Raw genomic sequence first — 72,089 nt, forward strand, 5'->3', positions numbered from 1 at the left:
TAAGTTTATTTATTTCTGAGATAGAAAGCATGAATGGGGAGAAGCAGAGAGAGAGAAAGAGAGAGAGAGAGAGAGAAGGAGAATCCCAAGCAGGCCCTGCAGCAGAGTCACCAGGACTCAAACTCACAAAGCCACAGAGCCCAGGAATCCCTGAGTTCATGACCTGAAGCTCATTAAGTAGAAAGCTCAACCGACTGACCCATCCAGGCGCCCCTATTAGATACCTTTCATTGAGAGCTTGCTGTTTTAGGCATTGTATTAAGTTTGTCTTTATAATATTGCATTTAATGCTTACATAAGCCCTATAATGTGATGTCTTTGTCAGCAGAACTTGAGTTAAGTAGTCATCTACAAAAGTGATTTAAAAATTTTTATTTAACATTTATTTATTTTCGAGAGACAGAGAAGAAGTGGGAGAGGGGCAGAGAGAGAGGGAGACAGAATCCGAAGCAGGCTCCAGGCTCTGAGCTGTCAGCACAAAGCCCTATGCAGGGCTTGAACTCACAAACCGCGAGATCACGACCTGAGCCGAAGTCAGACACTTAACCGATGAGCCACCCAGGCACCCCGAAGGTGATTTTTAAGGAAACGTTTCCAGAAGAAACAGGCGAGGGAACAGAGGTAGCTAGACAGTGAAGAGGAAGAAAGCAAAGTAGGATGGGATTTCAGGAATTGTCCAGCATGGATGCTTCAGCCTGATTCCACAAAGAAGCTCTGTGTTGTAAATTGGAACTCAGATTTAGCTACCATGAAGTCAAAGAATTAGGCTTTTATTCTCCCTAGTCATCAATCATTGGCTAAGGAATACCCAGGGTACCCAGGGAGTGGACAGACACTCTTGGGCTCTCTTTGCCTGTGGGCATTGGTGGTCTGGTAGCCAAAGGCAGTCCCTGCTCTCAGGTGGTGGTGGAGCCGGGGACTGGAAACAAAAGGAGTTGGAAGCTGGGGAAATGGTGCTAGAAAACTTAGGGAGAAGGAAACTAAGGTTAAGGACCCAGAGTCACAAAGAGAATGAGTAAAAATGTACGTGACTCCAAATTCCTTTTCTTTCCCCTTTAATGTGGTGCCTCCAGTCACAAAGATACTGTCATTGGGGAACTACCAAGAATCTCCTGTTTCAGATGTCATTATGCCCTTTTCTTAAAACTGAATTAACTTTCTCAGATTTTTTAAAACCTGGGATCTGACAAATTGCATACAAAATTTTGTGTATAGGTATGTGAGTGTATTCATGGGTTCCCACACCTGCTCCCCCGGGGAGAGAGTTTATGGCTTACATAAATTTCTTAAAGGGAATGTAAAAAAAAAATGTTAAGCATCACTATTTAAGAGATCATTCTCCATATTTAACTGTTTTCCTGCCTAGGATCTTATGACTTATCATTATTACATCTTTAAAATATTGGCTTCATGAGCTCAGATTAATTATAATAACTACAGGTAAAAATTTAGGATAATGACATTCCCCCCCCCCCCCCCCGCCAATTAAGCACTGTTCTCACTGGTTCTCATAAGCTTGAGAAGAATTGGCATTAATTCTTTTTTAACATGTATAATTTATCAGTGAAGCCTTTTGTCCTAGGCTTTTCTATGTAGAATTTTTTTTTATTACTGATTCAATTTCTTCACTTGTTATAGGTCTATAGTTTATATTTCTGACTAGAAGCACAAAGAAATTACATGTTATTTTGTAGGGCAGATGGTTTACTTAAAACTAAGACAAAAAAGTTCATGGAAGGCATTCAATGAGCTTGGTTTATTTCCTTTGATTAATTCAGCTGGATAATTGCCAGATATTCATTTAGTGTCTGTAACACACACACACACACACACACACACACACACACACACTTAGCCTGGATATTAAGTGGTCTCTATTTTTAAAAATTCAAAAAGAATTCCCAGTCATTTTCCTGAATATTTTCTTTTCTGATTATGTGATATAAATAGCAGAGTCTTTTTGCATACACATAGTTAATCTATGTCTGAAGATGTCTCTATAAAGGGGGAACATTCTAAACTGTAGTATTGTAGAGCTAAGCTCCAGGCACTGAGAAAGTTCTTTGGCTTTTTAAGGCCTAGGTAGAGGAAACTGATATGCAAAGTTGTCCCTTGGTTGGGAGGTATAGCCTCCCAGGTTTGGGTGCATGAATGGGTGGGTGGTTCCAGCCTGGACCCAGCTGCTGGTGGTACCCAGTAGGGAGAAATCCTTCAACAGAAAAGTGATGCCTTTCCCAACAAGTGGTGCTAAAAACAGGGAAAGTTTCAAATATATCCATAATCTTGGGTGCTTAAGCAGGTTAATGCTCTTAGATCATATTATTCCTCTCTATAGTTCACCCTTCAGCCATCCACCACCTTGAGTCCCATTTTGGTTTTTCTAAGTTAAATGATGTAATGTAGTTTAATATTAAATTCGGGTTAAGGGGTGATTTCTCTTTCTAATGCTCCACAAGAAGATGACAGGTTGTTGGCTGTGGCGAGGCAGTATGAACCAAAACAGCTTCCTTGCTTTTTCTGGGGAGCACTAGGCATAGAGTAAGCACAGCACATATTTGTCGAAAGAAGAGGAATGGAAAGAATGGAAGATTATGTGGCAGTCAGGCAACACACACCCCAAGTCTCTACTGACTTCTTAAAGAGAGCACAAGTTACCTTTTCTTCCACCCCACATGACTCTCTTGCCATTTTAGATTGGAAATGAAATGTGGCGGCTTCATTTTTCATCACAGCAACGTCCACTGCACTACCCGTAGGTACAATAGGTGAGGAATTGTCAGGGATGCTTTTAAGTCACAAAATATTGCAGGGAACAATTGAATCGTTTCCTCCATGCTGAAGGTTAGATCCTCGAAAGAGGCGAGGCTTGGGATCAGAACCCTCGAGGGTGCACCCTCGAGCAGGGAAGTCTGGACACGTGTGTGATGCGATGGCGTCCGTCCCCGTCACTGGGAAGAGAGCCTTCCCCAACCCCTGAGATTAATCCGAGAATCAATAAACCCGGCCCAGGTTGTGCAAAGACTGAGTGGTGCTCTGGCCTCACAGATTCAAGGCTGCGGGGCCAGTGCGTCCTTTAAGTCTGACGAGCGAATTAGGGATGGGGACAGTTGCAGTAGCCCTTCCCTCGGGAAGAGAGTGGGGTTTTCTCAGACCTTTCCGGGAGCTCCGGGTGTGAATGTGAAAAGTGCCCTCGGGCCCAGCGCCAGAGGTGAGCAAGGGCGGAGAGAAGGGGGGAGATGTGGGGAATGGGACTCGCGGGAGAGAGGCGCAGGTGAGGAAGGGAGTCGGAGCTGAGCGTCTGCCGGAACCGCGGACAGGTGGAGAAAGGCCGTCCCGCCTCGGTCCGCGCAGTCCCTGCGCAAGGCCTTCCTTCGCCGCGACGCCGCGGGGCTCGGGAGCCTGCCGTCTCCGCCCCCGCCCCCGCGGCCGCAGGTCCCCAGCCCCGCCCCGCCCCGCCCTGGGCTCTGGGCTCCGCGGGCCGCGGGCCGTGCGGCTGGTGCCCAGGTCTCCCGCGGCCAGAGGATGGCCAAGGTCCCGGAGCTGGACGACACCTTCCTGCAGGCGCAGGCGCAGCCTTCGCCCCAAGTTTCCCCCGAGGCCCAGGAGGAGTGCTGTGGGCCGCTCCTGGGCAAGGGCTTGCTCATTTACCCCGAGGAAAGGGTGTACCTGGCGGCGGCGGCCGGCGGCGCGCTGGGCAGCGCGGAGAGAGGGGAAGACCCGGAGCTGCCGGCGGGAGTTAAATCGGGTGAGTGCTCTGCCCCCTCGGGGGATGTGGCTGGGAAGGGGGTGAATTCTAAGAAGGGCACCCCACAGGAAAAGTAAACACACCGCAGACGTAACATACAGGGGGAATGTTCCGTCCTGATCTTTGTATTTTCCCCAGGAAAACGTCGGTCACCTAGAAATGAACTCTAAGGGATTTGGCTTCGTTCCCCTCTCAACCCCCTGCCCACCCCCTTGGGCTACCCAGTTTGGCACCAGTTTGGTACTTTTAGAGGCTCCTTCACTGATTTTGCATTCTGATTGTCTTTACCACCCTTTCAACTTGCAATCAGAAATGCGTTTAAGCAATGGTAACGTTTCCTCGGAAGGAGAGGATGCAGACAGTCACGACAGCAAAACCAAAGCAGCCGATCTACACCTCTCTCAGAAGAAAACCGTCACGCAGATGATGAAGGATAAAAAGAAGCAGACTCAGCTCACCCTGCAGTGGTAAGTCTCCCACGGGGGATACTTTTCAGCACCCGTTGAGTTTTGAAAGTCAGTATCTTCAGAATCTGCTTGTCCCAATTTGCCTCTGCCTCAAACTTTGGGGGCAAGTTTAAGATACCAAAAGAAAATGAATCTTTTTTTTTTTTTTTTTAAATGAATGTTTGGTTTGGAGACATAGTCTAGTCTAGTGTTGATGAAAAACGATCTCAATACAAAAACCCATCACTTTATTCACTATTGACATAAACTATAATTTCATCAAATGTCAGCAATAATGAATACTTTTTATGACTTATTTGCTTAACATGCAATCAATTCGGTCCTTATATACTTGTTATTTGATCGTCTTTTTGTTTCTAAAACATGATTCTTCAAACCACCTTAAAAGGAGGAAGGATCTTAAATATTGCCTTTATCCATATGAGGGCAAATAAACAATTGTATACTGGTCATTAGGTGAAATGCATTTGAACTAGAAGATATTGAAAATTCAGTTAAAATATCTCTATTAAATAAATGTTCAACTATTTTTATAGCACCTGTCATATATGATTTATTGTGATGAAATATCATGAATTGGATTTTATGGAAACTCTTTTAAAACCAAGAGTTTATCAGTAGGCTTTCTACATATGAAGAGCATTTTGTAATATTGATCAAAAAGGAAGAGGGATCTAAAGTAAAAACTCTAAGCTTCCCCACATAGTGTGAATAGGAGTATATATTTCCTTCCAAGTTACAAGTAACAAGCAAATAACTTAAAAGGTTTATTTACTGATTAGTTGTATAATCTGTATGTATGTAAAGTATGAACTAAACCTTAGAAAAATACAATAGAAAAAAATAATGTCTAAAAATATAGCAAAAAAAAAAACCTAACTTTTTTTCAGCTATTTAAACCCTGAATTACAGTTTGCATATACTAAATTTTTGTGATTATATACTTACACCTTTTCAAATATTTGAAATCTAAACCAAATATTCTTCTAAAGTTGTGGCTTAGCTATTGAAGTTGATGTCACACTGACTGGTTAAAAATACACTGGGGCAGTAAATATTTGAGTTAATTATCTGGAATATTTTAGATACAGCTATTTTATTGGTATAATTGGGGCAGTATTGCTTAAAGATATATTGTGGAGAACTGCTGAATTATCACTTTCAGTTTTTCCCTCAAATGAGTGAATGGGAACAAACTTGGTTTTTTTTGTTTTATAAATATGAGTGATTGCATTATAATTAAAGAAAAACAGGTTATACCCCAAATTAGCCATATTCATGGCTGGGATTATCCAGTATTTTGAAGATAAAGACAATGCCTGCAACAACATTAAATAGCCACATGAACAGTTGACATTTTATGCATGCCATTAAAATATAATTTTTAAATAGTTGAATGTTTTCTTAGTGATTTTCATTGTTTGAAATTTAAAATGCTATACTTTTGTTTGAACTTTCCACCCCTTTCCTATAAAAGAGTGTTACATAGAGTTTTCTAGAAACTGAGTGACTTATTTGTACTTCGAGAATTTTCCCTCATGGTTATATAGGTTATTGGGGATATTAAAAATTGGAGCTGAAAATTAAAATGAAAAATCTAAGTAACTCCAGTTTTCAACTGTCAGCTAGGTTTGGTTTTGTGGATGCAAATCTGACTGGGTTTTGTTTTGTTCTTCTTCAAAGAAGTATGAACATCTGATGCTTTAAATCTGATGAACATCTCCTTTAGCTTTTATCTCATGCATTTAGGGAATATGCTAAATCAGAGATGTGACTAGTTTCACTCAATTTTAATCTGAATGCATGCTCAATATTGCGTTGTTCCTATATAGTAATAATTACAATTTTACTATACAGAAAATGGGTGTACATAAATTTTAGTCAATATCACCTACTGAATTGTTAGGAAAATTGGGAATACAATCTACAAGTTCTGATTTCTCGATTGCTGTTTAGGTATTTATAACACTTGAGTATACATTATTACATTTATATAAATTGTGTTTAATTGCAATGTAGACATTCAAATAGAATTGTGTCTAAATTTTCAAAATTTATACGATTGCATTTGTAACAGAGTTGAATTTGTATGTCCTATTTGGAGACATCTATGGAGAAGTACATTATGTTTCAAGTGCATGGTATGTTTCAGGCAATTATGGTACTTGATCACAGCAAAAGGCATAGGGTAGAAGTAGATCAGTACCATTTCAGACTTCAGTGAAGTGAGTTTACTCTTAGGTGTTTTGCAAATAAATGCATCATCATGCTTCCCTAACCATTTAGGGCTCAGGACTAGTTTGGGAGTGAAAGTAAGAGATGGTAGGCATTTGCCAGCCTGAAACCTGGCAGCCCATTAGTGTTGAGAATAGTCTTTTAAAAAACCATCTCCTTCAATTTTACCATTCATACATATTTGCATCTCACAGAGCAAACCCTAATGAATAGTGAGGATTTCCATAGAAATAAGACCTATTCTTTGAGATACAGACCAGAAAGGAGTGGTTTTACATTGACCAGGGTATTTTAACTCCACTAGCAGGTATTCATTGGGGTTCTTGTTCTTCTAACATTAATTCTTGTGATCTGACTTTTAATAATATCCGGAATAAAGAAGGTCTGCTCATGTCTGCTCATGAACTCATTGTATAGCGTCTGTATTCAAAACAGTCATTAAATCAATGTGAAAGGGGAAAGGAAAGGAGAAATAAAGAAAAGGTTTGACCTAATTTTCTGCCTTTTTTTTTTTTAGGCTTGAAGAGAATTACATTGTGTGTGAGGGAGTTTGCTTACCACGGTGCATCCTTTATGCGCACTATTTAGATTTCTGCAGGAAAGAGAAATTGGAGCCAGCCTGTGCAGCCACCTTTGGAAAGGTAAAAGACACATATTGGCCATACTACTTTACTGCTAAAGTCATGTCTGGAAGACAGTATAGAAACAAATGCATCTAAGTAAATTTTTTTACAGAATTTTAAGAAATTTGTTTCACAAGCATTTTATCTTGATTTTACCTACTATAGGTTTTACCTGGAACTACTATATGTTTTGAATATTAGAACCTTAGCTATCAGATGATTTAATGTGATATTAAAGGAAGCTCCATTTGGGGGCGCCTGGGTGGCTCAGTTGGTTGAGCATCCGACTTTGGCTCAGGTCATGATCTCGCGGTTTGTGAGTTCAAGCCCCGCGTTGGGCTCTGTGCTGACAGCTCAGAGCCTGGAGCCTGCTTCAGATTCTGTGTCCCCCTTTCTCTACACCCCACCCCTGCTTGTGCTCTCTCTCTGTCTTTCAAAAATGAATAAACATTTAAAAAAAATTAAAAAAAATAATAAAGGAATCTCCATTTGAGCAGTGACATTTCCCTTCAAAGAGGGATGCATTAAAGATTATGGTATAGCCTGTATTGAGAAGTAAAATTAAGTGGTGGTGACAAGTATCTTGTTAATGCAACTGGTGATTGTGTTTATTATTTAGCTAGTTCAAGTATATGAGTTTTTAATAATTTTTACTTTATTTCATGAAATAGTTCCCTTGATTCTCCATTTCACTCTGAGTATGTTTATACCCCTAACTCTAAAATGTTGTGACAGAATTGGTGAAGCATCGCTTATTTAAAAACATTCCTTTCTACCCAACTGTATGGTTAGGATGGGAATCTGTAGAATTGGCATTATCATATTTATGTATGTTGATGTTATTTTGAAAATCAAGACAGGATATCAATCTCTTGGGAAAGGTTTCTCCTTCGAGATTCTTTTCATGCTCTGCTAAGAACTTAGGATATTCTAGAAAAACTATAGGAAGCTTAGGGCTCAAACATTGCATCTCATATAAACTGAAATCTAAATTCTAACCTGTAGAGGGACTCATTGTCCAGAAAATAATGAATACTATAGTCGAGCTTCTCAGTTTTTGAAAATCAAATAATTTATAAATTTATTTTGAAACCTCTCTGCTTATGGGAGTTAGTGTGATATGGTGCATGGTAATCTCATTATTCGGGCTCTGGCCTAGACAGTGACAAATTTGTTGTGAAGCCTTCTGAAAAGCACTTAATTTTTTCAAAACTCAGTTCACTTATTCCCTAAAATGAGCAAGTTGCATAAGACAACTGCTAACATCCATTTTTGCACTGTTTTGTTCTACCTTATGGCAGTAATCTTAACTGTTTGGGGAGTGATGAAATATCTTGAGAATCTGATTAAAACTACAGAATTGGTCCCCCCAAGAAACTGACATATACAAAAAGTTTGCCGCGGAGCCCCTTAGGAGATCATACAATTCCTGTTATATGTAGAACAGATTTTGTTCTTTAATTGGATGCTAATTTTAAGCAAATTTTAGAGAAAGGGACATAGAAAAGAAACAATTTAAAACACTGCTGTGGATATCTGGAAGGAAGGAGAAAGTTTCCTGTGTTTTTTCAGAGTTGGAGATTGATACTTAATTTTGATAAATCTCTGGATAAAATTATTGTAAAGACACTCAAGTCTTTCCTCTAAGTACATAAGGTAGTAAGCAACATGAAGCAAAAGCAGATACTGGTATGATTCGCTTTGGAAATTGAGACGGGGCAGTAAAACAATCTTATTAAAATACTATGTGGCAATGAGAAAGAATGAAATATGGCCCTTTGTAACAACATGGATGGAACTGGAGAGTGTTATGCTAAGTGAAATAAGCCATACAGAGAAAGACAGATACCATATGGTTTTACTCTTATGTGGATCCTGAGAAACTTAACAGAAACCCATGGGGGAGGGGAAGGAAAAAAAAAAAAAAAGAGGTTAGAGTGGGAGAGAGCCAAAGCATAAGAGACTCTTAAAAACTGAGAACAAACTGAGGGTTGATGGGGGTGGGAGGGAGGGGAAAGTGGGTGATGGGCATTGAGGAGGGCACCTGTTGGGATGAGCACTGGGTGTTGTATGGAAACCAATTTGACAATAAATTTCATATTAAAAAAAAAAAAACTACCTCCCTGCCTCTGCTGGTGTATTATTGCTTATCAATTGCTTGTCAGTGTATGTAGAATATTACTTCTTCCAGACTAAATTTTACCCAAAGTTCAACATTTACTTTCTTGAATTAACTGGCCACAAGTTGCTTGCAACAGAACCACACGTTTCCTAAAAACTAAAGTAATTGATTTTCTTTTTAGACAATTCGCCAGAAATTCCCCCTCTTAACGACTCGGCGACTTGGAACAAGAGGCCATTCAAAGTAAGATATGTTAATGAGCATAGATATCAGATCTGTACATATGATACCCCGTATAGGAGGATTGACACGTGTAAAATGAGTATTGGTTTTATCAGTGAATGGAATCACGTGTTCTCTTCTGATGAAGCAGATTTTTTACCAACTGTAAGAACTAAAAAGAAAAAAAGTAGATTTTGGAATAATGTTTAAAAAGCAAAATTTATACTGAAAAATCATAATATCTTATTTCTTCTGATAAAAAAAATCATTTTTACAATCTTAAATCCACTACTGAAGGCACTGGTGTCCTGAAAGGGTAGTATAAATGGCTACATAAGTGGCCAGATGGAACCACAGCACTCCCAAAGAGCAAGGCCAAAGTCAGGAGTTGAAGCATGGTTCAGGTTCTTCCTTTGGTTTTCTTTCCCAGATAATAATTTCAATATCCTCTTCTTTTCCCTTCAAGACATATGACCTCCACAAATGACTTCTTTGGTCATCTCTTAATGTAAACATAAAGTTAGTTCTCTTGATAATTTTAGCTTTTCTTTTCTCTTGTGGCAATCTCTGTAGAGTTACATGTTACACATTCTTACTCGTCCATTATTTCCTCTGTCCACTGTGTTTTCAGTTTTTCCTTTCCTTCTGCCTGCAAACAGATTCAGATCTCTTTTATGTTGATAAAAACAGACGCATCTCAGACCTGCTGTACTCTTCACAGTTGCTCTATTATTTTCCTTCTCATTGCTATTCCTCGAAAGAGTAGCTGTGCTCACTTATCTTACCATTGTTCACGTGGTAACAGTCCATTTCTTTATGTAGACAAAAACCCTATGGCTCAATTTTACTGTTACTCATCCTCCTTGGCACCTGTCTAGCATGTGAACCTGCTGACAGTGCCCTCTTAAAATAAATCAATATGGGGACGCCTGGGTGGCGCAGTCGGTTAAGCGTCCGACTTCAGCCAGGTCACGATCTCGCGGTCCGTGAGTTCGAGCCCCGCGTCGGGCTCTGGGCTGATGGCTCAGAGCCTGGAGCCTGTTTCTGATTCTGTGTCTCCCTCTCTCTCTGCCCCTCCCCCGTTCATGCTCTGTCTCTTTCTGTCTCAAAAATAAATAAATGTTTTAAAAAATAAATAAATAAATATGTAAAACTTCTCCTGTGTTTTCTCTGTCACAGAACTGCCAGGCCCCCTTCCCTCCTCTCCCATTCATTTTCTAGCTCATCCAATGTGTTCTTCCATCCCAACATCTAGTTCAGCATTGCCCAATGAAATATAATGCAGCCACATATTTAATTCAAAAATTTCTAGTAGCCACATTAAAAAAGTAAAAAGGGACAGGTGTTATTTAATTTTAATATGTTTTATTTAGTCCAATGTATCATTTCACCATGTAATCAAAATTAAAATTATTGAGATATTTTTCATTCTTTTTCCCTACTAAGTGTTTGTGTGTTTTATTCCTACAGCACATCTCGATTCTGATTAGTCATTTTTCAAGTGGTCACTACCTACATGTGGCTAGGAGCAACCTTATTGGCTAGCTCAGCTTTAGTCACTTGCCAAAAAATAAATCTTACTTTATGAATTCTCTTGAATCGGTCTCTCTCCATTCTCACTTGCATAATCTGGCTTTCACTGTATCTTTCCAGTCCTTTCAATACAGTTTTTCCAAATTGGCCTTCTAAAAGGTTTAATTCAATTGTATCTCTGTCATGCTCAAATTTTTCTCACTTTGACATTCAGGGTCCAATATGATTTAGTCCCAAACCATTTTCCTACCTTATCATCTACTCACCTCTCAGCATGGAGCCTATGCTCCCACCAAATTAGTGCCCAGAACCCTTTGTTTCACCCCCAAATGTCATTCTTTCATCTATGCTGTCTTCTTCCCTGGAAAATGCCTTTTCCCTACAGGTATTTTGAAAGCTTATCCATTGAAAAGAAAAGAATGTTTCATAAACTTCCTCTTCTTTTGAAATTTTTCTTAATTCTTGATTTCTTGGAGGCTCTTTCTTCATAGCCTCACAACAGTTCATTGGTTCATTCTTAGTGTGTAATTACCTTATCTCTTCCCCTCAAAAGATAATATTTTGGGGCGCCTGGGTGGCGCAGTCGGTTAAGCGTCTGGCTTCAGCCAGGTCACGATCTCGCGGTCCGTGAGTTCGAGCCCCGCGTCGGGCTCTGGGCTGATGGCTCGGAACCTGGAGCCTGTTTCTGATTCTGTGTCTCCCTCTCTCTCTGCCCCTCCCCCGTTCATGCTCTGTCTCTCTCTGTCCCAAAAATAAATAAACGTTGAAAAAAAAATTAAAAAAAAAAAAAGATAATATTTTGAGGATAGAGACTTTGTCTCATTCATTTTTATATCCTTTCTCTTGTTGGCTACATAATTGATTACCAATTAATATTTCTTTAATTGACCCCTATTGGTGTTAACAGTATGTGGTGTGAGAAGGAGGAATGAAATGCCAGATTGAAAAAGAGTGAATTGGCTCTTCCCTTCTAACTTGTTTATCAAACTTGAATCACGCTAACTGGCTGATTTCTACTGAATTTGATTCCTACTGAATTGTGTGGGTAGAAGAAAGATGAGATAATGTTGGAAGTAGATAAATAGTAGAAAAAGAGGCAAAGCAATGCAGAGAAATCCCCTTCACAGGATCTACAAGAAGGCAGGCAGGCAGGCTGCTGGGAAAGTCAATTAATCCTAAAAGGAGCCTTTAGGATTAGGGATGAATCATTAACCCTGTCCATTGTGACTCTGTGAGGCTCAAATGTTTAGGTTTATGGACCAACATGTGGTAATTTTAGGAAATTTGTTTGATATCTAAAAGCAGATGTGCCCAAGAGCAAATTATTAAAATTTGAATTTTTTTTTCCTTCTTTCCCAGTATGACATTTGCTTTTCATAACTTGCTTGTTATATTTTTTGATATTTTGATATCCTGGGGAAAAAATTTTCCATACATAAACAAGTATGTTGAAAGATAGGGCAAGATGGAGAGTTTGTGAATCTTGCAGTTGGCAATGGTTTGATGTAATTATTCTTTTGTTGTTGTTGTTATTTATTTATTTATTTATTTATTTATTTGGCGGGGAGAGAGAGGGAGAGAGAGCAGGTGAGGGCAGAGAGAGAGGGAGAGAGAACCCCAATCAAGCTCCTTGCTGTCAGCGCAGAACACTATGCGGGGCTCGAACCCACGAACCATGAGATTGTGGCCTGAACCGAAATCGAGTTGGAGGCTTAACCAACTGATCCACCTAGGCGCCCTGTAATTTTTGTCCCAAGCATTTCTTTATCTTGGTATATTATCTTCACATTCATCATTTTTAATGGCTATTTAATATTTTAAAAATGCACATCTTTATGAAAAATATTTTATGTCTATAGAAATATGAACAATCTGTGAAACAGAAAGATAAATGAAGAAAGTTAGCATATTTTGGAGAAAGAGAAATTTATAATTTCTCCAAATTTTACTATTAGTTTTGCAAAACTTGTTGGGGTAGTGTTTATTCTAGTGCCTTAAACATACTATCACTAAATGTTTATTGAATTATTTGAAAAATTTAAACTAAGTATTAATTTATTTTAAGTTCTGTGGACCATTTATTAGAATATATTGACATTATATAACTGTTTAGTGATGGTTATCTAAAAACATAAGCTCTCAATTGTTGCCAAATTCTCATAGAATAGCTAGAGTATATCCAGTCATTTCATTTGAGTCTTTCAGACAGAATTGATTTTGATCCTGATTAACTCAAAAAGTTCTTATGTATTCTGGACACAAGATAGCACCACTATTTCTAAAACCGTCCCTGGCAGCCTTTAGGGTTCATGGAACAGTGTTACTTTTCAAATTTTACTCCACGTAGGAAATCCAAAAGTTTGGGAAACACTGATCTTTGTGACAAAGAGGTGATTGGTAGGATCTAAAAAAGAAGAGTGAATTTTGTGTCTATTTTCAAGGTTTTTCTCCCTAAGTTCTGTCATAACTGGTATTAAAATGATCAGTTCTCACAACTCACCTTTATGCAGGTGTTACTTTCAAGGACCTCACGAACATGAAAGATGAAAACGTGTAACTAAATAAAATGAAGCAAAATTTATTCAGCCAAAAGGAAGAGATAAAATATTTAAAACAGATGTGTTAAAAGCAAAACAAAACAAAAATCCAAATGGACAGACTACCTAGGTAGATATCACAGATCACCAGATGTCATGCACTGTCAAACTTAGAAACAATTAAAAATTGAAACATTTGTTTCCAGGGGCAGGTCTGACTTCTACATAAGAAGCCAGTAGTGCCAAGAGTTCTGGAAAAAAGTCTTTAAAGGTTAACTCTTGGGGTCACAAAGCCTCACCCTAGAACACCTAACCTGAGTGTGCCCTGGGGACAAAGCCAATCAGTTTACAGGGGCATTAGCAGCTCAGCTTTCTGTCCCTTCCTTCACTGTCACCCTCCCCTCCCTGCCAAGAAGCCCCAGTGACAGATTCTGTACATTCTCAACACCCAGATAAAACTGTGTTGTCTTTTGAGGTTTTTTTTTTTTTCTTCTTTTGATTTACTACCAATGCCAAAATATACACCTGTTTTTTGTTTTTTTTTTCTGGGGAGTATTTTTAAATTTGGATTTTGAAAAAGTAAAAATGAAACAAAATCATATAGGCACAAAAGAGTAATGCAAAGCAATTTTTGTCTATTTTATGTTATAAATGTGTTATATCCATAATCAATCCATTCATATTTATATCAATGTACAGAGCATGGTGCTAAAGAGGTTTTAAGATGCAAATAGCAGGATAGGATATACGCTATCAAAAAACTTTCACTACTAAGCTTCATTTATTTAATAAGCATTTTATTGAGTGTGCTGGTACTTCCTAGGCCCTAGGGATACAGTGATTAAGAAAAAGAGCCTGTATCCCACCATTGCTCAGGATTGCTGATAGTCGAGACCACCAAGTAGATTTCATGTACGCAGTAGATTGTTTGATTTGAAGTTACATTTTAATTTCGTGTAGACTTTGATCAGTCAAATCTTGCTTTTCAGACATGATGGACAAAAGCTATTATCTTATTTATTAGTAGTGATTTAGTGGGTTAATAAAACTGATATGGCAGCTGCTCTTATCACAGTAAGTTATTGCAAGTCCCTGAACAGCTTAATCCCATCATTTCCTTATCGGTCATCATTCGTGTAGTGTAAACTAACATCAGGGCTACCAGCTCAGTAGGAACATATGTTTCAGGAATTCTATATCATGATTGAAATAGGAAAGAAGAACTATAGATGCAGGTAGAAGTTTATCAGCAAGTGAAGAAAAGTGTTAGATGCAATGTAAATATTTTAGCAGCAAGAGTAGCAATAATTTCATTTGTCCTATTAAAAATATTTTCTATTTTATAACATGTTCACTTTAAAATGTGGACATAAAAATTAATAAGTCTTCCTTATTCCTAAAATGTAAACGATCTATTATTTGATATAAGACTAAGGAACAGTTGACACTAATGAATGAACACAATTTGCTGGATAATCACAAAACTACTTGTATTATGCTAACATTTTCTTAGAGAAATTAGCTAGTCATACCCAAAATTTTAAAGCAGTTTTCACATATAATTTTTAAGCAAAATGGGTAAAAATCATAGAGAGAGAAAGAACTGTGCAATGTTTGGGAATCTATTCAGAGTAACCTACAGAATAGGCATTGGGTAGTGGTATACAAATTAAAATAACTAATTAAAACTAGTTATCCCACACTTATGTAGACAGTGCTTTTTATTCAGCATGCACCAACATAGGTCTTTGTAATACTGGAGTATTTCTGGCAAATATTTTGCAGCAAACTTATTTTATGGGAATATATTAACAGTGAAATAATGCTATAAAATGTAAGGATTGAGATGAAAAATCCACGTATATCTTACATGAAATTACTCTTCCTAGTTTTATGAGGTTTACCTTTAGGAGGACAGGGCTACTCGTTTATTATCTCTTCTCTGTTCTCAAAGGCATGAAATCATCACTCAAATGATAACATGTATCTGGAAGATTAAGGAGTAAAGATTTATTTTATTAGTTCCAGAAGAAACTAGATAGGAGATGTGCTAAAGCATTACAATGATCATTGGAAAATATTAAGATTTCTATTCTTAGCAATTGTCTTTCTACTTAAATATGCTAATTTCATGCCCTTTGTATATATTGTTTAGTTATACAACTTTTATTCAACCCCAATATTTTACTGGTAACCTGGGAATAAACAGTGCTACAAAGAAGTTATTGAAACTATTGGCTTTAAGAGAATTTGTGTTTTATCAGTGTCTAAATTTCTAGCAGGATACATTGATTCATCCAATAAATGAAGATTTTTCTATACAGTAATTTCTAAGGAGGAAATCAATGAAGGAAAAGATACAATTCTCTTCCTCTAAATCTAAAGTTTAGTAGGAGAGGTAAGCCACGTATACACTCACCAATGGTATGAGATATAAACTACATAGGATAAATGACCAAGAGAGGAGTTCAAAGGGCATAGAGGCCTTAGATTCCTGAGAAACCAGGCAAGCTTCATGCGTTAAAATCACAATGCCTGAGCTATGAGTAAGAAATGAGGACATGAAGGAATAAGGGCATTCCCCGTGAAGAACTCAACAAAGAGCACCAAGGTGAGAAAACACGTTATTTATGAGAACAAGTAATTGTGACAGTGATAGATAAGTTCAGACTGTGTTTGTGGTAGGGTTAAAGGAGTTAGTATATTTCCTTATATCATGTTAGACAAGAAATCCTTTGATCTCTACCAAATTTAAAATTGTGCTGATATATTTAAGTATGATACTATACCCATGCCCTTAATTGACAAAATCCTGTTTCTAAAGTGTTCTTTATGACATATTATTACTTCTAACTTTTTTCATGTTATTTATTTATTCAACAAACGTTTACTGATTTCCTATTGTAGGGAGCTTACATTCTGGAAGTCCTTGTTTACATATGGATCATCAAATAAGAAAAATCCAGATCAATGGTATAGGTCTTAATGATTCTTTTTAGTTACCAATGCTTGCTTAATATGATTTGTGCTGAGCTAGAAGAGGAAGTGTTTATACTGAGTGCAAACATATTAAAAATATTTTCACTTAAGAATTTCTAAACAGGGGCGCCTGGGTGGCGCAGTCGGTTAAGCGTCCGACCTCAGCCAGGTCACGATCTCGCGGTCCGGGAGTTTGAGCCCCGCGTCAGGCTCTGGGCTGATGGCTCAGAGCCTGGAGCCTGTTTCCGATTCTGTGTCTCCCTCTCTCTCTGCCCCTCCCCCGTTCATGCTCTGTCTCTCTCTGTCCCAAAAATAAATAAACGTTGGAAAAAAAAAAAAAGAATTTCTAAACACAAATAAAATTGAGATACACAATTATAAAAAAGATTTTGCTTCTCAAGTACAGAGGCAACATGACCCATTGAAACAAAGAGTACTCAGTGCATGTCTGGGTTGATAGCAGCATTTACATTTAGCCTACTAATAAAATACATTATTTTAAAAGGATTTTCTTTTGCTGGGGGTGGGGTGGGGCCGTAAGATGTAAACTCTTGACTCTAAATGTAGTTGGAAATATTACACACTTCCATTTTTAAAGATGCTTTTGCCCATTATTGGAAAGAAGAGGGCAAAATAATACAGTCATTTTAGAAAATAAGGAACAAGTGAATTGTGTAATCAGAATACCCTTTCCTTAAAAGTCATAAGTAAGAAAAAATTACAAATTCATATTAGTCAGGATTCTTGAGTGCTAAAGGATGGTGCAGTTTTTACAGAACCTGATCATCAGGTGATTTTTAAAAATGAAAGTAAAATGTGCCTCAGTATTGGTCAGTGTGGTCACTGTTCCATGACTGGCAAGTGGTCGGGCTCAGGAAGCCATGAACAAGGGTATAATTTCCTGCCCTGATTCTGTTTTTTCATCGTATTGACATCTAGCATAGTTGTCAGGACACAGTATGTCTTCTAATATTTGTTGAACTCCTGGTCATCCCTTTGACTTGCCCAGTGACTTTTGTCTACCACCGGGCAATGTAATTTCTTCTCAAATCTGCATGACAAACCACTTTACCATGGTATAATATTATCTACATATTGAAAAAAGATTATAGATGAGAAACAAAAGATCAACGTTCTAATAAAGGAAAATTATCAACTTTTAAAGCAATGTTTAACATATATTGCTTCAGCAAGTGGATAAAATATAGTTATTTAAACTATAGCCTCTAGAGAATAAATAGAAAACTTTGCAAGAGAAAATGAAATTACAATATATTTACATTGTAATAGATCTGCTTGTTCTCAAACATCTTTTGCTATATTTCTTCTAATAGAAAGAAATTCCCTTTGATATCTTAGTTCTATATCTTGATTAAAAATATTAATATTTATTTCAGACTCTTAGGTTCATTAACTTTTTATAATAATTATTAATTATAATACATTTGCCAAATATCCTCTAAATCTGCTCATTGTTTTCATGGTTTTTAGGTCTTTTCCTTATCTATTTCTGTTAATATAAATGCTTTTGGTAAGGTCTTTACGACTTAAATAAGCTTCCTTCTTTTAGTTTCTCACTGGAGACTTAGTCATTTCCGTATTTTGGGGTTTCCATCACTTTTGGATTTCCTCCATTTCCCCCTCTGTTTCATTATACCTGATGGGTTTTTTATTCTTCTTCTACTATAGGATTATTTTCTGTATTGTAAAACTTGAGCAGTTATAAACCTCCTCTGTTTGGGGCACCTGGGAGGCTCAGTCCACTAGGCTTCCAGCTTCGGCTCAGGTCATGATCTCACATTTCATGAGTTCGAGACCTGCATCAGGCTCTGCGCTGACAGTGTGGAGCCTGCTTCAGATCCTCTGTCTCCCTCTCTCTGTCTCTCCCCTTACCCCCCACTGCCTCAAAAAACAAAAAACAAAAAACAAAAAAAAACCCACCTCTTCTGTTTTAGGTTAACAGGCTACTTACTGCCCTTGTATTGAAAACTTATTCCCAGTGTGCAGCAATCATAAAATATCACCATTCACCTTGATCACCCCCTTACTATTTATCAAATATAATAGCTCTTTCTGAAAACATTTATATAATATGTGTAATTTTTTGTTTTCATATTTAAAAACTCTTTTCTCTCTATCTCAAATAGCCCAGGGTCATCAGAGGTGACTTCTTTGCCCTTAGAACTTAACGGGAGAGAACCCATCTCTGGGCCTCACAGTTTAGGGGGCTCTATTCTGGCCCTCCTCCAGCTTTCCTCTTCCCCAGGAGACAAGGGGTCCATAGCCTGAATAAATGTGTCCATAGAGAGACCACATCCTCCTTCCAGCCCACGTTTCAGGTCCCCAGAACCCCAGAATTCTTTGTCCAAAGAGCCCAGACTTGCCTTCTCCCTCTTATGTGGGGCTCTTTCCCCCATCCATCCTGAGAAGGGTGCTATGTTCCACCAGTATACATAGACTTGAGCCACCAGAAGGTAGCTCTTTGGCGGTGGTGGTTGGAAGGTTGGATTGATCTTGGACATGGAGGCTGTGTGTTCACAAGAGGCTCCTCACAGTGAAGAAAAGAGCAGGGGCTGTGAAGACAAGGGCTAAGGGTGGCTCTTCTCCCACTGCCATGTTCACACATGGAAGAATTGTAGATTCAAACCCACCTACCAGATCAGTATGGAGGAAAACTGTCAAGCTAGGAGGACAAGGTTATTTTATGTAGTAGTTTTTTAGCTTGATTTAGATTTGAATATTTAAGTATATGGTATGTGGGCTTTCATTTGTTTTCATATTTCCATTGATTCATGGTACAGTTTTTTTCCCTCATTGTTGCACAAAAGTTTGAAGTGAAAATGACAGTGAATTGGGCTTCTCATTCCTCATGAGGAAAATAACGTTTGAAAGATCACATGCTTCATATATATTCCTATGCACGACATAAATATCTTCCTCCATACAATGTTATACTTTTTTACTCCATCCAATAGATATACTATAAAGGAAACCTATCATTTTCTTTTTCAATTGACTAAATTCAAATTGAACCGGTAATTAGCAGAATGACACTTGATATACTTGGAGCCAGTGCTGACATTTACAAATTTAAGTGGTTACATTTAAAAGTCTATTTTTATGAATTTTTTTGGTTTTGAAGCCTATATTTTAGAGGTTAGAAGGGGATTGGCTGTTCTCCTTTTTTAATCCTAGAGCCAGAAATATGACCATAAGTAGGACTAATGACCATCAAAGTGATTTAGCACATTAAGATGCTACTTGAAAAAAAATCAGGAAAGGAAGGTGATCAGAGGGTTGCAGTTCTTAGCTGTTCTTTCCCTCAGCTGTACTTTTATCTCCTTCTCCCCTTCCAAAAACTCCTTCATTAACACAGAGCTGGTTCCTGTCCTTGCTCTAGGTATCATTATTATGGGATTGGCATCAAAGAGAGCAGTGCATATTACCACTCCGTTTATTCTGGAAAGGGCCTGACAAGGTAGAGTTCTACTTTCTTCAAGACAAATTCTTTGCATTTCCTGAAATATGCATAATAGCAATTGAATAAAAGACTTTCTCATTTTGCTTATTGAAATGTTTTCTTTTAAGCATCAGACCTTAATTTCAACTTTGTATGGACATTTACAATGATATGGTCTAGATTATTGGGTAATTTATGTAATTTTTGATCATTAATGAGAAATTAATAGTGAACAAGATATACCAGAGAGATGAAAAGGAAAAATCAAGGAAGCAGAATTGTTTTAAAATTAGTATTTACTCACAAGGCTGAGTCTGTTTTCAGGCTAGAATCAATAAAATAAGGGCAGAAAATGTATGTTTTTCCCCAAGAAATAACCTGTTTTAAAAATCTCTGTCTTTGGGGCACCTGGCTGACTCAGTTGGTAGAGCGTGAGACTCTTAGTCTCGGGGTCATGAGTTTGAGCCCCATGTTGGTTATAAAGCCTCTAAAAAGAATATAAAATAACATAAAAATCTCTGTGCTTCATCAGTACCTTACAAAGATGAAAAGTTTATGATAACTCATCACTAATAATACATGCTTTGAATACCAGCTTACCTTAACTGAGATAAAGTTACTGCCCTGTTTGAGTCTCTGTGAAAGGGAATACACAAATGATCATAACACATTTCTCTAACCTGCCATTAACCATCAGGAGGAGGTCATTATTGGGGTGATATCCAATAAAACCAGTGATAATATACAATTACTATTTTTCATATACTGGAGCTCTTAGTAATTAAATCTGCATCGGAGATTGCCTTATAGTATGATTTACCAAGAACTCCTCTTAGCTCTCAAAAGAATAAATTTTTTTGAAAAGTAAAGTGACGTGTAAAAAAATAATTTTATTCACCTGAGTCATACTAAGATGAACTCAGACATGGTGAAGATAATGGCAGCTTATTGGCTACAACTAACTGCAACATGAAAATACAGGCTAGAATACAAATGAATATTTAATATCAAATGTTCTTTGCAGATCTTATCAGATTTCCTTAAATATGCTTCATTTACTTTTCCTTAATAGATTTATTTTTTTAAGTAAGTTGATAAGAAGGCTTGGGTCTCTTTGAAAATCAGGCAGATTTCTCCAGGTTTCTTTTGCTAATCATGATCCAAAGTTACCCCTATTGTGGGTCCTCTGCATTTCCTTGATTGCTATAACTGTATATTTATATGTTAACTAATGGAAAATATACTGATTTTTAAGGTTTTCTGGAAGCAAGCTGAAGAATGAGGTAAGAATTACTTTCATTTCTATTTTATCTGCTATAATATATACTACAAAGTAAATAATACATGCTAACCGTCCTCATTGGCAAATATAGAAATAAATGTTAATTTTTTAGGAGCCCATTAAATGATTGAGAACTTCAGAGAGAGCTGTTAGATTTGGGGCTACTGATTATTCTTTACATGGACCTACTGAACAATTTCCAATTAACGTAGGAAGGGTAATTTTTCAGTTGTTCTCACCTAATATCAGATACTTAAGAGATTGCAAAAAAAAAAAAAAAGACCTTTACAGATCTAAGACACTTCCAGTTGAATATAAACAAAAAGTCTAAAGCTGAGGATATGGAAGGAATTGGTATTCGGAATATACCCATTTAGACAAAACCTTTAAGAGTTATCAAGAAACCCAAATGTTATGCTGTGGTTTGTTTTAACCACTTTGTGTGAGTGTATGTGTATGTATAGTCAGTTTGCTGACCTCTTCTGCAGTGTGGAGACAGGGTGGATGGTGGAGGAGGGAGCTAGGGAGAAAGGGTACATCTCTCTAACATACATACACTCACACACTTTCTCCCTAGACACCCCTTCCACTCCCCACCCCCAACCCCCAAAGAACAGATCAGCAAACTGACTTTATCTAAATGAGTTAGACTACCATTAGGGACTGCATGGCTAATTAGGCACACGATAAGGCCTTCATTATCCTCAAGTTATCTAATCATTAAAAAGAGGTGCCACAGAACTAAGGGCACATGACAATGTGTTGTGTGGTAAATCTGGACCTGAGGTTGTAACTCCATTAGTTTGGTGAAATGATGCAAGCATATTATCTTAAGAAATAATAGAAAGCCCCCAGCCCTTTGAAATGACCAATTTCTTCCCACCAGTGCTTTTAATACAGTTAATGGCTAATTACATAATAAAATCCTCTAGATTGCTCTTTTTATCAATGAAATAATAGCTCTTTATTAGATAAACAATTGTGAAAGTGCAAAAATATTGACTTAGAAATACACTTCAGTTGACTGAAGTTTATGTCAATAGGGAATGTAAGTAATTTCTCTCAGGTGTTCTTTCTACCACTTTGATGAGGTTGGTGGTACTTAGTGAGCCATCAGCTATTACGGCATGTGTATGGCAAGGCTCATTTTACAGAATAAAAGAAAAAATGTTTCCCCAGTGTACTGTTTCCTCCTTAGAAGAGTGCACTACAAATTCGGGTGTAGATCTTGTTAACAAATTTAAACTAAAATATTTTTGTTAGGCTGTCATATAGCTGACATTTCCAAAGACTGCAACAACAATAAAGCATCATTATTATGATGATTATAGAAATTAGCACAAAGGCTTTCTAAAGGCTCGGAACTACTCTAAACACTTAAAAAATAATGGGATTTTGTTTAACAAAGCTGAAATTTTATTTATTTTTTATTTAAAAACATCTTTTTTTAGTTTATTTACTTATTTTGAGAGAGAGAGAGAGAGAGAGAGCGCAGCAGGAGAGGGGCAGAGAGAAGGAGAGACAGAATCCCAAGCAGGCTCCATGCTGTTAGCACAGAGCCTGATGCGGGGCTTGAACTCACGAACCTTGAGATCATGACCTGAGCTGAGATCAAGAGTCGGACACTTAACTGACCGAGCCACCCAGGCACCCCTCAAAGCTGAAATTTAAAAAAATTATTTGGTACCTGAGTGATCAATCATCATAGTTTGCTCAGGACGTGAGACTTCCAGTGTCAACTTGCATATATTACAATTCATTTGAACACTACTAACTGTGAGGTAGGGAAAATCGGTGTTAGCATTACTAACTTACAGCTAAGGAAACTGAGGCTGAGAGATGTGTTTGCTTTTTTCAAATTCTGAATTAAGTTCTATTTTTTAAAACTCATGCTCAAGATATTAATCGATAGATGGAGTTACAGATACTAAGGAACAAAATAGTGAATGGATAGAATTTCTCTTTTACAGTGTAGCAGGAGAACATATCTTTTAAAGTAATTATATGCAATTATAAGGGGTGTCATGGGTATCAACCTAGTTTAAGTGGTCAGGGACATTTTCCATAGGAAGTGACATTCAAGGAAAGAACTGAGAATAAGTGGGAATTTGGAGTGGAGTCGGGAAAAAGAGTAACAGTGATGGAATCGATGTAACGTTATAGGTTAGGGTTTCTCAAACTTGGTATTACTCATGTTTTGGGCTATATAATTCTATGTTGTGAGGGATGTCCTGTGCACTGCAAGATGTTTAGCAACATCATGGTATCTCTGGCTTCTACTCACCAGATTCCACACCCTCCTCTTGTGACAAGCAGAAATGTCTCTGATGTTACCAAATGTCAACCACTGACATATGGGAAGGCAAACAAGGCGCATCATGTTATAGATTTGGAGATAAGTCTGGATGAAAGAATATCTGGACGAGGATGATAGCTCTAGAGATGGAGAGAAGTGCCTGAATTTAGCTGGGAAACATCGGTAGTGGATTGTAAGATGGTTCTATTTTTAATTTTTTGAGGAACCTCCATATTGTTTTCCACAGTGGCTGCACCAGTATGCATTCCTACCAACAGTGCAAGAGGGTTTTTTTTTTTTTCTCTACATCCTCACCAATCTGGTTGTTTCTTGCGCTTTTGATTTTTGCCATTCTGACAGGTGTGAGGTGATATCTCACTGTAGTTTTGAGTTGCAGTTCCCTGAAGATGAGAAATGTTCAGAATCTTTTCATGTGTCTGTTGGTGTCTGTTCATGTCTTCTGCCCATTTTTTCATTGGATTGTTTGTTTTTTGGGTATTGAGTCGTATCAGTTGTTTATAAATTTTGGATTCTAACCCTTTATCAGATATGTTATTTGCAAATATCTTCTCCCATTCAGTAAGCTCCTTTTTAGTTTTTTTTTAATGTTTATTTTTGAGAGAGAGAGAGAGAGAGAGAGAGAGAGAGAGAGAGAGAACATGAGTGGGGGAGGGGCAGAGAGAGAGAGGGAGACACAGAATCCGAAGCAGGATCCAGGCTCGGAGCTGTCAGCACAGAGCCCGACACGGGGCTCGAACTCACAAACAGTGAGATCATGACCTGAGCCGAAGTCGGATGCTCAACCGACTGAGCCACCCAGGTGCCCCGCTTTTTAGTTTTGTTGTTTCCTTTGCTGTGCAGAAGCTTTTTATTTAAATGAAAATTTTAAATGAAAAGACATACCACATGAGTGGCTAGGTATGTTAGATATTATAAATGGGCCAATTCTTCCTAAATTAATTTAGACATTTAATACTCTAATAAAAATTTGAGTGGGTAATTGATTTTTGGAAATGATTAAAATGACTATACATTTAATGTAGAAGTATATACAGAAAGTAATAGTTAAGAGAAATGTAAATAAGAATAGTGAAAAGGGACTTGTTTGGCAGGTATCAAAATATTATGACACTATGATATAAACTCAACTGTAGGTAGAATAAATCCATAACAGAGATTAGATACCTGAAAAAAAGACCCCAGTATAAATAAGGATTTAATGTATGATCAAAGAGACATTACAACCAATGAAGGAAAAATTTTGTTTTCAGTGAATTGTCTTAATTGTTTTTTGGAGGAGGATGTAGTGTCAAATAAATAAATAAAATTCTTCATAGCATGATGTTAGAAAAATTGACCATTTTGGAAAAAAATTATGCCTCATGAATTTCATATAAATTATTAAAAATAAAAACAGTACTTAGAAGGGAACATTTTTATCTACTTCATTTCTGGATAAGGAATGATTTTCCCTTTTTTTGGTGCAAAAAAAGGTGATTTTATTAAAGCATGGGGACAGAACCTGTGGGCAGAAAGAGCTGCTGGGAATGATTTTCTAAGACGAAAACAATTTAAGAAGTCAAAGGAAAAATATAAAGTGGAGAAATTGAAGACTATTTTTGTATCAAGAGCATGATATATAAAATTTGAAGTCAAAAGAAAGACTGGAGAAAATATTTTCAGCAAATATGACAATGGGATAATATTTCCATTAAGTGAAGAAATCCTATCAATTAATAGAAAACTATGAAGATGACAATGAACAGTAAAAGACATGAATAGAAAATACACATAAGGAAGAAAAGGGCAATAAATGCATGAAAAATTGACTGTCCAATAAATAAAAAATAAATAAAATTTTGAATTCTGTAATTATCAAATATTTAGAAATTAATATGATGATGTTGGTGAAGTTCTGGTGAGATAAGCTGTTTCGTATCCCTCTGGTGAATACTGACCAAACTCCCTGGATAAGAAGTTGTAAGATCTGTATCAAGTCTTCGAAGTGTTCATGCTTTTTCTCCCACAGTTTCACTTTTGCATGAATCTCATATACAGAAATAACAGAAAATGCTTAAAAATATGCAAAAATTGTAATCGACAACAATGAAAAACTGTGTAACCTAGATTACTACCAATAAATAAATAGTGACATCATTTTTTTAAAAAATATTTTTATTTATTTTTGAGACAGAGAGAGACAGACCACAAGCAGGGGAGGGGCAGAGAGAGAGGGAGGCACAGAATCCGAAGCAGGCTCCAGGCTCTGAGAGCCTGACGCAGGGCTTGAACTCACAGACTGTGAGATCATGACCTGAGCTGAAGTCGGATGCTCAACTGACTGAGCCACCCAGGTGCCCCATGGTGACATCGTTTATAGGACTTTTATGGGACTCAATATTATGCCATTTATTAAAAATCTCTTTTGATGACATGGAAAAATGTTAATTAGGAAGAAAAGAGGATACAAAGGCAAATATATGTATATGTGGCTTCAAATGTAAATAAAACTGGATATTTACATGTCATATATGAGTGACAGGATTAATATATATAGGTGTGCTGTACAATATAGTAGCTATTGGCCACATATGGCTATTAATTACCTACAATTTTGTTTCTCTGTCACACTAGCTACATTTCAGGTCCATAATAATCATATACAGTATTGCAGTGTAGACAGAACATTTTCAGCATCACAGAAAGTTCTGTTGGGCGGCACTATTTTAGAACATGTAAAATACTCAACTCCGTGATAAAAAGACAACCCAGTAGAAATATAACATGGTATATGAACATAAAATTCATACAAGTAGAAAAATAATAACTGCAAACAGTATTGGTATTCATGGCACCCCTCCTGACTGACCATAACATGGGGTCAACAAATATTTTGGATACCATTCCTGCCAAGAAACATGTGAAAAGTGCTCAAGTTAATCAGAGAAGTTTTCATCAGGGAAATGCAAATTAAAACCATAACAAATGGTCATGTCACTATTTTTTGAATAACAATAGTCAAAAGTCTGAAAATAAGCGTTGTCAGACATGTGGAGCAAAGGAACGCTCGTGAACAAGAGAAGGGACAATGACTAGTAAAGCTGAAGGTGCACACGCCGTATGACTGTATTCCTAGAGAAACTTTCACACGGTGCACAAGCAGGCACACTGCGGTATTGTTTGTAATCTCAGAATGCTGGAAAACAAATGGCCATAATGATACAGTGGGAGAATAAATTTTAATATATATATACAAGGTAATACTATACTGCTTTGGAAATGAATGAACTATAGCTACAAGAATTCAATTAGATTCATCTCAAAAACCTAAAGTTGAGTGAAGAAAACGTATTGAATGTAGAAGGGTATATACCGTATTATACGAGTTTTAAAGCAATAGTATATGTTGCTTAAGAGTATTACATATGAGATAAATTTTTAGAGGTTTAAATAGGAATGATATAAACTAAATGAAGAACATTATTTCTTGTGGGGAGGAAGGTAATAAGATTAGGAAAGGCTACAGAGACTGTTTAAATATTTCAAATTTGTAATGTCTCAATCTGGTTGGTTAGTACATGGCTACTTATTATTCTTTATCCACCCCCTTTTTGAGCTTTAAATAGTTCATACTATACAAGAAAACAAAATGAAAATAAGAAAAGTAAAACAAAAGGACAGGAAGAGGATGGTAAGAGTAATTATCAGCTTGTGGTATGAATTTTGATTATTTTACATTTTTATTCATAAATGTAGTGATTCAAATTTCAGAAATGTCTTAGAGAATGTTTCAGAATCCTTTCATCCTCTGGAATAAAACTAACAAAACCTACTCTCAATGCTTTGTCCTGATCAAAGAAAGCCTTTCTTTTCCTGTGAATCTTCTAGTGTGCACCAAATTTTGTTTTAACTAGCTCTAGTAATGAAGTTGCCATTATTTCTTAGGGAGCCAGCCCCTTTGATTTTTTTCATTTCAACCAGGAAGTCTCTCTGAGCCTGAATTTCCTTCTCCTTAACATCGACCATTCATGGCCATTTAACAACTTTGTACCAAGATAAATAACAAATCCTCCCTCCTTGGTATATGCTTTGCAAATATTTACAGACTGTTATCATGCTCTCTTTTGGTCATCACTTAGCCAAACTGTGCTGCTTAAATCCTTTAATCTTTCCTCATAAATCAGACCCTCTTGCCTTCTAATCATATGGTTTCTTTTCTGCAGGTTTCTTCTTGTTTTCTTTTGGAAATAAGACTTAATAGTTTACCCAAGAGTACTGAAGTCATTGGTTGAGGGGAACACCCCCCCACACACACACACACCTCCCAGACCTCTGTAACTGGCCTATGATGGGCACCAGTTTTGGTGCAATTAAAATAGCAAACATATTAGTGTAATTAAAATGATCGTGTTTTACTTTTTTTCCCAGATTATCAATTGTTTCTTTCTTTTTGTGCTACATGTTTTGGACTGCACATTATTTGATTTATACCAACTTTGCACACAATTGTTAACATATCGAACAAATTTACTTTTTAAAGTTTTTCTTTCGGCACTTTTGCCTCCTGTTGATTCCAAATGTTGCTGGCATCTATTACACAAAACTACTATTTATCAAGATGAGAGTTTTAAATAAGTATTTAAATATAATAGATATACTTTGTTCCTTAATATGTGTTCCCTTAGCACTCTAACATTTAAAAAAAATTTTTTGATGGTTATTTATTTTTGAGACAGAGAGAGACAGAGCATGAACGGGGGAGGGTCAGAGAGAGAGGGAGACACAGAATCCGAAGCAGGCTCCAGGCTTTGAGCTGTCAGCACAGAGCCCGACGCGACTGAGCCACCCAGGAGCCCTTCTAACATTCTTTTTATTTGGAAATGTATTGTTCATAACACACACATACACATTTTATTTTATTTTTTTATTAAAATTTTTTTTAATGTTTATTTATCATGGAGAGAGACAGAGTGCGAGTTGGGGAGGGGGAGAGAGAGAGGGAGACACAGAATCTGAAGCAGGCTCCAGGCTCTGAGCTGTCAGCACAAGCCCAACGCGAGTCTCGAAATCATGAACCGCGAGATCATGACCAGAGCCAAAGTCGGATGCTCAATGAACTGAGCCACCCAGGTGCACCTATGCATTTAAAAAATAACCTAAGATAAAAATTCAAGATCTACCCCACAGCTTAATGGAGAGAAGTCCTCTCTGTGCCCCCATCCCAATCACCTACCAAAAGATACTGCTGTCCAAAATTTGGTGTTAATCACTACTGTGTTTTTCCTTAAAGTTGATCACTTATGAATATATACCTAAACAATGTGGTTATGGCTACACAACAATATGAATATACTTAATACCACTGAACCATATACTTCAAAATGATGAATAATTCTATGTATTGTTTTATTACCCTATTTATTATTGCCAGTGTATTGTTCATTATGTGCCCTACATAGAATGGATTCATTTTTTTGTAGACCTTCTGGTTTCATCCAGCATTAGATTTTGTGATTGACCAATGTTGATGTATAGATAGCTTTAATACCCTTATTTGTACTGCTGTGTAATATTCCACTGTATGAAAATATCACAGTGCATTTATTTATTCCATTGTTGGTGGACTTTTTTCTTTCCTTTTCTTTTTAAATATAATTTATTGTCAAATTGGCTAACATACAGAGTGTAAAGGGTGCTCTTGGTTTTGGGGGTAGATTCCCATGGTTTATCGCTTATATACAACACCCAGTGCTCATCTCAACAGGGGTGGACTTTTTTTTCTGAAAAACTAGTGCATGAACATCCTCCAGGCACACATGTGCAGAAATGGAATTCCAGGTTCTAGGATACGCTCATGTCTAACTTTACTAGTTAAGATGAAGTTGTTTTCCGAAATGGTTATATCAATTTATATCTGCCCAACCATGTGTGAGCATTCCTTTTGTTCCACATTCTCACTGATACGTGGCATTGAATGACATTTTAGTTCTTGCCAATCCAATGGATGCAAAACAGCACCTGTGATTTTCATTTGAAAATTGCTTTTAGTAACTGCATCAAAAATATAAGGTTGCATTTTTTAGGGTTTTTATTGGCCAGTTCTCTTCTTTGAAATATTTCCCTAATGATTAGCAATATTGAGTATCATTTCATGTCCTTGTTGACTAACGTATATCTTCTTCAGAGAAATGTCTGTCCACATCCTTTGTCCATTTTTGAAGCAAGTTGTTTTGTTGTTGTTAAGTTTTACAAGTTCTCCATATGTCCTGGATATTAATCCCTTATCAGATATATGATATGGGAATATCTTCTCCCACTCCATTGATTATCTTTTTACTCTGTTGGCAGTGTTCTTTGATGCACAGAAGTTTTGAATTTTTAGCAAGTCCAATTTGTCTGTTTTTGTTTTTGTTCTCATATCTAAGAAATCATTGCCAAATCTAAAGTTATGATGATTTTTCCCTATCTTTTCTTCTGAGAATTGCATAGTTTAGGTCTTATATTTTGAATATCTGATTCATTTTGAATTAATTTGTTACATGGTATTTGGTAAAGGCTTATCTTCATTCTTTGACCTGTGGATATCCAATTTTTCCAGCACCATTTGTTGAAAAGACTGCCCTTTCCCCATCGAACGCTATTGGTACCTTTGTCAAAAATCATGTGGCAGTTTTTGTGAGGGTTTACTTCTGAGTGTTCTGTTCTGTTCCACTGTATGTTTGTCTTTGTGTCAACACTACTCTCTTTTGATTATTGTAGCTTTTTAGTAAGTTTTAAAATCAGGAATTGTGACCTCTCCAACTTAGTTTTTATTTCAAGATTGTTTTTACTATTTGGGGTTCCTGAGAGTCCATATGAATTTTAGGATGGATTTTTCTATTTCTGCAAAAACCATCATTAAGATTTTGCATTGCATCTGTGGATTGTTTTGGGTACTATTGACATCTTAACAGTAAGTTTTCCAAGCCATGAACATAGGCTGTCTTTCCTTTATGCTTTAATTTCTTTGAGCATTATTTTATAATTTTCATTATATGAGTCTTTTACCTCCTTGGTTAAGTTAATTCCCATGTATTTTATTCTTTTTAATGCTATTGTAAGTAAAATTGTTTTCTTAATTCTTTTCATATTGTTCATTGTTATGAAAATACAACTGAGTTTTTCATGCTGACTGTGTCCTGTTACTGTGCTAAATTCACTTATTTCTAACAGGGTTTTTTTGTGTTTGTGCAATCTCTATGGGTTCCTACATATAAGATTATATCATCTGCAAACAGATAATTTTCCTTCTTTCTTTTCAATTTGGATGCATTTTTGTTCTCGCTAGGACTTCCAGTACTATGTTGAAAAGAAGCAGTGAAAATGGGCATTCTTGCCTTGTTCCTGCCCTTCAGGGAAATACTTTTGGTCTTTCACTATTGAATATGATGTTTGCTGTGGGTTTTTGATGTGACTCTTATTATGTTGAGGTAAATTCCTTGTTTGTTAAGTATTATTATTGGGAAAGTGTGTCAAATTTTGTCAAATGCATCAATTGAAATAATCATGTGTTTTCCTCTCTTTATTCTATTAAGGTGGTCTATTACACTGATTGATTTTTGCATCCAAGGAATAAATCTCACTTGGTCATGGTGTATAATCTTTCTAAGATGTTGCTGAGTTCACTTTATTAGTATTTTGCTGAGGATTTATGCATGAATGTTCATAAGGTATATTGGCCTGTTTTGTTTTGTTTTTTTCCCCTTGTAGTGTTTTTGTCTGACTTTGGTATCAAGATAATGTTGGCCTCATAAAATGAGTTAAAAAGTGTTCCCTCCTCCTCAATTTTTGGGAAAACTTCAAGAAAGTATGGTGTTAATTCTTCTTTATATGTTTAGTGCAATTCACTAGTGAAACCATAGGATCAGAGCGTTTCTTTGTCAGATTTGTGATTACTAATTCAATTTCCTTGATTATAGACTGATTCAGATACTGTATTCTCTTTCTTTGTGATTCAATCTTGCTATAATTTGTGTTTCTAGGAATTTATCCATTTCATCTAGGTTAAACAACTTGTTGATGTACCTTTGTTCATGTATTCTCTTAAAATCCTTTCTCGGTAGACTCAGGAGTTTTTCCTTTTTTTATTTTAATCATTTGAGTCTTCTTTATTCTTTCTTTTCAGTTAGTCTACCTACGAATTTGTCAATTTTGACCTTTTTAAAGAACTGACCTTTGGTTTCATTGATTTTCTTTATTGTTTGTCTATTCTCTATTTCATTTTATCTCTGTTCTCATCTTTCGTATTTCCTTTCTTCTGCCCAACTTGGGTTTAGTTTGTTCTGTTCCTAGTTCCTGAAGTTGTTTACTTAGATTGTTGATTTGAGATTTTTTAATGTAAGCATTTATAGCTATAATTTCCTTGGCACCACTTTCACTGCATCCTGTAATTTTGATGTAGTATGTTTCCATTTTCATTCATTTCTAAGAATTTTCTAACTTCCCTTATAATTTCTCCTTTGATCTACTGGAGTGCCTGGGTGGCTCAGTCGGTGAAGTGTCTGACTCTCGATCTCAGTTCCAGTCATGATCTTACGGTTTGTGAGATTGAGCCTCGTGTCAGGCTCTGTGCTGACGGTAGAGACTGCTTGCGATTCTCACTCTTTCAAAATAAATAAACTTTCAAAAAAGAGTATGTTTTGGGGCGCCTGGGTGGCTCAGTCAGTTGAGCGCCTGACTTTGGCTCAGGTCATGATCTCACAGCTCTGTGGGTTCGAGCCCCACATTGGGCTCTGTGCTGACGGCTCAGAGCCTGGAGCCTGCTTCAGATTCTGTGTCTCCCTCTCTCTGCCCCTAACCCACTTGCTCTGTCTCTGTCTCTCTCAAAAATAAATAAATATTAAAAAAAAAAGAGTATGTTTAATTTCCACAAATTTGTGAATTTTCCTAGTTTTCCTTCTGCTTTGATTTCTAACCTCATGCCATTTTGGCCAGATAAAATATTTTGTTTTATATCTATCTCTTTAAATCTATTGAGACTCAATTTGTGGCCTCACATATGGTGTAACCTCGAAAATGTTCTATGTGCACTTGTGAAAAATGTGTATTCTGTTGTTAGGTAGTGAATATTTTAATTCCCTTCTCATTTGCTTTGGTGTATATTATGCAACGAATTTCTTTTTGGCTACCATGGGGATTACATTTATCATCCTAAAGTTATAGCATTCTAACTTGAATTTATACCAGCTTAACTTCAATAATATACATAACATTGCTCCTTTCAAGTTTGGTCCTTACCTCTTTCAGTTATTGATGTTACAGAATTACATCTTTATAAATTGTGTGTCCAAAATACATATACTAATATTTGGTTTTTAATAATGCATTAGTGTTTAAATCATGTAGAAAAGAAAATGTGGAGTTACAAACCAAAGTTACAATAACACTAGCTTTTAGACTAATTGTTTTTTTTTAAAAGAGACATAGTGGTCTCTTAAATCATGTAGAAAACAGAGAGTGGAGTTACAGCTATTGCTATAATAATACCAGGTTTTATAATTGCCCATGTGTTTACCTTTATTGGGATCATTATTTCTTCATATGACTCCAGGTTATTGTCTAGTATCCTTTCATTTTAACCCACAAGACCGTCTTTAATATTTCTTGCAAAACAAGTCAAATAGTAATGAACTTGCTATTTACTATTAAGTATGATATTTGCTGTGGGTTTTTGATAGATTATTTTCATATTTTTTATTTTTGATATTTTGATAGATTATTGAATGATTAGGGAATTTTTTTTCTGTTTCTAGCATAGACAGAGAGGGAGAAAGAGAAGTGAATGGTGGCTGGATTTTTTTTTAATGTTTTTATTTATTTTTGAGACAGAGAGAGACAGAGCATGAGCAGGGGAGGGGCAGAGAGGAGACAGAGAATCCGAAGCAGGCTCCAGGCTCTGAGCTGTCAGCACAGAGCCGGACGTGGGCTCAAACTCATGGACTGTGAGATGATGACCTGAGCTGAAGTCGGACGCTTAACTGACTGAGCCACCCAGGTGCCCCAATGGTGGCTGCATTTCTAACAAATACTTTTTTGGATCAATTGAGTTGATTACATATGGTATTCTACCCCCCACCCCACCTTTTCTTCTGTCAATGTAGTGTGTTTAAGCCTGACTTGGTTATTATCATTCTTATTGACTGTTGGATTTGGTTTGCAAGTATTTTATTTGGTACTGTTTCAAGTATGATAATAACCAGTATTGGCCTATGATTTTTCTTTCTTTTTCTGTCCTTGTCAAGTTTTGGCATAAAAGTTTTCAAATGAATTGGAAAGAGGTTCTTCTTTTCCACTGTCTGAAAAAAAAATCTTTTAAGTTTGAAATATCTGCTTTCTGAATGCTTGATAAAATTCACCTATTAAATCTCTTGAGCCTGTTTTTTTCCCTTTGTGGAAAGATTTTTGATTATTAATTATATTTGTCAATGGAAATGAGACTATTCTCATATTCCTAACTTAGATTTAATACAACACTATGTATTGCCATTGTTTGGTTTCTATTTCTCTATCTCTCTTTTCCAATCTCACCGAATTACATTTTGGGATGAATAAACATGATTTTCCACCCATGAAAAAAGGCATAAGAAAACAATGTAAACTTTCCTAAAATTAAAATTTAAGTGCATTTTTGTTATGTTTATCTATCAAATGTTAGTTTCATGTTCTTTGCCAATTACTTTTTCCTCCTTTTAAGATTAAATTCTTTACTTCTCACATCCTATTATTTTCCCAATTTATTGACAATACCACTCTTTGACTGTACAACGATGATTCATGCTCATAAATGACAAATCCAAGCATCAAAAATATTTGAAATATATCTTGAATTCTTAAGACTGATTAAGTAGAGTGGATTGGGATTAACTGTGCTAATATATCAGTTCATGATAGTTAATCATTTCTATAGTAGTTCTTTATTAATTTCTTAAGAATTAGGGGCACCTGGGTGGCTCAGTCAGTTAAGTGTCCAACTCTTGTTTTTGGCTCAGGTCATGATCTCATGGTTCATGAATTCAAGCCCTGCATAGGGCTCTGTACTGACAGCACGGAGCCTGCTTGGCATCCTCTCTCTCCCCCTCTCTCTTTCCCCTTCCCCTGTTCCCTTGCGCTCTCTCTCAAAATAAATAAATAAACTTAAAAAAATTTTTTTAAATCCTTAAGAATTATTTAATCGGAATAATTCTTTTCTATCCATACTTGAAAATAAAGCATAACAAGGGTGAAAACTAAAACCTAATCTGAAAGAAATAGATTTCTACTGCACTTTTAATAAAAAATTTTTGAAAGCTTTTATCAAATCCGTCAATGAGAAATCAATGTTCTTAAAATACCTGCTTTGAGGACTGAAAGTCCTCCCAACTTCTTAGTGATTTAATATGTAAGTCTGTAATAGTCTACAAATGTTGGGAATGATAATACAGGGTAGGAACCTAACCTGTATAAGCAATAAATCTTCAATATGACAGAGACAAACAAAGAAATACAAAAGCTGTAGAAGAAAATATAGGAAAACTATGGGAAAGAATGAAATTTTGTCCTTGCCAGGAATACTTTCCTTCCTATTCTATAGTCACAATTTCATTCTTTGCCTAAACATTTTATTACGATCCAGTTTGCTAAAACTTTGTTTGAGGGGCAGGAACAATTAGTTATGACCTGGGAGACGGATTTGCTGAGGCTCTGGTTCCATCACAAATATGAATTCTGTCTTTCTGTGTGGATTTTTTGTAAGTACATCAACCCTGTGGCATTATATATTATTTGTTTTTTGTCACTTTTTCTAATTTTTGAAGACTTCTAGAAGTGTGCTATTCTCCAAGGGATCAAAAGAAGAACACATATGTAAATTCAGGGGGGGGGGCGGTAAGGTTGAGATGAGAAAGTCCAGAGTACCAATTTGGGAATGAGAAGACTTAAGCTCCACTCCCAAGCTATCACTAATTATTTCTGAAACTAAACAAATTAGTTAACTTCTTATCATCTTGTTTACACAATCCATAAATGGATTTGGCAATTCTTGATCCTCGTAGAGTTCAAATTCAACAGTTCTAAAAGTAGGTCTTTCAAAACTTATGCCATTAACAAATGTGAACTAAAATTAAATTTCTAAAAGTTGTATAAACTGACAAATGTTCAAAACTAAAATCCAAAATAATAGGGAAAATATCCTGAGTATGAAATTATTTATGATTTGGAAACAACAATTCTGCTGACAGCTCTTTTTTGTTCAATTGAATGATCTGAACAGTTTACCAAAATCTCTTAATTTGTCATCGTTTGCAGGATGAAGAAGAATGATATTTTATGGGTTTCTATTTTATTAGAATGGTATTTCAGAGCCAAATAGTTAATAATGATTTATTTCTTTTCATTTTTCTAAATTATAGGGTGGCTTCACTCGTAAATACTCACTAAGTTCAAAAACTGGAACACTTCTTCCAGAATTCCCCAGTGCTCAACACCTTGTGTACCAGGGATGCATTTCTAAAGACAAGGTATCAATTAAAGATACTTCTTTATTGATTTTCTGATATGTTGGTTCCCTATCGCCATTTGCTGGGAATCTCATGGCATTTGCAGGAAGCAGTCAGAAATCTGCATAATCAAACATAATTGACTGATTTATAGGAGGGACAAATGTTTACTAACATTGATTAAACACTTTCCAATTAATTATTTACCATCTCCATGATAGTATGTAGTCAGAAGTTGGCAAAATAAACCTCAAAATACTAAAGATTATTTTTTATCTAAAACTCAATATCAAGGAAGAAAATATGAGAATGTGTCTCTCACATGCAGTTTAATTATAAGCTTTATATTTTTGATTAGCTTCATATAATTTCAGCAGTCATCAGTCACTTGTCTAGGACAATTTGTTCCTAGCACCGAGGGGGCAATATCTAGATGAATGGCAAGGACTATACTAGAAGTTGACAAAGCTTCCTTTCCATTCTAAAATTCTGTGTTCCATTATAGTTGCAATTTGTTTGAAAGTTAAGGAAGAAACAGTTTCATAGGATTCAGTTTATAAATAATCCTTAATGTGACTTTTCATATGCCTATATAGTAAAATCTAAGAGTAAATCCTCCTCTATTTCTGAACTTCTAAAGTCATTTGCTGAGTTCCTACTGGCTGACTAACGGCAGCATCCATTATTAAATCAGGGAATAATGATTTCTGCTTTTTTTTTCAACCAAAGTTCATTTCTTATTAACATTTAAGGAAAATATCTTTTGTTTTAATTTTTTTTAACATTTATTTATTTTTGAGAGAGAGAGACACACATACACACAGAGTGTGAGCTGGGGGAGGAGGTGGGCAGAGAGAGAGGGAGACCCAGAATGTGAAGCAGACTCCAGGCTCTGAGCTGTCAGCACAGAACCCAACGTGGGATTCGAAATCACGAGCAGTGAGATCATGACCCGAGCTGAAGTCAGATGCTCAACTGACTGAGCCACCTAGGCGCCCCAAGGAAAATATCTTTAACAGTATGTTAAGTCAGTTCATATTCTTGAGGTACAAAGACAGAGGAATGTGATTAACTAATGTCCAGCTGACTTAGTAGTGGGTTTGTGTAGAAACTGGAAATAAAAATAATGCATTGATAAAAAGATCTATTGACAGATAAGTAGAATTGCACAGTCACTTCCAGGATTTATTCTGATGACCTACTATTCCTGTTAAGAATAGGCAAAATATTGAAGATAATTCTCAGATGCTGATTCCAAGCAAGTCCCCTGAAGTATGTCCACTTTCTACCATTCTCCTCTCCCATCGTATTTCTTGAGATTATCACATCATTTTTTTTTTAATCTTGTAAGGTGTGATATTATAACTTTAGACTTGGATGCCTCATGTGGCAGTCTGTGGAGAAACCTGTGGAAATCAGTGGGACTCCAGGGAACATAGTTCTTTGGAGAAGAGTATTGTTGGGTCCCTTTGTGGAAAGAATTGCTTACATGTAAGCATATCATGAAGATGTTTGCTGTGTAAGTAAATCTACCTGGTGAAAGAGAGGGGAATGGAGAGTGCAACAAAGAAAAAAAAAAGAAATGAGAGCATGTTTCAATAGTTAATTTCAATTTCTCTGCTAGCTTCCAAGGAATTCCTTACCTGTCAACTTGAAACCCTGGTCTGTAGATCATTTCTCACTCAGGTATCAGGATGCTTAAACAACCCCTGGTTTCTGAGTTCATTCCCAGCGGTCCTCATCATGAGCACTAGGGACTAACATCCTCTTTGTCCCTCGAAAACAGTTGGATGCTGCTTTTCACCTTCTTAGCCAGTATCCCAGTTCCCCAAGTAACTTGTCAGTTTCTAGAAAGAAGGGTGGGGCTGAAGCTAAGCACTTTAAGCACCTGCTTTCTTGAGACAGAAAGGATGGGCCTTCCCAGTGAAAAGTTGATCCCAGTGAGGTGGGGGTTGGCCAAAGCTGAGGGACCACTTTCTGCCTCATCATGGTGTCACTCAAGGCAGTTACCACCCTCACCACATACTAACTTTACTGGAGATAAGCCTTGCCTCTGCTCCTGCCTTCTATAAGGTGGTGTGTTATTCTCAGAAAACTGAGCAAAATTATATTTGTAAATAATGCAATGCTACAATAAAAATTTACATAGTCCGAAGACTATGTGAATATTAAATAAGCAAATGTAGTACCAATAGTAAGATTAAAAACTTTAACTGATTTGTGTACAAAAGAATACATTTGAACACATAAGTGGAAATACTTGTGGAGAAAGAAGCTTATTTATATTTTAGGGATCAAAACTTATTTATATTTCAGGGATCAAAGGGTTAATTTTTTTTCAATATATGAAATTTATTGTCAAATTGGTTTCCATACAACACCCAGTGCTCATCCCAAAAGGTGCCCTCCTCAATACCCATCACGCACGCTCCCCTCCCTCCCTCCCCCCATCAACCCTCAGTTTGTTTTCAGTTTTTAAGAGTCTGTTATGCTTTGGCTCTCTCCCACTCTAACCTCTTTTTTTTTTTCCTTCCCCTCCCCCATGGGTTTCTGTTAAGTTTCTCAGGATCCACATAAGAGTGAAAACATATGGTATCTGTCTTTCTCTGTATGGCTTATTTCACTTAGCATCACACTCTCCAGTTCTATCCGCGTTGCTACAAAGGGCCATATTTCATTCATTCTCATTGCCATGTAGTACTCCATTGTGTATATAAACCACAATTTCTTTATCCATACATCAGTTGATGGACATTTAGGCTCTTTCCATAATTTGGCTATTGTTGAGAGTGCTGCTGTAAACATTGGGGTACAAGTGCCCCTGTGCATCAGTACTCCTGTATCCCTTGGGTAAATTCCTAGCAGTGGTATTGCTGGGTCATAGGGTAGGTCTATTTTTAATTTTTTGAGGAACCTCCACACTGTTTTTCAAAGGGTTAATTTTTGACAACAGTTGTGAATTCCTTTCTGTATTTCATACTGTCCTTATCCTTATTTTTAAAAATATGTCCTGGAAACCTATTTAAAGATGTAATATCATTGACTAAAATATGGACCGTGTCTCAATTGCATTAATGGTGACATATTCTGCTAGAGGTGTCCTGTAGTCAGCATACCTCCTTGCAGGGATATTGGTAATTTGCCTGTCATCATTTTACAGCTTTGAGCTGAATAACAAAGATGTGTGCTGTCACTAGGCTGTAGGGATAAATATTGGAGACTGGAGGGTTACAGTGGGATACCCCCATTGCCATCACCACCCTAGATACTGTTGGGATAAAAGTAAATCTAATGGTCAGTCTCTCAGCATGTATTATGGGTTATTCCAACCACTTTGCATGTGTTCATTTGTTTAGTCCTCATAACAACCCTATTGGAAATGTACTGTTATTATCATCTCTATTTTCCAAATGAGAAATTTAAAATACACAAATGTTAAGTAGCTTGCTCGACATCATACAGCTAGTAAGTGGCAGGTTAGAGCTAGTATTCAAATCCAGGTAAAAACTCACACCTGTAACCTCTAAGCCATGTTCTTGTTCACACAGACTACACAACCAGTAACAGGTAGTGATATTTCTAGCTTGTAAAATATGGATATTTGACTATTATTAATTTATTAAAATATTATCTAGTTCTAATCCATTACAGATTTTAGAATACGTTTAACATGTTTTAACTATGCAATCCAAATATCTGTGGTAACATGGAAGCAGAGACTTTTCAGAATGGGCATTAACTATTCAAATATTTTTTGGGTAAATTTATGAGGCATTCGATATTACTAATTTCGAGTAATATTTAGTGAGATCTTACTGTGTACCAGGCACTCTTCTATCTGCCTGATATTTTATTTAATCTTTTTAATACCATGTGGGTAATATGTTATTACTATCCTACTTGAAGAGAAAAAGCTTAGGGTTCAGAGACAAAACAACCTGTGCAAAGTAGTGCAGTTGAACTGGGCACTCAGTTTAACCAATTCCAGACCCCAAACTGGAAACCGCTATGCCACACTGCCCACCACCCACTTAATAAAATGCTGTGTGGACACTTGATGTATTTTACCATTTTGTGTGTATTTCTGCAGTCAGAGGTAGTTCTCTTCTTAGGTAGAAAAACACAATGTTGCTTTGGCCCAAAGCTCCTTGCTCAATCAGCTTTTCATTGTTCCTATGATACTATACGGTAATTGTCTATTTGCTTGCCTTTCTCCCTTCACAAGGCATTAAGTTCCTGGAAATAAGAACTGTACATTTGTTTTTGATTCCTTGACATTGAGCACAATGCCTGGTCCATAATAGGAGCTTAAAAAATGCATGCTGGACAAACGAATGCATAAACAAATGAAGGCAGTTTTGAAAGGATTCTTTGGTTAAGCGTTTTCTTCCTTGAAATAGGTTGATACCCTCATAATGATGTATAAAACTCACTGCCAGTGCATCCTGGACAATGCAATTAATGGAAACTTTGAAGAGGTAAGGACGACAAAGAATGCTTTGCTGATCATATTGTGTATACTTTCTTGTCTTGTTCTTTATGAGTTCATGTTAAGGAAGAATCTTAATGTTTATACTTTTTGCTTTATAACTAGATCCAGCATTTCTTATTACACTTTTGGCAAGGAATGCCTGATCATCTTCTTCCCCTGCTTGAAAACCCTGTTATCATTGACATTTTCTGTGTTTGTGACTCAATTCTTTATAAGGTAAGCTCTTTGGGGTGTCTTAAACACAAACCGCATGTTTTCTTTCTAAGTATTCGATCTAAATTTCTGCATTGTATGTTCAATAAATTTGTTATTGCTGGCTGGAGAGACAGTATTATTTTTTTCTGATGAGAAACCAGTATTTAATAGTGCATGTGTTATGGTTAAATTTACATTGAAATAAAATCAATCTGTTTACAGTTAATGATTCAAAATATGACATACTCACTAATACATTAAATTTTGTTAATTTTTATTACCTGTTTAAGGTGTTTTCAGCGTGAATAATATGATGGCTTTTTTACCGTCTGTTTCTGGGGGAAAGGCAGAGTTAAACACTCTTATGGGATTAACAACTTGAAAATATTGGAAATCTCTAGGTTTAATGTATTAATGTTCATTTCTGTTCTAAAACCAAATAAGAGTATTCAGATGTCTACAGAAAGATCATGAAGACATTACAAACAAAGATGAACTGGTTGGCCTTCTAGCCAAACATTTATCTGGGAAGAGGGAGAATCTAATTCCCTGACAGTCAGTTCCTTAGTTAGAGCAACAGCAAGGTCGAGGCTGAGGGAGAAAACTGTGTTGCAATCTGGGTACTTTAAAGTGAGTTTGTCTGCACTTACCTGTTCAATTGTCAGAAGGAAAACAAAACCTTTCCTTTTAAAACATAATCTGAGTTTGCAAGAAAACCCAAACTAGAACCCTGTTAAGCATTTAGAAAATAAAATCCTCCTAAATTGGTTGCTACTATTAGGTTCTCAGCAGAAGCTAGATGAACTCAGACTGGAAGCAACTTTGCACACCAAGAACTGGTAGGTAGTCTTGAGCCAGAATGGGAGAGCCCATATTTTCATCTGTGTTAAGTTCTCCCTATCACAGGATAAGAGGATGGAGCAAGTGCAGTATATTCTCTGCCTTTAGTTCAAATTCACATTGAAGAGGGACAAAGGAGAGTGAGGATTGTCTCATTTTTCTGGGTTGCATTTGAGTATCATTATTTAGAGGGAAAAGGTTTAGTTTGCAGTAACTGATTGCAATGTTTAAGACTTGAAGAAGTAAGCAGAAAAGGGAAATAAGGTGGCTCCAAGAGAGGGTATAAGAAAAGCCCCCGGGTCTCATGCATACACATTTACCACCATCAAAGTAAAGCTCTTTGGAACACCATTCAGTACCTCCAAGAAATACTCTTTTAAAAAAAAATTTCTTTTACATTTATTAATTTTTGAGAGACAGAGAGAGACAGAGTGTGAGCAGGGGAGGGGCAGAGAGAGAGGGAGACACAGAATCAGAAGCAGGCTCCAGGCCCCAAGCTGTCAGCACAGAGCCCGACGTGGGGCTTGAACCCACAAACTGTTGAGATCATGACCTGAGCTGAAGTTGGTCGCTTAACTGACTGAGCCACCCAGGTGCCCCAAGAAATATTCTTAAAGCATATTCTTTCTTTTTTCTTTACAAATGGTCTGTTTTTTTTTTTTTTTCAGTTCAACACAAAAGTCGTGAGGTTAAGTACCTCTAAATGAATTAAGTTTTTTCTCCTCATAGTGGACCCAGGGAGACACAGTAAGCATTGTAAATAGAGCAATTTACATTCTCATTGCAGAATGAGTTTCTGGAAGATCTTCATTCCTCTCAGGAGAGTGGTCAACTTTTAGTCCATAAAACAGTACATGATTACCAAGTCCAATTCTTGGTAACTAACATACTGGGCATATACAATACTGTCTTATACACATGGAATACCTGTACATTTTTCTGGTAGGCTACACAGGCCTTTGAAGATTAGGATTTACCCACATTTTGAAATATCTTCTCCTCTTGGTCCTTTTCCTCAGGCTGGACCACTCAGTTTATCAGTCAGCTTAATGGATCTGCATTGCTCATATCCTATTTTGTCCCCTCTTTCTTTATTCTAGTTTTTCTTGAGCTGGGATCAGTCAACACTATCTAAATTCTTCTTTCTACTAATTCTCAGGTCCTACCCACCTCATCCATGTTTAGGGCTCAGTCTAGCCCTTTCTTTCAGTATTATTTTCTTTTTAATTTTTAATTTAAATTCAAGGTAGTTAACATACATTGTAGTATTGGTTTCAGGAGTAGAACCCAGTGATTCGTCACTTACATAGAACACCCAGTGCTCATCCCAACAAGTGCCCTTCTTAATGCCTACCACCCATTTAGCCCATCTCCCCCATCCACCACCCCTCCAGCAACCCTCAGTTTGTTCTCCATATTTAAGAGTCTCTTATGGTTTGCCTCCCTCTCTGTTTTTATCTTATTTTTCCTTCCCTTCTCCTATGTTCAACTGTTGTGGTTCTTAAATTCCACATATGAGTGAAATCATATGGTATTTGTCTTTTTCTGACTGACTTACTTTGCTTAGCAGAATACACTCTAGTTCCATCCACGTCGTTGCAAATGGCAAGATTCCATTTTTTTTTGATCACTGAGTAATACTCCACTGTATATAGATATATATCACATCTTCTTTATCCAGTCATCAGTCAATGGACATTTGACTTTCCATAATTTGGCTATTGTTGATAATGCTGCTATAAACATTGGGGTGCATGTGCCACTTCAAATCAGCATTTTTGTATCCTTTGGATAAATACCCAGTAGTGTGATTGCTGGGTCATAGGGTAGTTCTATTGTTAACTTTCTGAGGAGCCTCCATACTGTTTTCCAGAGTGGCTGCACAGTTTGCATTCCCATCAGCAGTGCAGAAGTGTTCCTCTTTGCCCACATCCCTGCCAACATCTTTTGTTTCCTAAGTTGTTAACTTTAGCCATTCTGACATGTATGAAGTGGTATCTCATTGTGGTTTTGACTTGTATTTCTCTGATGATGAGTGATGTTGCGCATCTTTTCATTATTCTTTGTGTTCTGATAATTAACTCTCCGGACTCAGGATATTAGTGTTCCTAGGCTAACCTAGGATTGTAATGTTTCCAGATCCCCACCCCTCACCTTTCTTACACATGCACCTCACACATACATCCATTTTAGAGATAAAAGTATAACTTCCAGAAATGAGTTAGCATATTATTCTCTAGAAAGCTAGGAATGAAAAGTAATTGACAAATAAGTGTCTTTCTACAAAAATACTAAGTAAGGATTTATGTTAATTCTCTTTTGCTGTGATTAAGGTTCTTACAGATGTACTCATTCCTGCAACAATGCAAGAAATGCCTGAAAGGTAGGTTCAGTCAATAAAATGTGGTAGTTTCTTAATGTAGAATTTAGCCCTATCCATTATATTAAAGGAAAACATTAAATAACAATTCGTTTGTTTATAAAGATTACTTTCCCGCTCCTGTCCCTTTGTATTAATTAGAAGATGTGCCTCAATCCTTATACTCAAACTTCACTGAGCAAAATTGATAGAATAATCTTGAAATCCTTTTAATATGAGAGATGTCCAAGTGAAAAATAAATATTTAAGTGTACTGACCTTTGAAATACTGAGAAGTTCTTCAATAGAAACTGGCTACAGGAAAATAAATGGGGATAATTGATGGAAAATAAACCACAATAATAAAAATTATAAGAAAAATTATTTTATCTTTGTTATTAAAGATTACTTATTAACATTATTATTTATTATTATTGGCCTTAACTGCAAAATCATAAAGTGGCATAATGGAATTACCATCTTCTTTTAACAAAGGAATAAGATTTTAAATAGACTGTATTCCCCATCCTGGGAACATTATACCTTTTGATCCCTTTCATCCATATTGCCCCACCAGGACCCGCATCCCCTCTGGTAACTGATGACAGATGGTAACTGGACTATGGTGGTGATGAGCTCACAATGTACACAAATGTCAAATCACTATGTTGTACACATGGAACTAATATAATGTTGTTTGTCGATTATACTTCAATAAAAAAAAATCTGAAATTGAAATGGTACCTGAAGATTTTTCACAAAAACTTTCTGATGTGTGAACAATAAAAACTCAAAAATAAAAACGAAAATTTTTCTTTGTAAATAAAGTCTAATGAAAAAATGAAATTTATTTTAGTATTTGAGGCACAAATACACGTAGGATGGACATAGTTGATGCTCAATAAATACATGATGATTGACAAAACAAAGTTTATTTTTGATTTACTTTTTCCTGTAGATCATTTTATTTATTTATATAATAGTATTGTACAGACCAATAGTTTCTTTTAATTATCAATATGTTATTTTTAAACATCTAATCTGATCTCTGAATTAAGTACACTTAACATTTCTGTGTCACAACAGAATGGTTGTGCTTACTTAGGGGCAGGCATTATTAGTTAATAGTAATAATAGCTGACCTTTATTACTACAACATGGGCTTTGAGACTACATAAATTATTTTACTTAATTTTACAACTGCCTGAAGCAGAGTATTTATGTATTTATCTCTTAAATATGCAAGTAGTTTATTGTAGAAAATGAAAAACATGCATAAATGCATTAAAAAATACTCCTGATCTCTCCACATTAATGGACTGGTTTTTTTTCTAAGAATACCTGTAAATATACACATTAATAAAATGGAACCATAGTATACATACTATAATTGCAGTATATAGTGAAAATCTTTCATATCAACAGATATGGATCAACATTATTTTTTAAATTTTTCTTTTTTTCAATTTTTTCTTTCTTTCTTTTCATTTCTTTCTTTCTTTCTTTCTTTCTTTCTTTCTCTCTTTCTTTTTATTTCTTTCTTTCAGAGAGAGAGAGAGAGAGAGAGAGAGAGAGAGAGAGCAGGGTGCCTGTGGCTCAGTCAGTTAAGCATCAGCTTTGGTTCAGGTCATGATCTCACAGTCTGAGTTCAAGCCCCACGTCAGGCTCTGTGCTGACAGCTGGGAGCCTGGAGCCTGCTTTGGATTCTGTGTCTCCCTCTGTCTCTGCCCCTCCCACACTCACACTCTGTCTCTCTTTCTCAAGTAAAATAAAATAAAAAAAAAAAACATGAGAGAGAGAGAGAGAGATTGAGTGTGAGCAGGGGAGGGGCAGAAGGAGTAGGAGAGAGAGCATCTTAGGCAGGCTCCATGCCCAGCACAGAGCCCGGTGCTGGGCTTGATCTCCTAACTGCAAGATCCTGACCTCAGCCGAAATCAGGAGTTGGACGCTTAACCAACTGAGCCACCCAGGCACCTCTCAACATTTTCTTTTTAAATGGCTGCATAGCATCTGAAAAATACTATACTTCATTTAACCAATTTCTTATCATTGAACAGTGGATTTTTTAAAAAACACAACTTGTTAGACTATTCCCCAGTAGCTGTTACAATCCCAAATCCACAAATGAGGAACCTGGCAGCAGAGAGAAGTTAATTTATTTGCCTAAAGTAAGTTAACTAGTTAAAAAACAGAGTCAGGATTTTAATTGAGCATCTGTTTAACTCCATTTTCTATTCTTTTTCCTGTATTATGTCACTGCTTGCCGATATGTAGCACCATCCCAAATATAAATTTAGATCTTTTTTGTTGAGGTAGAATGTGTAGATTATTGACTGATTTTAAATTTTTTGTGTTTCTGTATAAATGTTTGTGCACACACACAACCAACATTTGCAAGTTTCTGTATAGGGTTCTATAGTACATTTTTGATCGTGTATCCCACTATCCCACAGTCATATTTGGATTGTAAAAATATATTACTAGACACTAATAGTAAGTACCTGAAATGACATTATGATCCCTATGCAGTATCTCTCAAGAAGTCAAGATGTGCAAAATCAAGTGCATACTTACATTTACCCAGAAATATTTTATCAAAAATGACTGAACCATGAGTTAATATTAACAATAAGGTATTATTTGTTGATTACTCTCTGCATGCCACGTTTGACCAGAGAAATCTCCATGAGTTATTTTATGTAGTCCTAGTAATAATCCTGTGACATAGATACTAATCGTGTTCCCATTTAATAGATGAAGCCAGAACTTGAGGACATTGAGTATTTTGACCAAGGTGATAAATGGCAGACCTAGGCTGCATCCATCAGACTTCAAAGTCATGTTCTTGGAATCACAGAATAATAGCATACCTCCATTAAACTACATTTATTTAATGCATTTTGAACAATTTAGCATTTAATACATAAGTCTTTTTGTGTGTGTAGCTTATTAGCAGATATAAGAAATTTTGCTAAAAATTGGGAACAGTGGGTTGTTTCATCTTTGGAAAACTTGCCAGAAGCTCTAACTGACAAGAAGATACCTATCGTGCGAAGATTTGTATCTTCTCTCAAACGGCAAACATCTTTCTTACACCTTGCTCAGGTATGTTGGTATTTGAGTCACCAAATTAAAAAAAAAAAACCCTCTGGTAGCAAAGAGCAAGAAATTTTCAGAGATTGAAGACTAAGTAGACAGTTAAATGTAATGTGAGACCCCAGAGTGAATGCTAGAATAGAAAAAGGACATTAGTGGGAAAACTGATGGAAATTTGAATTATGTCTGTAGTCTATCTACCAGTGTTATACCAATGTTAATTTCCTGACTTGGGCAATAAACAATGGTTAGATAAGGTGATAACAATAGGAGAAGGGGGATAGGGAGAATATGCAAATATTCTGCACTATCTTTCCTCCTTTTCTGTAAATTTAATATATTTCAAAATAAAAAGTAAAAAAATGCAAAATTTCTGAGTGCAATGTAAAATGCAAAGTAGTTCTTTGCGTTATGAATCCAGTTAATAAAAATTAAGGTTGTGGGGAATGAGCCCATGTAATATTTGATGTGAAACCCACAAACAACACATTTTAAACACATGATTTGGATCTCTTAAATAGGGAGAAAAAAAGTAATTCTTAAATTAGGATTACAGGTTTGTATATTGTTAAAAAATATATTTCCCCTCCTCTCAAATGATTGTTTGCTTTGTGGAAGTTTTTAGCCCCCTAAATTTTAAAAGACTTGATTGGGCTAGTTCCAGATAAGAAGCGTAACATTGTAAAATCCTTCTTGTATGACCGTGAATTAAAAAATTCATTTTCTAGTTCCAAAAATAGTTTTTAAAGCTTTAACAGAGATGGTCATGAGTCTCAGCTATTGCTTTTAGTTTTAAAATAAAGCATTTGTGATACTTTTGTCTCAAGGAACTATTTCTCTAGAAGCCAAGACTTTTCTTTAGATAGACTCTTGATAATATAGTTTAGTGTCTTTTTTACTTTCTTTATGCAGATTGCCAGACCAGCTCTCTTCGACCAGCATGTTGTGAATTCTATGGTATCTGATATTGAAAAGGTTGACTTGAATAGTATTGGATCGCAGGCCCTTCTCACCATTTCTGGCAGCACAGACACTGAATCAGATATCTACACTGAACGTAAGTCTTCTTCCTGTTTAGAGCTGGGTCTGTCAATTCCTTGGCACAAGTGACATCTTGGTTTCGGCTCAGGTCATGATCGCCTGGTTCGTGAGTTTGAGCTCCACATCAGGCTCTGTGCTGACAGTGTGGAGCCTGCTTGGGATTGTCTCTCTCCCTCTTTTTCTGTCTCTCTATACTCTCTCTCTCTCTCTCTCTCTCTCTCTCTCTCTCTCTGTGTCTGTCTCTAATAAACAAACATTAAAAAAATTTTTTTAAAAGAAATAACCAAAAAAGTAAAAAATAAACGAAAGAAAAAAAGAAATAACTTGGCAATAATGAACATGTTTTTGAGTGTTATGAGCTCTCTTCCAACTTTATATGCATACACATTTCCGTGTGTTTTACACTGTTAGCATCATATGGTATATGATGCATATCAAAATGATGTCTCAATATAATACTGTTTTTCAAAGCAGAAATTACCTGCGCAGGTTTGGACAATCTGACAGAGTTAGCAAGCTAATATGTGTGACTAGACTACCAGGTTCTATTTTCAAGGGACAGCAATCCACTATTTCCCCATCCTCTCTCTCCAAAAAGACAAAGTGTAGCCTCCGATAGGCTGTTGCACAAGTGATAGGCTGCTCTCTGGGGTGGTCCAACATCAGCCCTGCTTTCTGTTTCCTAGTATAAAATTGTATTACCCTTTGGGGTTCAGTAAACTTCAAATTCTTTAATAAACAGTAGTTCTAAATGGCCCCTTTAACTTTTATAAGATGAAAGATTATTCATGTAAGTGGCTCAGTTCCACAGTGCAGAATTTAATTTTGGCTAAAGATAAAAGTAGTTCAGAAAGCAGGAAATCAACAAGTTCAGCTTATTTCATTCATCAGCTTTCAATGAAGCTGTTGCATTTAATGAAAGCTTTGGACTCAGAATGAATAATCAACTATACTGACAACTTACTCTTCCCCAGTATATACATGCTTATATAATACATAAGCCTATATTTCAATATGTGCCAAAATACATACACTTATTATTAAAATGTTGAAGAGTAAAAACTAAGGATTTTTTGCTCCTTGTTCTCAGGATATGAAATAATTTGTTTAACACATTTAATTTATTCTGTCTTTCCCTTTTATGCTACAAAATTCTGAAATGATTCCTAGTTTTAGGTTTTCTCTTGAGTTCAAAGTAGAGTAATATTCTGCTTTCTTTTTTCATTTTAGATGATTCTATCACAGTGTTCCAAGAACTGAAAGATCTTCTTAAGAAGAATGCCACCGTGGAGGCTTTCATTGAATGGTTGGATACCGTGGTAGAGCAGAGAGTTATTAAGGTATTTTTCAATGACAGATTCAGAAAATAAAATTTTTCTTAGTAGTAAATGCTAAACTGGTAATTCCTTGAATGGTGGGGGAGGGGTGATAGTCTGTGTGTAAAAATGCCTTGAAAAGCTCTTGAAGACTTGCAAATAAGGTGGCCCAAATATCAAAATTCAGAATAGACCAGATTTGAGAGTGTTGGGCATAGATTCAATTCTATTCATCATTTCTTGACAAAGAACTACAAGACACTATGCATTCCCTGTCAGTCAGTACAGTTACAGCTGAGTAACATAGGTGGTGAAAGATAAAAGCCGAAAAGATCTGGGGCGCCTGGGTGGCTCAGTTGGTTAAGTGTCCAACTTTGGCTCAGGTCATGATCTCACCGCTCATGAGTTCGAGCCCCGCATCGAGCCGCGCATCGAGCCCCACATCGAGCCCCGCATCAGGCTCTGTGCTGACCGCTCTGAGCCTGGAGCCTGCTTTGGATTCTCTGTCTCCCTCTCTCTCTCTGCCCCTCCCCTGCTCACACTTTCTGTCTCTCTCAAAAATAAGTAAACATTAAAAAAAATTTTTTTTAAGCTGAAAAGATCGGACCCTTCTCTAAAAAGCAAATTTTCATAAATGCTGACAGAAAATGTGGTTTTTAGTATTTGCATTTTTAAATTCTGGGAGTGCAGTATTTTGTATTTTCTGTGTTTTTTCAACTCTTTCAGTTAACCTGCAAGTCAATCCATCATGAAACAAGGCAATAAGAGCAAATATATCCATCACTAGTTGGTGTTAGCCATTCTGTATCAAGGAAACTGGTTATATTGTAGGGACTTTTCTTTTCCTCCTGGAAGGAAAACAGATTATCATTCAGGACCAGAGAAGTCAGAGTTAATCATTCACAGAAATATATAACCCTTCTTTCACACTTCACCTTCTGTTCTTTTTAAAGTTCTGTCAAAGGAAAATGAAGAGATGAAGTATTTTGTAAATTATTTCATTGTGTTGTCTGATTCTGCTAGGTAACAAAACCATACAGAATAAAGATCTATCAACCTTAAAAATCACAGCAAAGACAGACTAAAATTAAAATCCCTGGACAGATCATTATATCTGATAAAATAAATTGCGTGTCATGCCATCTGTCCATTTGTCAGACAGCTTATCAACCTCTTGATTTTATGCAGGATGCATGTAGTAATGAGATGACAGATTTTATAGTTTCATTTTGTTCCTTTACTTGTAGACCAGCAAACAAAATGGAAGATCATTAAAGAAGAGGGCTCAAGACTTTCTGCTCAAGTGGAGTTTTTTTGGTGCTCGAGTAATGCATAACCTCACCTTGAACAATGCATCCAGTTTTGGTATCCTAAGTGCTTTATAAAGCTCTTCCTATCTGAATACATAATTCACTTTCCAGTCACATTTCCTATCAGTTTTTAAACGTGTGGCACTGTTACTGCTCAAATCTGACTGTCAAGCCATAGAGAATGGTAGGTAGGAGCCTGGGTTTTGGAGTCAGACTGCATGCAAAGTTAAATCCTAACACTGCTTCTCTCTGGCTTGGGTTTTTACCCCCCAAGTTGGTCAAAGAGGATGAATATTCCTTTTGCTGGGTTGTATTGGCACTTTAGTGAGACATTATATATAAAAACACAGTCTAGTACCCGGTGAACACTTCTAGAATGGCAGCTATTATCATTACATCCCATCAGTGCTTGGATAATTTTTTTTTTGTTAGACAGGCAAGAAACAGTAGTTAGTACATGATTTTCCAAAGGCACCAACTGCAATATGGCAAATTTTTGCATCTTTTTCAGGAACTGCATAGCTGCAGTCAAAGAGCAGCTGAGAAGACATGCTTTCATATGTTTCTGAAACCTCTTTCCTGATTGATTTGACTTGTGAAACAAACTGAGTCAAGTTAGCTCTTTTAAAAATTGAATATCTTCCTTTTTCCAAAATTTCTGGGATTCTTAGTTTGCAGCTATAATGCTGTCTTGTGGACAGTACTCCTGCATTTAGCTTTCCAAGAAATCTTTACATTATAAAATAGGTTACAGTTTACTAAGTTGTTTTTATTTAATCCTCAGTGGAATTAGATAAAATCAGTGAACTTGTATTGAAGGATGAACAAAATGTATTGAGCCTATTATTTGAAATATCTTGGTTTTGTGTGAGGTTTCTTAAAACATACCACACTGAAGCCTGACTTTATTATGAAAACAGACTTTTGTTGGGAAATCTCTTCAAAGAAGTTTAAGGTTTTCCAAGACAACTTCCAAATGAAAATAACTCTCTTGGTTTTTTGAAACCAAAGGGAACTTTGTTTCAGGCTAGAAAGACATCTTACTTGATACCTTTTTCAGACCCATGGTGGCCATTGTCTAATTATTTAGTACAAAGTCAACAGAAATACAGCAGAGTAGAGCTCATTCTCCTCAGGTTAAAGCTTATCACACTCCAATGTGTGCCCTCTTAAAGCATAAAGCATGTCTCACTTTCATCCGTATTTTCCTTTGATGTAATTAGCGGCCAAAGAGCTGGCAGGACAGTATACACAGTGAGCTGGGCAGGCAGTACACAGAAAGATTAGAGACCCAAGTTAAGCATGTTGGTCTTAGCAGGTCATTTAAAGTCCAACAAGTATTTGTTTATTTCAGTTGCTCCTTGTAAAGTGTTGTGAGATGGTCACAAAGATAACTCGACTTCTCTCTTTCTCTTTCCTTCTCCTTCTCTCCCTCCTTTCATCTCACATTGTCCTCTCCCTCTTCCCATCCACAAACAAGGTTCTTTCCATTTGATCCGAATGCTTCTTGATGAATACATTCTCCTTGCCATGGAGACCCAGTTCAATAATGACAAAGAGCAGGAGTTACAGAATTTATTGGACAAGTATATGAAGAATTCAGGTAATTTAAAATGTATACTTTGTTTTACGTATTTCTGTATTTAAACCCAAGTTTGAGAATTTGTAAGCACACGTTGTGTGGGGCTATAACAGTCCCAGAGTTTTTTCCCCAGGCGTGTTACTACTAACACAGTATATTAACACCATTGGAGCACTATTTTTTCTCTCCACCATTTATACTTAGAGTAGTCAGAGGAATTTACTGGAAGTTCTAAAGGATATGAAATCAATTAAGGTAGCTAGGTGATTAAAATAAAAAAAATAATCAGAATTAAAGACAACACCTGTGGTACACACCTTATAAATGGTGTAGAAAGAAGTTCTATGGGAGCTTAAAGAAGGAAGAGAACATGTCCATTTGGGATGTGATGACTTGCATTTTGACGACTGTCCACTCCTGGGGCGGGGGCGGGGTGGTGGTTGGCGGCCTTCAGAACACGCCTCACACTCACAAAGGTACAGGTAGCAACAACAGCAAAAATCCAGCACCACTGCCAAGACCAGAGATGTGCCAGCCTTGTTTCCCATGGCACATATTTCCCCGGAGTTTCCAGATTTGTGACATGACCCTAGAGCGTTTTCAGTTTCCTTTTCTTGGGCTTACATACTAGGAATATGGGAATGACGTTAGCTTTCCTGTTAAGAAAAAAAAAAAATCTTTCCAGATGCAAGTAAAGCTGCCTTCACTGCTTCTCCGAGTTCTTGCTTTCTGGCCAACCGTAATAAAGGGAGCACTGTTCCCAGTGACACTGTGAAGAATGAAAGCCATGTGGAAACACCCTATCTTCCTCTATCATCCAGTCATCCTGGAGGCTTACCCTCTGCTCTACACCCATTTCCTGCTGGGAATACAGACACCATGCCGCTCACAGGTACATTGGGAAACATTTGCGCTTCAGTGCATCTCACAGGAGCCTATTCCTGTGTGTTCTTCAAAACTGGTGACCTTCAGGCATTCAAAGAGTAAACAAGACTTGTCTTACCTAACTTGCATGAAAGCTTTGTAAAGTTTCTGTGATTTTCAACATTTTTCATTCACATTTTTATCAATGCCATTATTAACATAGGTACCACACTGTGACATGCTCTCTCAGTTATATCAGAAATACGAATAGTTATCTTCATTAAGTGGAAGAAAAAATTATATTAGGTACACATAAAGTCCTGAAGATGCTTTGGGAGTCAAAAAACTGGGCCTCTTATTTGTTTTTGGCTTTTGAGGAGACTGTTTCTCCTCCATTAAAAAGTAGATTTGGCCATTTTAGAAAACCATTACAATAATTTTCATCTTTGGTCTAGCATCCCCTTTGTATCAATCCGAATGTTCAGTGGCTGGAACTCACTAGTAGATGATATTTTACGTCTGCTTCTTGCATTATGTCTTTTCTGAAATGTATAACTTCATTGGACACACAGAATTTTAAACCTGGGCAGGCCTTATAGTTCAGGGGCCCAATTCCACCAGTGGAAAATCAAACACCCTCAGAGTGGGTGGCATTCATAACTCGTTGTTGATCAGGGGTGTTTGCGTGATGTTTTGAATTGGCTTGCTTTGAAGCCATGGGCATTTTGACACTATTGCCTTTTTCTGTTATCCTAAAAATCAGACCATTTAACATTCAGTTTGTTTTTTTAATTATGGGGAATTGTGAAGAGCAGATCCCTTGACTTTCCCAAGCTTGAGCTCTAACCATCTTCATACCCATGGAAGCATGAAACCATCGCAGACTTAGGTTCATAGTGACTAACTTCAAAACACTTCACTATTATTGCTTCTCGGCCTTTTGGCCATGATCAAGTGTAAAACACTTCAGTATTGTGAAATATACATGTATTGTGATGGTGTCTTTTATTTATTTGTTTGTTTATTTTTTTGTGATGGTATCTTTTAAACCTAGGTTTTTAATGTTCCCCAGTTCTGTAATTTTTAGAGAGTAAGAATGAACCATTTTTTTTTTAAAAAGCATATTGATAAATCTTTTGAATAATTTTTAAAGATATGCATCCATCTATTTTTATATGCCACTTGTGAAGGCTCTGGTAATTTTTTCCAGGTCAAATGGACCTTTCCCAGAACACTGGTCATCTGATGACACCACCCATTTCTCCAGCCATGGCGAGCCGAGGAAGCGTCATTAACCAGGGACCAATGGCAGGAAGACCTCAAAGTGTGGGCCCAGTCCTGTCAGCTCCACCCCACTGCTCAACATTCCCAGAGCCCATTTATCCAACTCATCCTCAAACCAGCCATGACTTTTATGGGACCAACTCTAACTATCAGACTGTGTTTAGGGCACAGCCTCACCCCCCATCAGGAGTCTATCCTCATCGCCCAGAGCATGGTCGATGCATGGCCTGGAGTGAACAGCAGCTTTCTAGAGACTTCTTCAGTGGCAGCTGTGCTGGGTCTCCATATAATTCTCGACCACCTTCCAGCTACGGACCATCCTCACACAGCCAAGATTCACACAGTATGCAGTTTTTAAATACAGGAAGCTTCAATTTCCTGAGCAATGCGGGTGCTGCCAGCTGCCAAGGAGCAACATTGCCTCCTAATTCACCGAATGGTATTGAAATTTTTAAAGAATTTTTCCTGGCTTTTGAGATGGCAGTAAGACAAAATCAGACATTGAACTGAGCTCCACCTCTCTGAGTAGTATGCCATCCCACGTAAAGTTTCCAAAGATCATGGAATCTTAGACACTTGGAGCTAATTTCTTCCAGATACAATTCTTGTGTTTTTTTTTAAGTTGCCCTTTTAAATGCCACAAATGATGAAAAAAAATAGTATGTCAAACTGTATGTTTGAGATCTCCCTTAATAAGCCCAAAAGAAGAATGTTCTGTCCATTTTATTTGTAGTAAATAATGTTTCTTCCGGAGAACTAGCAGCAGATCATACAGATTAGGACAGAAACTGTGCCCCCTATTAGTCTGATAAAACACTTAAAGTTTAGGGAGTTGGAAAGGTCTGTGGACTTCTTTCTTCAGCCACCAATGCGGGTTCTGTGTCCTCTCTTCTAGATGTAGACCAGTCCTTCTCCCAGTAACATAAATCTGTAGATAAAATTGGTATTTGACAAGTAGTGTAATCTTTGTGAGAAGTTAGTAGTGCTTTTTTTCTTTATAGGAAGATCTTGTTAATTTAGATGAGGAAAATATGAGAGAGATGTAGTCTTAACATCTGAAAATTAATAATAGGATAAGTCCTTTGTATTTTTTTAAAAACAAAAAACCCCAGCAGAGTGAAGCGTATCCTTATACAAGCACAAATCCAACTCTATAGTAAAGATGGATGTGAATGTAATATTTATAATATGGCATCTTTAGGCCCCTCCCTATTATCTTGTCCCTTTTTTCATTCCTGGAATATTCTTTGTAGTACGTTAACAATACATTCCTGACTTTTTCTGTTGTAGGATACTATGGAAGCAACATAAACTACCCAGAGTCTCATAGACTCGGATCGATGGTGAACCAACATGTTTCTGTCATCAGCAGTGTTCGCTCACTGCCTCCCTACAGTGACATCCACGATCCACTTAACATTTTAGATGACAATAGTAGAAAGCAGACCAGCTCATTTTACGCAGACACATCACCATCAGTTGCGTGTCGAACTCCAGTAGTAGGTAAATTATGTTAGTAGTTCTTGAAAACATTTTAAAAGGCTGCTGACCTCAGGTAGGTAGTCTTACTTTGGAGGGTGACTATTGAGATAAACCTGGAGGTCATATTCCTACAAGTGATTCATCACTTTGGATCGAAAGTCATATTTTTGTGTCTGTTGGTAACAGTCTCCCCTTTCTCAGTCTGTTGGTCACTCTGCAACCCACTGCTAAATCTCTTATTCTTTCAAAAAAATAGCTGGCACCTATTATGTATGCAAAACATGAATATAATCTGTCAAATGCAGTCTAAAAGACTTTAAGTTTTTTAATTTTTTTTAACATTTATTTATTTTTGAGACAGAGAGAGACAGAGCATGAACGGGGGAGGGTCAGAGAGAGAGGGAGACGCAGAATCTGAAACAGCTCCAGGCTCTGAGCAGTCAGAACAGAGCCCGACGCGGGGCTCGAACTCACGGACAGTGAGATCGTGACCTGAGCCCAAGTCGGACGCTTAACCGACTGAGCCACCCAGGTGCCCCTAAAAGACTTTAAGTTTTACGAGGGCAGTAATGATGTCTTTTTCTCACTCTCTCCTGTTCACGGTTGGACCCAGGGACAGTGCCAAGAGGTATCTTTGGACCCCATAATCTCCACTAGTACCCTAAAACCACTCCAAGTTTTAAAAAATGGTGATTTGTGATAGAGTTTGCTGTCATTTTCTCAATTGTATATAAAATGTGATTAGACAGCTCTGTAGAAAATGCTATTTTTATTGCTCTGTTACATATAGTTTAAGTAAAAATGAGCAAAACGGTGTGTTTGCCATAAAGTCCCCTAGCATCTTTTTCCAACCAGGTTGCTGTCCCTGGGAAAATCCTGCAACTTGTACTTGTACAATTTGTACATCAACAGCACCCAGCAAAGTGTCTATCACATGATAGGAACTCCATACATCAGTGAGTTGAAAAAGGGGGCAAAAATATATGTATAGATTTAATTTCCAATATGGCTAATAAGGGATCACAGGGCAAGTATATATGCATGTAAGTATCAAGGCAGAGTGTTAATGTTTATATGAGATGGTTGAAATCTTCCAATGGAATAGATTTCAAGCTAGCTGGAGTAAAGGCCATTGACACCCAGCTGGAGCATAAGGGAAAATAAGATAAATTCCATCTCTCCTCTCTCAGTGTGCTTTTCCAATAACTCAATAGGAAGCACTTCTTCCCTTCCCGTGACCATCACAGATGCTCCCTGAGCAGAGTCTAGCAGCTCATCTCATGCTATCTGCAGATGGTCATTGCTTCTAGGTTACTCTAATGAAGCAGAAAATTCCACTTCAGGAAGTTTCCTCACCGTGAGACTAAAATGTACTGTGTTGCTATTGTTACTATTAGTTCTGTTTACTCGTAGAGATAGTGGAAGCTTTGATGGAACATAGCTTGGGTGTAGGATGGATTCTAAGCTTTAGTTGTCAGAGCTGGCTTACAAGTAAATAGCAAAGAGGGCTTCTGAGTGAAAAAAGGGAACAGAGTAAGTGGGTAAGTAGTGTGAGGGAACTTAGGACCCACTCTATGTTTCCTTAGTTAGAAACCTAGTTTCCAGGGACAGAGAAGATGGTAGTTAGAAAAATGAGAAAAACAGCAATGAGAAGCCAGCAACCATACATGAAGGAAATGTAGTGTCAGAGAGCCAGGTGGTCAAATTTTTGAGAACCAACTACTGTGTGCCAGACTTCATTCTAAGTTTGAGGTTATGGTGGTGATCAGACAGAGTTCTTGCCTCTAAGAAGTTTACCTTCTAGGAAGGAGAGATTAAGGGATGATTATATAGACAAATGCAGAAAAAAAAGATAGTGTCAGGTACTCTGAAGTCAGTTAAATAGGGTAAAACGACACATGGTTATGGAGAAACTGCTTTTGGTAAGACGGTTGGGAAAGGAATCCTGAGGCAGAGATATTAGAGTTGAAAGTTGAGTGATTAGGAGGCGATGACTTGAAGGTCTGATGGTGGAGTGGTGGCAGAAGAGATGACAAGTGCACAGTCTCTGAAGTGGGAACAAGGAAAACTGAGTGGGCAGCAAGGCCAATGTGCTTTGAGCATGGTGAATGAAGACAGTAGAGTAAAATCAATCAGAAGGCAGAGACCAGTTCACAGAAGACATTGCAAACCAGGGCAAAGAGCTTGGATTCTATTCTAAGAGTGGGGGGAAGTCTTTGTAGAGTTTGAGAACAGGAACAATTTGATGTATACATCAGCAGCATTATCCTGGCTGTTCCCTGCAGAATGAGAGGGTGGGGCAAAGGTGACAGTCCTAAGACTAGTTAGGAGGCGGCTGTGTGGGTCCAGATAAGAGAACATGGGGGTTTGAATAATTGAGGAAGTGTGGATGGAAAGAGGAAGTAGACTGGGGATATATTTTGGTGATAAAGTTGTCTGAATTTAAGTTTGAAATGGAGTTTTCTTTGTGAAATGTGTAGAAGTCAAAACAATTTCTAGGAAAATAGCATAGATATGGGTGATAAATGCAAAAATAAATACAGGAGGCTTAAAATGAGTGGCACTTGGAAAGGAAAAAAAATGTCAGTCAATATTCAATTGCTGATTACATTTTCCCTTACAGCATCCAGCTTGCAAACCCCAATTCCTTCCTCCTCATCCCAATGTATGTATGGAGCTTCCAATCAGTATCCAGCTCAAGAGACCTTGGATTCCCATGGAGCAAATGGTAGAGAAATGGTGTCCTCTTTACCACCCATCAACACTGTGTTCATGGGAACAGCAGCTGGAGGCACTTAAACCAACAATGTTGAGTGAGGATTGAAACTAAGAATCTCTACTGCTCAAGTATTGTTCATTCAGATTGCCATCAGGGTAAAGAAAATGGAATATACAGTGGCAGGACATTGTTTTCAAGTCACTGGTACAAAACTATGGACAACTCCATGATGAATGGAGATACTTGCAGACTTTGCCTTGCACGCAAATTGTTTAAAATGTGATCTCGTTATTAATTATAATTTCAAACATTATCAAATTGAACCACTGGAGCTTTGAAGATGCAAACATTTCAGCTATGAAGATTTAATATTTTGCTTCCTAATTTATTGAAAATCTGTGTGCTGCTTCATCTTTGGTCTATAAAAAGAAAAAATTATTTAATACCTTTAAAATACCTTTAATTTATTAGGGTCTCAGAATCATTGTTTACTATCCCTTATTTGACAAAAAGTCAAGTGTGTGTGTTCTACCTCCTGTGGAAATGTTTACAAGGTCAAGACTTAATTCAATTCAGCCTAGACCAAAGTTGCTTGACTTTCAATCCTGTGCATTAGTGTGATGAGTTCTGTTACATAGCAGTATTCCAATTCTATGTAACTGAACGGAGATTATGATTCCTTTCCCTCTTTATTTAAGAAAGGTAAGAAGAAATGAAAGAAATAAAGTATGAAAATATTTTTAAATCCTTGATTGCTCTTAGAACTGTTACTGTTTCTGAAGAATGCTTAGGATTCACAGGCAAAGTTCCTTTGGATACTGAATTAAAGAATAAAGCTGGTTGGTGAAAACATCATAATTCAAGAATATTTTCATATCATATCCATGCATATAAATATAAGGAAATTGTGGCTTATAGACCATTTGAACTTCTAAAGATTTAGAAGCAGTCTTTAATCAAGTACTTGGCTTATAAACTAAGAGTGAATGAGTGTTCAAGGACCATCTGAATGCAAAGAGAAATTCAGAAGTGAGGAATTCATTCCATACGAGTTAATAGAATTTGATACACCATCTATCTAGGTCTGTTTCCTTTTCATTTTTGTATATCTTAGCTGAACGGTCTGTTGCAAGACTCATGGCCTGTAATGGGAGACCTCCATTAACTTCACAGGCTTTTCCTACAGTCATATGACAGGACTTATATTATTTGTATTAAGGATTGGGTTATACTATGAGCTCCGAGTACATTTTTAAAGGATTTGTAAGCCCCAAATACCCATTATACATCATGATGTAATTTGGTGAAGACAAACTGCAGATTGTTTTCAGAAAGCAATAAACAAATCAATTGTGGACTTCTCAGAGTGTTGCTACCATTTGCTTAGTAGCATGTAGTTTATGAGCTAATTAATTGAGCAGAAAATTCTGCAACAGTAACAAATGATGAGAAATAGGAATAAATGTTCTATGATTTGTAGTAATATTGTAAGAATACAAAGGAGAGTGAAATTATGAAGGGCTTGGACTGAAGTGAAAAGCAAAACAGCTTTAAGAAATGTTTGGACAGAAGTCTTGAAAATTAAGAGCCAAATTTCCACCATATAGTAATTACATATATACTCAGCATCTATTTTACATCAGGCACATTGAAAAATGCAAGTTGAAAAGATGAAAGTGAAAATACGACTGTAAAAAAAAAAAACCCTGCCAATGCCTTTGGTAAGTTCTGATATGAAGAAGAAGGGGTGATGCGATAGGAAGTAGAAGCTCATTGAAGATTTTTGAGTAAAAAGTAATATGGGACATGATGTTTAAGGAACAGCCAGCAGCAGCTGGAAAGGGAGGAGGACCAGACAGGAGAGGAACTAGCCCAAGAATGGGCTGTTTGAGAGGCTATTTCTCTCATGCAGATGTCCAGCAGGTAAGTGCAGAGACTACATGGAAGCAGAGTGAAAGGAGCAGGAAAAAGAAATTTCAAAGAAGCATAAGCATCATTTAGTACAATTAAAGGATTGGTGACTGAGGGAGATATCAGGAATTAAAAAGGAATATGTTAGAGGCGCCTGGGTGGCTCAGTCGGTTGAGCATCCGGCTTCGGCTCAGGTTGTGATCTCGCAGTTTGTGAGTTCGAGTCCCAGGTCGAACTCTGTGCTGACAGCTCGGAACCTGCTTCGGATTCTGTGTCTCCTCCTCTCTCTGCCCCTCTCATGCTCTGTCTCTCTCTGTCTCTCAGTAATAAATAAACATTAAAAAAATTAAAAAAAAAAGGAATATGTTAGTAGTGGCGCTAAAGTTTTCTTTAACCCTGTTTGCAAAGCATTTCAGTATAAATAGTTGGCCCTGGATTGGTAACCCCTTCATAGATGAGGGAAAATTATACGGAGCAGGGAGAAGTGCAGAAGAAAAGTAAACATTATCTCTGGGTTTCATGTACAATGACAAGGTGCTAAATTTTGACATCAGGAAGACTAACTTGCTCTTTTCCCCAAGCAGTGGGACTTGGGTTTATGTCTATTAGATGTATAATAGCGTTTCTTATTGTGGGCACTACTGGCTTTCAGGCAGGACAATTCTTTGTTCTGCAAGATCATTCTGCGTATTGCACAAGATTTAGTATCCCCGGCACTCAAACACCAAAGCACTCCACTCACCCAGCCTTGCGACAACTAACAACATCTGTGTTTCCAAATGCCTCTGGAGAGGTGGTGCCATTCCTGCACGAATTAAAAGTGACAGCGTCATTAATTTTACTTAGAAGGAGCTTGAGACATTTAATACCTTCCTGCCTTTCAGCTGCACTCATCATTCTAGAATTGCTTCCTTCATGGATCTAAACTTTGGATGCTCAAGGCTTTTTCTGGTATTCTGCAGGTTAATTTTAATATAGTTAAAGGATCTTAGCCTAGCTTTCTAGTGTTTCTGTTTTTAAAAGTAAATCAAGTAATTTTTAGAAGTTGTGGACTATCAATTATAAAGAAGTGACCTGGGGGGCACCTGGGTGGTTCAGTCGGTTGAGTGTCCTGCTTTGGCCCAGGTCATAATCTCAGTTTGTGAGTTTGAGTCCCACATTGGGCTCTCTGCTGTCAGCACAGAGCCTACTTTGGATCCTCAATTCTCCACCCCTACCCCTTCCCCACTCATGTGCTCTCTCTCTCTCTCTCAAAAATAATAAATAAAAAAAGAAAAAAAGTGACCTGTTCAAGCTAATGCCTATGTGAAGCCCAAAATTAAGGGTAGAAATAAAAAAGGTAGAGGTTTAAATACTCTGTTCTTGGAGTGCTATCTTTCAAATCTTGTGTTTTAGTGGTTACTATAGATAAATGGCATAAGGAAAAATGAGCATTCCAAATAATTCGGTGGACTCAATACAATTCAGAAACCAAGAGCTTATTTTATAACAGCTTGAAGAAAAACTAAAACCCAGCTATGTCATTAACATAGAATTACAGATCAAAGGAAATCTGATTTATTTTCCTCTCTCCAGGTGGTGGAGAAAAGTTAGAGCTCTCCTCAGTTACATGTTCCCAAGTATGCTTTCAGGTTAGAAAGGATTTTTTAAAAAATTATTTAAGCTAAATTCTAATTACAGTTGTGATGTAAAATCTTTCTCTTTGTTTCTGCTTTGGGAGAAAAAAGTCCGTGAGACTCTCAGGGTCGCCCATGTCAAGAACCCATTTTGGAAATGGGAAAGAGAATATTTTTTACTCACATGATAGCTAAAGACAGCCGGTGGGTGCACTGGCATTTAGTGTCAAGACCAGGGATGTGAATATCTTGCAGCGTGGGGGACAGATTTGCACAATGAAGAACTGTGGCAAGAAATAAAGCGAGTAACACTTCCATGGAGAAATGGAGTAGGCTGTGAGATGAATGTCCCCAAACTCTGACCAGTAATGGCACTCTACATTAAATAGTATCCAACTAACCCAATTAGATGATTTCTTCAGCTACTGTGACTATGAAACTCCTACACATAGCTTAGAGAAGCAAACAAACAGAAGAGTAGGACTAGAAGCAGGGAGAAAGAGAGGGAAGGAGAGCTAGAGACCAGCTTTGTGAGAGGGGTCCAGTAGGCAGCAATGGGTGGGCCCCTCTAAGAGGACACTGAGGCCACAGGTGCCTGGACCTAGACTCTAGAACACCAGAGCTGAGACTGTGCCATCCTGACCAGTGGGGCACAATGCCCAATTCTCTCCTGCTCTCCCAAATTTACCCTTGGAGCCCTTATTGACATGGTCTCCATTTAGCCATTCAGAGTACAGCTTCCCTGACTACAGTCACCAGTCCACAGCAGCATGTTCCTCTTCTTCAGAAAAACATGATAAACATCAAATTAGATAACCAGCAAACATGATAAACAGCAAACATCCCCGGTGATGTTTTCCAACCACTGAATTTATGCTCATAAATTTATGCTCAAACACAGTCCACAAAAACAGGACAAAGAATACTGCCAGGTAGTGCATTCTCCCCCACGGACTCCCCAAAAAAGAAAAAGAAAAAAGAGAAAGAAAGAAAAATGTTTTGAGATAAATGAATTCTGAAACCCAAACCCAAAGTTCCAATTTTTCAAAAAAGCAGGAGACAAATGAGAGTGATATGTATGAACTCCCTGGAAAGAGATATTACAGGTACTCAGATTTCTATATAACAGGAAGCAAAATTAATTGTCCTACAAGTTTCACAATAACAGCTTTGAACTCTTATAAGGACTGGAGTAGCAAACTGTTCATACTGTATTTTGAAGGCAGATTCATAATCCCAGGTCAGTTAGAGAAATTTAAACAAAAACCTTCCAGAAAAGTAAACAATGGTGATTATGGCATACAGGACATTTTGTGCTTTGGGAAAGATAAGAAATGATGAGTTTATATAAAAGGTTATTGTACTATCTCATTCAATTATAGAATTCTAAATTAAATCCTCTAGTTTGTAAATGGCAGAGAACGCAACTTGTCTGTTCCAAAAGCACACTGCTTAAATGAAAAGAAAATAAATTTCAGTTACTCCTTGATTATAGGTGTTAGCAATGGCTGGAAATGATTGGTAGTTGCAATGAGTAATATATTCATTAATTTTGAGATATTTGATTACAAAATAAGGGCTTATCTCTGTTCTGTTTGGTAAAAAGGTTTTCAATTAGTTTTCTAATATCAAAATCTTATAAATAGTGCTTAATTTTTCTTCATCTTGGCTATATGATATTATGGTAGAAATGTTTCTTCTTATAAAAATAGTCTACTTCCAGAATGACCAAAGTAATTTAGGGTTTTTTTGTTTTGTTTTGTTTTTTGTTTGTTTTTGTTTTTGTTTTTTGTTTTTTGGCATCTAATCCAGTTGGAGAGATCTCTGATTTTCTTCTTTAAAATTCTCATGTAATAGGTATTACATGCAGATGTTTATGGGGATAAAATTAACCACTCATTAGATTGACTGTTTTACTTGTCATATCTAGAAGTTCTGTCTTAACTAGAAAGTTCTAGCTCTCTGTTCGTTCAATAGGATGGGAAGCTTTGGACATACATATAAATGTAGAATACTTCTAGATTCCTGTTCCTATTAAAAACCTTATCTCATTATTTACAAATATTTCATTTAATCTCAAGACTTCTATTTATTACTTGAATATTTTAATGAAATGTCTTGGTCATGTTCTTAGCCTTGGTTAGCTTTTTGTTAAGGAGTTAACATGTTGAAATTTCCAAGAGATATTCAATTTTATCCCACTTTAACAAATATGTCTGCTCATGCTGATAACAAGGATAAGGTCCCCCCCCCCCCCCCCCCCCCCGCGCATGGATCTTACGGTTTATGAGGTAAGGCAGACATTAACTGTAACATCTACACAATTGACATTGTGAAAAGAAGTGAAGGTGGCTCAGAGAAATAATAATAAGAGTTGAGCCCATGGAGATGCCTCCAGGGCAGGGATGGGGTGGGGAGAGCTGGTCAGGGAAATGTCTTGCAGGAAGTGACATACTGAGACTAGAAGAATAAATGGAAAGCAGGTGATGTTGGGGAAGGAAGTGGTGGGGGTGGGGTGGGGGAGGGCTTGGCAGGCAGGCGGGATGAGTGTTCAGGACAGGAATGCAGCCTGTAAAGAACCTAGGGTTGGCAGAAGAGATGAAAAGATAAGGAGCACAAAGAGTTAGGAAGAGCAGCCAGAATGCATCTAGAGAGAAACTCCTGAAGCTTTCAAACTTTAATGATAATCATAGTGATTTAGTGATGAAACATGAGAAACATGATTATGAAGATACACAAAGTATTAGACAAGGCTGGTAGGAATGTCAAGCTGAGATTTTTATAAACTTTGAAATGCTAAAATATTTTCAACAAACACCATTGCTTTCCTAGAATCCACTACTAAAAATAGGCTTTAAGCCCCTTTTATGTCTTCTATGACAACACAAAATTAAGGAAATTAATCTTTTGGGGTTTTTTTAATTGAGATATAATTGCCACGTAACATTGTATTCGTTTTAGGTGTTGGTTTTCTTCATGAAGGTCTTAATTTGGTTCTCTTTTTAAAAATGATGTTTTCAGCCAATAAAATAATGTTTAATACAATTCTCTATTCCTTTTCACAAATTGAATCCCAGACTTTCTCCCATGAAAAAGGTATTTAAATATCAAGGAAGAAAAAAATTTGTTAATGCTTTCAAATGCATTTTCCTGTTTTGCTGATGTGACCCTAAAATTGAAGGGAACTAAAGGTGAAGAGAAGGTCAAAACCAAGATTCTCAGTGTGATGTGGTGACCTTACTTCTTAAAATAGATGTCATAGGGTCTTTAAGTGAGAATTGGGTGAGGAACACATTTACGAAAGTGAAAAATTAACTACTTAATATGATACCTGCCCTAAAGTAAAGAGAAACCATTGTTTTTATTAGTTAAAAACAAGGGTGTTGTTCTTACCAATCAATAGTCAGAATGAGGGTCAGGGATTTACAGCCTTCAAGCATCTTTAAACACACCGAGGCAAATATGAGCTTTGTGGGTAGTTTGTTAATCAAGATTTGTCATTTAGCTCTGTGTGCTTTAGCTTATTAATGCTCTCTGCATGATCCCTGTGGAAAATAAAACTGTTACCATATTTTATGTTACAAAATGGCAAGATTTCTTGCCTGTCAATTTGGGGGGTAGTATGTGTGTACTGTTTGCCATCCCTTCTCCCCACATATAGACTGTTTTTTTTTACTTATTACTCATTGTCTGGGTACCTCTACAATTTATAATATCATTTCAACCCTCCACTAGAAAGTGTGCCTGAAGATGGTACCTGATGTATTTTGACAGGAAGCTGAGTATTCAGTTGCGGGAGCCTGGGGAGGGGGGGAGGGGGGAGTGAGGGGGAGAGTTGTTAAGGGTACTTGGACAACAAACCAGCAAAGAAACCCCTCTGAGAGTGAATGGATCCTTTGATGAAAGATAACCCCTTGGCACATCAAGAGTTCTCTCACATCTTAATGCTCCCAGGGAATATAAGGGAAAAGTGGCCAAGAATGGACTAGCGAATTCAGGAAACCCAAAAGAATGGCCTGTCCCTGTCAGAGGCTTCAGTTCTAAGTGGCTTGCCCCAGTGAAACTCCTTTTCAGCTTTTCCTGGGCTCTGCATTTGAAAAGAGACCATAAAAGATTCAGATAGGATGCAGTAAGGACTAAGAAGCATCAGGATGTTGTGAGCTAGTCTTAAGTTCTAGGAAAGGCACCACCCCAAGAGCCGCAGATTTGCCTTTATATAACAGCTTTGAAGTGACTTTTCAAGTTTCTGCTAAAATATGAAGACAGGATGGGGCACCTGGGTGACTCAGTTGGTTAAGTGTCTGACTTCAGCCGAGGTCATGATTTTGCCGTTCTGAGTTCAAGCCCCGCATGGGGCTCTGTGCTGACAGCTCAGAGCCTGGAGCCTGTTTCAGATCCTGTGTCTCCCTCTCTATCTCTCTGCCCTTCCCCCACTCATGCTCTGTCTCTCCCTCAAAAATAAACAAACATTAAAAAAAATAATAATAATAAAATAAAATATGAAGACAGGATTAACATAAACTATGATTTCAAAGTAGAGACACACACAATATGTAGCAATTGAAAATGTTTAGTACAGTCAGGCAAATCTATGTTTAAAACCACATTATCTGTGTGACAAATAACTTCTCTGAGACTCATTTTCCTCATCTGTAAAATGGGCTTCATAATACTATCTACCACAAAAAGTTTTGTGAGTGTTAACAGAGCTAAGGTTTATAAAATATTTAGCAGGATCGTTTCTGTCATATTGCACAGGCTAAACAAATGGTAACTGTTTTTAATTATCACTATTCTTCAGATCCCAATGGAATCAGTAATGTTACTGAATGCAGTGCAAACTGTTCTTGTGTGCCTTTATGTGTCATGTAGACTGCTGTATTGGTAGAGTTGTCCAGCAAGATAACCTAAACTGGTGTAATTAAATAAGAATTTATTATGTAAAAGTAAAGGAAAAAAGCAAAATGTAGTAAATCATTAACCACGCCAATATGGTTACATAGAAGTGACACTCACAGGCTACAATATGGTCTGATTGTTAGATATGAAAACATTATTGCAAGCAATATTTAAAAATAATTTGTGCTTATATATATTTCACTGGTTTCATACAATGATGCAAGTCCTTCCTCGATTAATCAATAATTCTGGGAGTGAGCTATCAATGTTTATTTCAGTCTGATTGTCTTTGTTTTCAGAGGCCTGTAATAAGCAGCTATAAAAATAGGTGATTTTCCCGTGGAAATTTATATTAGGAAGACAATATTTTCATTGATTAGTTTTTATTCCCCTTTAAAAGTCAATTAAATTAGTATTTTTAAAAATAGAATTGGCGACATTTATAATAAAAAATTATTAAGTGTTGGACATTCCTAATGCCTTCATAACTGCCAGGTTGGGGACAAGGTGCTTTCTGTTCTCTTTATTATTACTGGAAGGAAAACCTTTACCTTAGCCAAAAGCACTCCTTCACGCCAGAAAGCTGAACGTCAGTTGATTACTGGGTGTCTCCTCCAAGATGTTTTGCAGGTACCCTAAGCTCAGCATGTGCAGACCAGGAGCCACTTGATTTATTCTCAGATTGTGTGCTCACCGTGTTTTCCCTCTTGTCATTACAGTGCTCTGGAAGCCAGAAGCCAGGAAGTTTCCTTAACCTCTCCCTCCTTGCCCCCTTTTCCTTCACATTGTTCCTTCTAATTATCTTTCTGAGCTCTCATCTCATCGTCCTCATCCTCATAGACAGCATCCTCATGCACACTCTCATCTCTTTCCAGGATGATGGTATTAGCCCCAACTCAATCCATTTCTCTATCACTTCCAGAGGGATTTGCCTTAAACCCGCTGCTCAAGACCAGCCTATGGCTTTTCTTTGACCTCAGAACGAGGCCCAGACTCATTAATATGGGCCTAGGGCATTTTCACTCTTCCTGCTTGGACCTAGTATTAATCAATATAATGCATATACTCTTTGGAATTTTGTCTGCAGATAGAAGATTCATAAGATTTTTGATGTCAAAGGTAATCACTGTGTAGGTACTGGGATTTCCTTTATGTTTTATGGTCAGAGTAAAACGTGTAGGAATATTAATGATAAATGGTCAATAGAGATAAAATGCTTATAAAAATCAATAGCTTTAATGGATCTAAAATATTTCAAGACATCAGGATTTGACACAAACAACATTGAAGGAAGCCTTATTTAATGGAAAATTTTGGCTCAATTCTGAGTCTTTCTAATGTGTGACAAAGTGATATTGAAAGACTGAGGAAATAGACCTTGCTAGACCTCAATGACGTACAGGCTGATAGAGGCTTAATTGAGGCTAAGGTTGAGATTTAAAACAAGTTAATAACACAGGAATTCAATAAACACAATAAACTCTCTTCTTTTGTCTTCTGCCTTTCCTGTGTTTGGATGATTCTTAATCTCCCAGTACAGACATTGCATTGTCTAAGAAGTTCCCCTGGAAACCCCAAAGTCCAGGTTAGTGTCCCTCGTATAAGCTCCCTTGAGATCCTATACTTTTCCAACATGACACTGAACATGTTATTTTTCTCTCTTGAACTTGACTGTAAATTCTGGGGTGGCTGAGGTGATCGTTAGGCTTATTGGTGCATTCCTACAATAAACACATGTTTAATGAAAACTGCATGTAAGGAACACTTTTAAAAACAGAATGAATAATCACTCTTGGGTTCATTGGTCAGGATGCTGTATACCAAATAACACAATGAAGCAAGAACCAGGGTGAATCAACAGTCACTGTTATCTAATAAGGGACTAGAACTGCACAAAGTATGAAAATTCACTGAAAATGGGCTTGCCCTGGCATAGTCACCAATCTGAAAAATTCCTTGGAGAAGAAAGTTGTGCTTTTTTTTCTTTTTTTTAAGTATGAAATTTATTGTCAAATTGGTTTCCATACAACACCCACTGCTCTTCCCAACAGGTGCCCTCCTCAATGCCCATCACTCACTTTCCCCTCCCTCCCACCCCACATCAACCCTCGGTTTATTCTCAGTTTTTTTTAAATTTTTAACGTTTATTTATTTTTGGGACAGAGAGAGACAGAGCATGAATGGGGGAGGGGCAGAGAGAGAGGGAGACACAGAATTGGAAACAGGCTCCAGGCTCTGAGCCATCAGCCCAGAGCCTGACGCGGGGCTCGAACTCACGGACCGCGAGATCGTGACCTGGCTGAAGTCGGACACTTAACCGACTGCGCCACCCAGGCGCCCCTATTCTCAGTTTTTAAGAGTCTCGTATGGTTTACAATAATAGTCACACTTTTTTGTCTTTAGATTTGATTTCATTTTGAATTATTGAGTGGAAACGCAATTCTGTTCGTAAAAACTAAGTTCTAGTTATTTATCTTAGTAGAGTAGGCCCTCAGTGAATATTGATTAACTCACTGATTGGTTGATTGGAGAGGACTGGAAAATGCCTTTGAAGCCATAAGATCCAGATACACACCCAAAATACATGCTTGTACTTTTGCTTAAAGAGACAGATGGTTGGATGTTAACAACACTATTTGCAACCGAAAAAAAAATTAGAATGAACTTAAATGACCATCAATAATTGGATAAGAAAAAATTCACACAATGTAATACTATAGACAAAAGTCATGAATTAAAATTACATATATGAATAAGAATAAATTATAAGATGATCATATTGAGTGGAAAACTAAGTTTAAAAGCATAAGTAAAATCTAATATTTATGTAAATTAAAAAAATCATATCACAAAGTATTTATTGTTTATATATATAAATATGTGGTAAAAATATAAATATATGGTTGGGTGGTGTATATATTTAACCCTTGAACAACACAGGTTTGAACTGCACACATCACTTACATGTGGATTTTTTCTATAAATACAGTACAGTATTGTTAATGTATTTTCTCTTCCTTATGATTTTCTTAATAATATTTTCCTTTCTCTAACTTACTTAAGAATACAGTGTATAACACATATCACATACAAAATAATGTTAAATGACTATGTTATCAGTAAGGCTTCTGACCAAGAGTAGGCTATTTAACATTAGGCAGGTTAAGTTTTGGGGAAATCAAAGTTATTTGTGGATTTTTGATTGCATGGGAGTAGATGTTGGTCCCCCTAACCCCTGTATTGTTCAAGGTCAGCTGTATGTGTCTTTCACTATAATGATTACCTTGAGGAGGGAGGCAAGGTAATAATACTGAGTAAAGGTTCAATTTTATCTTACACACTTTATTTCTTAAAAAAAAAAGATATGAAATACATCTGGCAAAATGCCAGATGTGTGTGCCAGTGTGGTGATGGATTCATTGGTGTTTATAGTGTTATTCTGTATACTTTTTAATAAATTTAAATATTTCATAATTATTTCTTAGATTATAATAGAGAAAAATAAGCTATAAGAGGGAAGAGTCTATTCAGTTTAAAACATTAAAACTTTCAGGGCATCTGGCTGGCTCAATTGGAAAAGCATGTGGCTTTTGATCTTGGGATCGTGAGTTAGAGCCCCACATTGGGTGTAGAGATCACTTAAATAAATTTAAAAAATATTTAAAATATTAAAACTTTATCCATAGATATTAGTTCAGCAGTGCAACAGTGAGTGGAATAAGCCATATATTATTGGGAGTTTAAGTCTCATTAGCAAATGTTCATAACTCTGGGGAGACAACTAGACAGTAATAAATGGTTTTGTTAGATAAGATGGGGGAGAATATTTTTCCTTTATAGAAATTTGCATATTTTTCCTAATCTCAAAAGCAAAAGATGCCCAGAAATGCAAAATAAAGGGGAAAATCCACATATAATCCTACCTCTTACAAATAAAATCTATACTTTTACACACATGTACATACCTGTGTGCATATGCAACTTAAGAACATCTCTCTTGTGTATATTTAGTTTATGCTTAGTATTAGATGATGTACATTTTTTCTGTTATTTAGTTTCCCTTGACAGAAGATTTTTAATAGCTATTAGAATTTCTTCATATGGATATATTATAATTTACTCAACCAACTTTTTACAGTTGAAGATTTAGTCTAAAAAAAGATGTCTAGATCTAAAACAAAAAGGGTGGCAAGGGTGCTTGAGTGGCTCAGTCCGTTAAGTGTCTGACTCTTAATTTTAGCTCAGGTCATGATCTCACAGTTTGTGAGTTCAAGCCCTGACTGGGCTCCGTGCTAGAGCAGAGCCTGCTTGGGATTCTCTCACTCTCTTCCCCTGTCGCCCACATGCGCCCTGCTTTTCTGTCTCAAAATAAACTTTTAAAAAAGGGGAAAAAGGGGCGCCTGGGTGGCTCAGTCGGTTAAGCGTCAGACTTCAGCTCAGGTCATGATCTCACAGTCCGTGAGTTTGAGCCCCGCGTCGGGCTCTGTGCTGACAGCTCAGAGCCTGGAGCCTGCTTCAGATTCTGTGTGTGTCTCTCTCTCTCTTTGCCCGTCCCCTGCTCATGCTGTCTCTCTCTGTCTCAAAAGTGAATAAAAACATTAAAAAATTTTTTTTTAAAAAAAGGGGAAAGAGATGGCAATTTCTTTATTTTTAAAAATAAAGTTTATTCATTTTGAGAGAGAGAGCACAAACAGGCGAGGTACAGAGAGAAGGAGAGACAGAATCTCAAGCAGGCTCCTCGCTGATGACTGTTGTGGGGTTAACTCATGAACTGTGAGATCATGACCTGAGCCAAGACCAAGAGTCAGTCGCTCAACCGACTGAGCCACCCAGGTGCCAAAGAGATGGAAATTTCTTGATTCACTGAAAATAATATGACCTAGAATATTTTCTAATCTAGCATTGTTTTCACTGAACCCCAACATGAAAACACACACACTTGATTTTTGTTTTAAACATAGGAAATCATCCAGATGATGAATTAAATTCCCCAGGTACTTTTGGCATGTCTGACGTCCAGGAGACCAAACTCCTGCGACACCTTAGTCAGCTATTAGCATGTCTGGGAGT

At 37.0% G+C, this 72,089-nt stretch overlaps 1 protein-coding gene across 1 annotated transcript; it reads left to right on the plus strand.

Moving 5' to 3' along the window:
- The first annotated feature begins 3,522 nt into the window (after positions 1–3,522).
- RFX6 (regulatory factor X6) lies at positions 3,523–58,929 on the plus strand. The gene is made up of 19 exons (XM_043590528.1): positions 3,523–3,745; positions 4,056–4,212; positions 6,965–7,088; positions 9,374–9,435; positions 19,864–19,941; positions 21,179–21,206; positions 35,927–36,034; positions 40,414–40,491; positions 40,608–40,721; positions 43,874–43,923; positions 46,845–47,004; positions 47,908–48,052; positions 49,267–49,376; positions 50,600–50,717; positions 52,143–52,265; positions 52,930–53,136; positions 54,319–54,831; positions 55,683–55,895; positions 58,498–58,929. Exons 1-19 carry the CDS (start codon positions 3,523–3,525, stop codon positions 58,671–58,673), a joined length of 2,787 nt encoding a protein of 928 aa, XP_043446463.1. The 3' UTR covers positions 58,674–58,929.
- The last annotated feature ends 13,160 nt before the right edge of the window (positions 58,930–72,089 follow it).

This window comes from Prionailurus bengalensis, chromosome B2 (genome assembly GCF_016509475.1).
Source record: "Prionailurus bengalensis isolate Pbe53 chromosome B2, Fcat_Pben_1.1_paternal_pri, whole genome shotgun sequence".
In the NCBI taxonomy this organism is placed as follows: domain Eukaryota; kingdom Metazoa; phylum Chordata; class Mammalia; order Carnivora; family Felidae; genus Prionailurus; species Prionailurus bengalensis.

What these genes read in the sequence shown, in the direction of transcription:
- RFX6 (XM_043590528.1), top strand. Translation starts at nt 3,523, where the DNA reads ATGGCCAAGGTCCCGGAGCTGGACGACACCTTCCTGCAGGCGCAGGCG. An exon ending in GAAGCAAGCTGAAGAATGAG is followed by an intron (nt 21,207 to 35,926) that starts GTAAGAATTACT and finishes TCTAAATTATAG; the next exon opens with GGTGGCTTCACTCGTAAATA. An exon ending in TTAATGGAAACTTTGAAGAG is followed by an intron (nt 40,492 to 40,607) that starts GTAAGGACGACA and finishes CTTTATAACTAG; the next exon opens with ATCCAGCATTTCTTATTACA.